Here is a 60,948-nt window from a genome sequence, read left to right as displayed (position 1 = left end):
TACACTGGCTTCGTGTTAAGGCAAGGGCTGATTTCAAGGTTTTACTGCTAACCTACAAAGCATTACATGGGCTTGCTCCTACCTATCGCTCTGATTTGGTCCTGGCATACATATCTACACATACGCTACAGTCACAAGACGCAGGCCTACTAATTGTCCCTAGAATTTCTAAGCAAACAGCTGGAAGCAGGGCTTTCTCCTATAGAGCTCAATTTTTATGGAATGGTCTGCCTACCCATGTGAGAGACGCAAACTCGGTCTCAACCTTGAAGTCTTTACTGAAGCCTCATCTCTTCAGTGGGTCATATGATTGAGTGTAGTCTGGCCCAGGAGTGTGAAGGTGAACGGAAAGGCTCTGGAGCAACGAACTGCCCTTGCTGTCTCTGCCTGGCCGGTTCCCCTCTTTCCACGGGGATTCTCTGCCTCTAACCATATTACAGGGGCTGAGTCACTGGCTCATGCCGTCCCTAGGACCATGCCTCAGGACTTCCTGGCATGATGACTCCTTGCTGTCTCCAGTCCACCTGGCCGTGCTGCTGCTCCAGTTTCAACTGGTCTGCCTGCGGCTATGGAATCCTGACCTGTTCACCGGACGTGCTACCTGTCCCAGACCTATTATTTGACCATGCTGGTCATTTACGAACATTTGAACATCTTGGCCATGTTCTGTTATAATCTCCACCCGGCACAGCCAGAAGAGGACTGGCCACCCCTCATAGCCTGGTTCCTCTCTAGGTTTCTTCCTAGGTTTTGGCCTTTCTAGGGAGTTTTTCCTAGCCAAGGTGCTTCAACACCTGCATTGCTTGCTGTTTGGGGTTTTAGGCTGGGTTTATGTACAGCACTTTGAGTTATCAGCTGATGTACGAAGGGCTATATAAATACATTTGATTTGATTAGATGTTTTTGATTTGATAATGAAACGAGGCCCCGTAACAGTTCATAGCAGTCTGGAGAGAAAAGGAGGTCAGAACTCGCTCTCCTCCAGTATCTCCTCCATGGTCTCTCCCAGCGTCATCTCTCCGTCACTACCTGACAAACTCTTCCTGGTGTGGAACTCCAATCCTCCCATTTCTCTCCCCCTTCCTCTCCACCCTGCCACCGCCCCTCCTTCTCCCCCTCCTCTGTCCCCCTGCCAGGCCACCTGCAGCAGGTGTGAGTGTGTGGCAGGCCCACCCTCCTCCTCCTCATATGATTTGTTTTGATGGGAGCGTCGGCCTCTGGAGCACTTCCACAGGTGTTTGAGGGGCGCATCCCGGTAGTCAATACAGGGCGTGACCTGGAAGTGGTTCGTAAACCGGAAGAGCTGCCAGTGCTTCTTCAGCTCCGCCTGGAACTGGAGAAAATAGATTTATGTTGGTGTTTAATTGATTTATTATTTCCCATTATGATTTGTTAGCCTAACACTTAAGACTACAGTACATTTAACTGATAGTTTGTGGATAGCTACCTCTCCATTGGCGAAGCAGTACAGCACAGAAACCAAGAATCCCTGAGAGAGAGGTATGACAGTGATTGGCATTACTCTACTGGCTCATTTTCCAATGCATTTTTTTATCAGGACTAATTTCTCCCACTAAATGTTGTTCTCAATGGGATCTGGGTGCTTTCTTTTCTATCCTCAACAGGAACATAAATCAATGGAAACATAAGAAAACATTGTTATGTTCTTGTTGTGACATGCGGCCATTGTTCTCAGTTCTCACCTGGAAGGAGCTGAGGGTGAGGTTGATGACGTTCCTGGCATAGCGGGTGTTTCCCTCCACACACTCGTCAATCAGGAGAGTGAAAACCACCTCGTGGATTCCCAGTAAAGGGATCAGGACTAGTGTAGCCCTGGCCAAGCTTAGAGGAAAGGAAAGGCGTTATGGCATTCAGACAGTACTGGGGTTTTACTCCTGTAACAGATCAGTCACCCTTTTGAGAAACAGTACCTGTATCTGTAGTCTGTGAATCTCACTTGGTCTGCTTTTAACTTTGAGAGCAGCAGCATTAGTATTTTGATGAATATGTAGAAAATGACCTGCAACACAAATCAATTAAAAAATGTTTCTGTAAAACAGTAAGATTGTCCAGGTTTTTAGTCTGGTGTGTCAAAACGGTGTCTTTAAAGAACAGAAACCCCATGTTATTGTCATCAGTGCACCCTAACTATTCTGCCCTATAGATATGCTGATGACCACATATGACAACCACTACTCTGGCTGAAGTCTATGTCACTTGGTCTCTACTGACTACTGATCTACACTTTGTCTCTACTAACTACTGATCTTACAGACATCCCAAAATCAGTGTGAAATCAGTGAGAAATCACTGGAACGCTGAGGAGAACTGATGCCCCCAGTGTGTCAGTCTATATGGTTTGATGAATGATTTATCATTGTGTTACGTTGTTAGGTATCAGTCCCCCTCCCCTGCCCATAGACGAGCACTGCACTCGTCCTGGAGAAGCTACCGGCGCCAAACGGTAGTGTTGAAGCGGATCCCGTTTGAGTTGCGTTGGTCATCTCACGGTCAGGAACATGGAAGGCTTCAATTTGTTAGTAGGCCTAAGACGCAGATGTCAGCAGCAGGATAAACTCCAATCACAGGTGAAGACTAGTTAGTTAGCTATCCTGTTGAAACAATCCGATTCACATAATCTACATACGTTATCAGCTGATAGCCCGCCCCTATTTGCTCTCTCTTTGAGCAGAAGGCTATAAGCTTGCTTGCAATGGGGTTTTGCAGAAAATAAAGGCCTATGCTAAAATATATATATATTACTAATAATAATGAAAAATAATCAATACACTGAGTATACCAAACATTAGGAACACCTTCCTGATATGGAGTTGCTCATAGAACAGCGTCAATTTGTTGGGACATGGACTATACAAGGTGTTGAATGCGTTCCACGTGGATGCTGGCTCATGTCGACTCCAATGCTTCCCACAGTTGTGTCAAGATGGCTGGATTTCCTTTGGGTTGTGGACCATTCTTGAAAAACCCAGCAGTGTTGCAGTTCTTGACACCTGCACACCTGGCACCTACTACTATACCCCATTCAAAGGCACTTCAGTATTTTGTCTTGCCCATTGACAATCTGAATGACACACATACAAAATCCATATGTCAATTGGCTCAAGGCTTAAAAGTCCTTCTTTAACCTGTCTCCTCCCCTTCATCTACACTGATTGAAGTGGATTTAACAAGTGACATTAATAAGGGATCATTGCTTTCACCTGGATTCACCTGGTCAATCTGTCTATTAAAACCTCTTAGAGCTCTAGGGGCGCTATTTCATTTTTGGATAAAAAACGTTCCCGTTTTAAGCGCGATATTTTGTCACGAAAAGATGCTCGACTATGCATATTCTTGACAGTTTTGGAAAGAAAACACTCTGAAGTTTCAGAATCTGCAAAGATTTTGTCTGTAAGTGCCCCAGAACTCATTCTACAGGCGAAACCAAGATGATGCATCACCCAGGAATTAGCAGAATTTCTGAAGCTCTGTTTTCCATTCTCTCCTTATATGGCTGTGATTGCGCAAGGAATGAGCCTACACTTTCTGTCGTTCGCCCAAGGTCTTAGCAGCATTGTGACGTATTTGTAGGCATATCATTGGAAGATTGGCCATAAGAGACTACATTTTCCAGAGGTCCGCCCGGTGTCCTTTGTCTAAATTTGTGCGTAATCTTCAGGTGCAGGCATTTTCTCCTGGGATTCAGGAGAGAAAGCATGTTTCCAAGAACGATGTATCAATGAAGAGATATGTGAAAAACACCTTGAGGATTGATTCTAAACAACGTTTGCCATGTTTTCAGTCGATATTATGGAGTTAATTTGGAAAAAAGTTTGCGTTTTGAGGACTGAATTTATGGATTTTTTTTGGTAGCCAAATGTGATGTATAAAACGGAGCTATTTCTAATACACAAGGAATCTTTTTGGAAAAACTGAGCATCTGCTATCTAACTGAGAGTATCCTCATTGAAAACATCAGAAGTTCTTCAAAGGTAAATGATTTTATTTGAAGGCTTTTATGTTTTTGTTAATGTTGCGTGCTGGATGCTAACGCTAATGCTAACGCTAAATGCTAACGCGAAATGCTAACTCTAGCTAGCTACTTTTACACAAATGATTGTTTTCCTATGGTTGAGAAGCATATTTTGAAAATCTGAGATGACAGTGTTGTTTACAAAAGGCTAAGCTTGAGAGATGGCATATTTATTTCATTTCATTTGCAATTTTCATAAATAGTTAACGTTGTGTTATGCTAATGAGCTTGCTGATAGATTTACACAATCCTGGATACAGGGGTTTTTTCATAGCTAAACGTGACGCAGAAAACGGAGCGATTTGTCCTAAACAAATAATCTTTCAGGAAAAACTGAACATTTGCTATCTGAGAGTCTCCTCAATGAAAACATCTGAAGTTCTTCAAAGGTAAATGATTTTTTTGAATGCTTTTCTGTTTTTTTGTGTAAATGTTGCCAGCTGAATGCTAATGCTAAATGCTACGTTAGCCATCAATACTGTTACACAAATGATTGTTTTGCAATGGTTGAGAAGCATATTTTGAAAATCTGAGATGACAGTGTTGTTAACAAAAGGCTAAGCTTGAGAGCTAGCATATTTATTTCATTTCATTTGCGATTTTCATGAATAGTTAACGTTGCGTTATGGTAATGAGCTTGAGTCTGTATTCACGAACCCGGATCCGGGATGGGGAGATCAGAAAGGTTAAAACCTTCCCTAACCAGAAACCGTGGATTGATGACAGCATTCGCGCAAAACTGAAAGCACATACCACCGCATTTAATCATGGCAAGGTGACTGGAAACATGTACCATAGCATTTAATCATGGTAGCACTGCATTTAATCATGGCAAGGCGACTGGAAACATGGCCGAATACAAATAGTGTAGTTATTCCCTCCGTAAGGCAATCAAACAAACAAAGCGTCAGTATAGAGACAAAGTGGAGTCGCAATTCAACGGCTCAAACAAGAGACGCATGTGGCAGGGTCTACAGACAATCACGGATTACAAAAAGAAAACCAGCCCCGTTGCGGAGATCGACATCTTGCTCCCAGACAATTTAAGCAACTTCTTTGCGCGCTTTGAGGACAATACAGCGCCACTGACACGGCCTCTACCAAAGACTGTGGGCTCTCCTTCTCCGTGGCCAATATGAGTAAAACATTTAAACTTGTTAACCCTCGCAATGTTCCCGGCCCAGATGGCATCCCAGTCCTCAGAACACACGCAGACCAGCTGGTGTATTTATGGACATATCCAATCAATCCCTATCCCAGTCTGCTGTCCCGAAATGCATTAAGTTGGCCACCATTGTTCCTGTTCCCAAGAAAGCTAAGGTAACTGAACTAAATGATTATCGCCATGTAGCACTCACTTCTATCATCATGAAGTGCTTTGATAGACTAGTCAAGGATCACATCACCTCCACCCTACCTGTCACCCTAGACCCACTCCAATTTGCTTACCGCCCCAATAGGTCCACAGACGATGCAATGGCCATCACACTGCCCTATCCCATCTGGACAAGAGGAATACTATGTAAGAATGCTGTTCATTGACGACAGCTCAGCATTCAACACCATAGTACCCTCCAAACTTATCATTAAGTTTTAGACCCTGGGTCTCGACCCCGTACTGTGCATCTGGGTCCTGGACTTCCTGATGGGCCGCCCCCAGGTGGTGAACGTAGGAAACAATATCTCCACTCCGCTGATCCTCAACACTGGGGCCCCACAAGGGTGTGTTCTCAGCCCTCTCCTGTACTCCCTGTTCACCCAAGACTGCGTGGCCATGCACGCCTCCACCTCGATTGTCAAGTTTGCAGACAACACTACAGTGGTAGGCTTGATTGCCAACAACGAAGAGACAGCCTACAAGGAGGGGGTGAGGGCCCGCAGAGTGTGGTGTCAGGAAAATAACCTCTCATTCAATGTCAGCAAAACAAAAGAGATGATCGTGGACTTCAGGAAAAAGCAAAGGGAGCACCCCCCCTATCCACATTGACGAGACAGTAGTGTAGAAGGTGGAAAGTTTGAAGTTCCTCTGTGTACATATCACTGACAAACTGAACTGGTACACCCACACAGACAGTGTGGTGAAGAAGGTGCAACAGCCCCTCTTCAACCTCAGTAGGCTGAAAAAATGTGGCTTGTCACCGAAAACCCTCACTAACTTGTACAGGTGCACAATTGAGAGCATCCTGTCGGGCTGTATCACCGTCTGGTACGGCAATTGCACCGCCCACAAGCGCAGGGCTCTCCAGAGGATGGTGCAGTCTGCACAACGCATCACCGGGGGCAAATGACCTGTCCTCCAGGACACCTACAACACCCAATGTCACAGGAAAGCAAAAAAGATCATCAAGGACAATAACCACCCGAGCCACTACATGTTCACCACGCTTCCATCCAGAAGGCAAGGTCAGTACAGGTGCATCAAAGCTGGGACAGACAGATTGAAAGGCAAACATTTGGACACACCTACTCATTTTTCTTTATTTGTACTGTTTTCTACATTGTAGAATAATAGTGGACATCAAAACTATGAAATAACACATATGAATCCTGTAGAAAGCTAAAAAGCCTTAAACAAATCAAAATATATTTTATATTTCAGATTTTTCAAAGTAGCCACCCTTTGCATTGGATGACAGCTTCTCTCAACCAGCTTCATGAGGTAGTGACCCGGAATGCATTTCAATTAACAGTTGTGCCTTGTTAAAAGTTAGTTTGTGGAATTTCTTTCCTTCTTAATGAGTTTGAAGGATAGCCCTATTTGGTAAAAGACCATATTATGGCAAGAACAGCTCAAATGATCACGATTCAGGATATGTCCCAGATGCAGACAGAGGAAGGGGATGGTACGGTTCTCAGAATATATATAGGATTATAAATTATAAAGGGCAGGCTGAGGGCAGGCAGAGGTTCGTAGGCAGAGTCAATCATGGACAGAACAGCAGGCAGGCTCAGGGTCAGGACAGGCAGAAAGGTCAAAATCAGGAAGACAAAAAAACAATACTGCAGAACAGGAGAAATTGGAAAACCGCTGATAAGACCTGAGAAAACAAGACGAAATGGCAACAGTGCCCATACCCCCCCCCCCCCCGCCACCTAGGGTCCCATCTGAGCACATACAGTTAAAGTCGGAAGTTTATATACACCTGAGCCAAATACATTTCAACTCAGTTTTTCACAATTCATGAAATGTAATCCTAGTGAAAAATCACTGTTTTAGGTCAGTTAGGATCACAATTTTTTTAAAGAATATAAAATGTCAGAATAATAGTAGAGAGAATGATTTATTTCAGCTTTTATTTCTTTCATCACATTCCCAGTGGGTCAGAAGTTTACATACACTCAATTAGTATTTGGTAGTATTACCTTTAAATTGTAATAAATTGTTTAACTTGGGTCAAGCATTTTGGGAAGCCTTCCACAAGCTTCCCACAATAAGTTGGTTGAATTTTGGCCCATTCCTCCTGACAGAGCTGGTGTAACTGAGTCAGTTTTGTAGGCCTTCTTGCTCGCACACGCTATTTCTGTTCTGCCCACAACTTTTCTATAGGAATGAGGTCAAGGCTTGTGATGGCCACTCCAATACCTTGACTTTGTTGTCCTTGCAAGCCTCCCCCTTTTTCCTACAAACATAATGATGGTCATTATGACCAAACAGTTCTATTTTTGTTTCATCAGACCAGAGGACATTTCACCAAAAAGTACGATCTTTGTCCCCATGTGCAGTTGCAAACCGTAGTTTGGCTTTTTTATGCCAGTCTTGGAGCAGCGCCTTCTTCCTTGCTGAGTGGCCTTTCAGGTTATAGGACACGTTTTACTGTACTTTTGTATTTGTTTCCTCCAGCAACTTCACAAGGTCCTTTGCTGTTTGCACTTGATTTGATTTGCTTTGCACGTTTCACACCAAAATACAGTCATTTCTAGGAGACAGAACGCTTCTCCTTCCTGAGCGGTAATGACGGCTGCGTAGTCCCGTGGTGTTTATACTTGCGTACTATTGTTTGTACAGATGAGTGTAGTACCTTTAGGCGTTTGGAAATTGCCCCCAAGGACGAACCAGACTAGTGGAGGTTGACAATACTTTTTTTGAGGTCTTGGCTGTTTTCTTTTGAATTTCCCATGATGTCAAGCAAAGAGGCACTGAGTTTGAAGCTAGGCCTTGAAATACATCCAGAGGTACACCCCCAAATGCCTAAAATTATGTAAATTAGCCTATCAGAAGCTTCTAAAGCCATGACATAACTTTCTGGAATTTTCCAAGCTGTTTAAAGGCACAGGCAACTTAGTGTACGTAAACTTCTGACCCACTGGAATTGTGATACAGTGAATTATAAATGAAATAATCTGTCTGTAAACAATTGTTCGAAAAATGACTTGTGGCATGCACAAAGTAGATGTCCTAACCGACTTGCTAAAAGTATAGTTTGTTAACAAGAAATTTGTGGAGTGGTTGAACGAGTTTTAATGACTCCAATGTAAGTGTATGTAAACTTCCGACTTCAACACTACCTGGTTGACCGGGGTGTTGGCGGTCGGGCCATAACCCTCCCAGTCAACCAGGTACTGGAATCCCCTGCCCTGAGGTCAAACACTCAGGAGGTGCCTCACTGTGTATGCCAGATAGCCGCCGATAAGACGGGAGACAGGAGTGGGCCTGGAAACAGGAGAATAAAGGCTGTGAGACAGAGGTTTAATTCTAGATACATGGAAAGTGGAATGTATATGGAGGGTGCAGGGCAACAGAAGATGAACAGCAGTGTGGCTAAGGACTTTAGAGATGGGGAAAGGGCCAATTAAGCGGGATGAAAGCGAGAGACCAGTGGCCAAGCAGGGAAGGGGATTCAGGGCATACTCCACCCACACAAGTTTCTGGCTCCAGGTGGTGGGGTTGGCCAAGAAGAGGCACCAAGAGTTGTCTGCAGGCCCTGAATGGCATGCTCCAACTGGCCGTTAGATTGAGGACAAAACCCAGTGGACAGGCTGGCCGACGACCCAATGATGTTGCAGAAAGCGTTCCAGAATCGGCACGAGACATGAGGACCACAATCGGAGACCATGTTAACTGGAAGTCCATGGATTCAGAAGACTTACCATGAGTTGAGCCGTCTCCTTGGCTGAGGGTGACTTGGGAAGGGGGATGAAGTGGGCAGCTTTGGAAAACCTATCCACCATTGTAAGGATGGTGGTGTTGCCATCAGATGGGGGGAGACCAGTGACAAAGTTCAGGGATATATGGGACCAGGGTCGATGAGGAACAGGGAGTGTTTGAAGGAGGCCAGGCCGGAGCTTGCCGCAGAGTGTTATTCTGAGCACACACCATGCATGCGGCGATAGTGGGCCACCAAAAACTTTGTCGGAAGAAGGCCAGGTTATGGGCGGGAGCCGGGGTGGCAGGACACAAGAGGTATGAGAGGTATGTGGCAGGGTCTACAGTCAATCACGGATTACAAAAAGAAAACCAGCATAGTCACGGACCAGGATGTCTTGCTCCCAGGCAGACTAAATAACTTTTTTGCCCGCTTTGAGGACAATACAGTGCCAATGACACGGCCCGCAACTAAAACATGCGGACTCTCCTTCACTGCAGCCAACGTGAGGAAAACATTTAAACGTGTCAACCCTCGCAAGGCTGCAGGCCCAGACGGCATCCCCAGCCGCGCCCTCAGAGCATGCGCAGACCAGCTGGCTGGTGTGTTTACGGACATATTCAATCAATCCCTATCCCAGTCTGTTGTTCCCACATGCTTCAAGAGGGCCACCATTGTTCCTGTTCCCAAGAAAGCTAAGGTAACTGAGCTAAACGACTACCGCCCCGTAGCACTCTCTTCCGTCATCATGAAGTGCTTTGAGAGACTAGTCAAGGACCATATCACCTCCACCCTACCTGACACCCTAGACCCACTCCAATTTGCTTACCGCCCAAATAGGTCCACAGACGATGCAATCTCAACCCCACTGCACACTGCCCTAACCCATCTAGACAAGAGGAATACCTATGTGAGAATGCTGTTCATCGACTACAGCTCGGCATTTAACACCATAGTGCCCTCCAAGCTCGTCATCAAGCTCGAGACCCTGGGTCTCGACCACGCCCTGTGCAACTGGGTACTGGACTTCCTGACGGGCCGCCCCCAGGTGGTGAGGGTAGGCAACAACATTTCCACCCCGCTGATCCTCAACACTGGGGCCCCAAAAGGGTGCGTTCTGAGCCCTCTCCTGTACTCCCTGTTCACCCACGACTGCGTGGCCACGCACGCCTCCAACTCAATCATCAAGTTTCCGGACGACAGTGGTAGGCTTGATTACCAACAACGACGAGACGGCCTACAGGGAGGAGGTGAGGGCCCTCGGAGTGTGGTGTCAGGAAAATAACCTCACACTCAACGTCAACAAAACTAAGGAGATGATTGTGGACTTCACGAAACAGAGGGAACACCCCCCTAATCACATTGATGGAACAGTAGTGGAGAGGGTAGTAAGTTTTAAGTTCCTCGGCGTACACATCACAGACAAACTGAATTGGTCCACCCACACAGACCCTCAGGAGGCTGAAGAAATTCGGCTTGTCACCAAAAGCACTCACAAACTTCTACAGATGCACAATCGAGAGCATCCTGTCGGGCTGTATCACCGCCTGGTATGGCAACTGCTCCGCCCACAACCGGCTCTCCAGAGGGTAGTGAGGTCTGCACAACGCATCACCGGGGGCAAACTACCTGCCCTCCATGACACCTACACCACCCGATGTCACAGGAAGGCCATAAAGATCATCAAGGACAACAACCACCCGAGCCACTGCCTGTTCACCCCGTTATCATCCAGAAGGCGAGGTCAGTACAGGTGCATCAAAGCTGGGACCGAGAGACTGAAAAACAGCTTCTATCTCAAGGCCATCAGACTGTTAAACAGCCACCACTAACATTGAGTGGCTGCTGCCAACACACTGACTCAACTCCAGCCACTTTAATAATGGGAATTGATGGGAAATGATGTAAAATATATCACTAGCCACTTTAAACAATGCTACCTAATATAATGTTTACATACCCTACATTATTCATCTCATAATGTATATGTATATACTGTACTCTATCATCTACTGCATCTTTATGTAATACATGTATCACTAGCCACTTTAACTATGCCACTTTGTTTACATACTCATCTCATACTGCACTCAATACCACCTACTGTATCTTGCCTATGCCGCTCTGTACCATCACTCACTCATATATCTTATGTACATATTATTTATCCCCTTACACTTGTGTGTATAAGGTAGTAGTTTTGGAATTGTTAGCTAGATTACTTGTTGGTTATTACTGCATTGTCGGAACTAGAAGCACAAGCATTTCGCTACACTCGCATTAACATCTGCTAACCATGTGTATGTGACAAATAAAATTTGATTTGATTTGATTTGAGGTTAGATTAGAGTAATGAGCCCATTCCAGGACCAGGGACCAGACAGAATCTGGGACGAACAACCGTTTAGCCGTGCCCCTCGAGCCTAAACAGGAGGTAGGGAGGATGGTCTCTGGGTCAGACGGAGTAGCAGCGGAGCTATGCAAGCGAGAGAGGGCATCAGGCTTCACATTCTTGGACCCAGGGCGGTAGGAGATGGTGAAATTGAAACGAGTGAACAGAGCCCAACGAGCCTGCCTTGAATTGAGGCACTTGGCAGTGCAGAGATATTCCAGATTGTTATGGTCTGTCCACACTAGGAATGGATGTTCCGCCTTTTTTAGCAAGTGACTCCATTCCTCCAACGTCATAGTTCCTCTCCGCGGGATAGTTAAGGAAAACGCATAGATACAGCTTTTGGTCCTGGGCAGAATGCTGGGACAGGACTGGCCGCACTCCAACGTCCGAGGCGTTGACCTCCACCATGAACAGATGGGATGGGTCCGGATGGATTAAGATGGGGGCTGTAGTGAACCGATGCTTGAGATCTGAAAATGCCCGGTCACAGCTGGGGATCATGTGAACGGAACATTGGGTGAGGTGAGTGCAGAGAGGGGGGAAGCCAGGGTGCTGTAGACCCGTATGAAGCAGCGGTAGAAATTAGCATATCCTAGGAAACATTGCAGCTGCACTCTGGATGTGGTTTGGGGCCACTACACCACCGCTCTCACCTTGTCTGGATCCATCTGAATGTTTCCGGCAGCAATGACGTATGCCAGAAAGGAGATAGCAGAACGATTAAATTCTTACTTCTCCGCCTTGACAAACAACTGGTTCTCAAGGAGGCACTGCAGGACTTGTGTGATGTGGAGAACATGCTCCTGAACTGAACGGGAAAAGACAAGGATGTTGTCAAGGTAGACAAACACAAACCAGTTCAACATGTCACAGAGCACTCATTAATCAGAGCCTGGAACACTGCAGGAGTGTTGGTCAGTCCGAATGGCATAACCAAATACTTGTAGTGCCCGCTAGCTGTGTTAAAGGCTGTCTTCCATTCCTCTCCTTCCAACTTCGAGAATTCAGTCGCCCCTGGAGGCTCGAAAGCTGAGGAGAGGAGTGGTAGCGGGTTGCGGTTCTTTACCGGCCCCAGTAGTCGATTCACGGGGCACCAGCAGGGGAGGAAGAAGGACGAATGAACCCTGCCCCCAGAGAGTCCTCAATGTACCCTTCCATAGTCTTGATCTCCGGACCCGACAGGGATTAAAGCCGCCCCCGAGGCGGTGTAGTGCCAGGGAGGAGGTCAATGGCACAGTCATAGGGTTGATGCGGAGGAAGAGATGTGGTGCGGGTCTTGTTGAAAACCTTTTGGAGGTCTTGATACTCCGCAGGAATGGCAGAGAGAGCCGAGGCTTTATCCAAGTCCACAGGAAGACAGCCAGGGGCGGACCACGCCACCTTGAGGCAATGCACATGGCAGAACGGGCTCCAACCCATGTTGGAACCCATAGCCCAGTCAATCAGGAGGTTGTGCCTCTCCCTACTGCATTCCCATAGTTGACCATAGATCCTTATGGTCAAGGGAGTCGAGGTCCAAGGGCAGTTCCCGGGCTGCGAGCTCGTCCTTTATTCCTTCCGATAATCCATGATGGAACATGTCGAACAGGGATCCCGGGTTCCAGGCACTCTCTGCGGCTAAAGTGCGAAAGTCTACTTTGTAGTCTGCCACACTATGGGAGTCTTGACGCAATTGAAGTAGCTTCCGCCTCTCTCCCAGACAACGGAGAGTCGAACACCTTCCTTACTTCTGCCACAAAATCCTCCAGCCTACGGCGATTGCTCACACATCAGCATTATAAGATATGCTATCTTAGAATCGTCCAACGGAAACGAAGAGGGCTGCAGCTCAAAAATGAAGGAGCACTGGGAGAGAAACACCCAGCAGATTCCAGAATCCCCAGTGTAGCGCTTCAGAAGGGGAAGCCGGATTCTCGGGAAGCCGGGGTAAGATGGGAAGAAGCACCGCTAGTAGCGGGGTTACTGAGAGTCTGGGAGGCTTCCATTGTTGCTTCCTGCCTAATAGATAGTCTGCGGAATTGTTCCAACACTGCACTAATGGCATGGTCATGGTGTTCCGCCAAGGTGTGGAATCCTTCCACAAGGTTATGTAGTAACTCTTCATGTCTTCCAATGGTGGCTCCTTGTGAAGAGATAGTGTTGCAGAGATGGTCCAAATCTGCTGGATCAGTCATGACTACTTTGTACTATCACGACTCAGGATATGACCCAGGGAAGACTACTAAACAAAACTTGAGAACAGGAGAAATGGGCAAGATGCTGGTAAGACTTGACATAACAAGACAAACTGGCAACAGACAAACTGATAACGCAGGTATAAATACCCAGGGGATACTGGATAAAAATAGGAGTCACCTGGTGGGTGGTGGAGACAAGCACAAGACAGGTGAAACAGATCAGGGTGTGACACAAAAAAGCAAAGATAATCGACAGTCCATCATTGCTTTAAGACATGAAGGTCAGTCAATGCGGAAAATTTCAAGAACTTTGAAAGTTTCTTCAAGTGCAGTCTCAAAAACCATCAAGCGCTATGATGAAACTGTCTCTCATCAGGACCGCCACAGGAAAGGAAGACCCAGAGTTAACTTTGCTGCAGAGGATAAGTTCATTAGAGTTACCAGCCTCAGAAATCATCAATTAACTGCATTTCAGATTGGAGCAGACAAATCTCAACATCAACTGTTCAGAGGAGACTGCATGAATTGTCATGGTCAAATTGCTGCAAAGAAACCACTACTAAAGGACACCAAAAATAATAAGAAATTTGCTTGGGGCAAGAAACATGTGCAATGGACATTAGACCGGTGGAAATCTGTCCTTTGGTCTGATGAGTCGAAATTTGAGATTTTTGGTTCCAACCACGGTGGCTTTGTGAGATACAGAGGGTAAATGGATGATCTCCGCATGTGTGGTTCCCACCGTGAAGCATGGAGGAGGAGGTGTGATGGTGTGGGGGTGCTTTGTTGGTGACACAGTCAGTGATTTATTTAGAATTCAAGGCACACTTAACCAGCATAGCTACAACAGCATTCTCCAGCGATATGCCATCCCATCTGGTTTGCGGTTAGTGGGACTATCATTTGTTTTTCAACAGGACCATGACCCAACACACCCCCAGGCTGTCAGATGAGCTGGTCCCCACAATTACCAGACCTCAACCCAATTGAGATGGTTTGGGATGAGTTGGACTGCAGAGTGATGGAAAAGCAGCCAACAAGTGCTCAGCATATGTGGGAACTCCTTCAAGACTGTTGGAAAAGCATTCCAGGTGAAGCTGGATAAGACAATGCCAAGAGTGTGCAAAGCTGTCATCAAGGCAAAGGGTGGCTACTTTGAAGAATCAAAAATATAAGATATATTTTGATTTGTTTAATACTGTTTTTGTTACTACATGATTCCATGTGTTATTTCATAGTTTTAATATCTTCACTATTATTCTACAATATAGAAATGAATAAAAGTAAAGAAAAACCCTTGCATGAGTAGCTGTGTCCAAACTTTTAACTGGTACTGTATATATACACACTCATTTGGCTTAATTAGCTTTGAATGTAAGAAAATTAAGTCAACAGGTTTTTTTTGGGGGGGGGGGGGGGGTGCTTTTTTCACTTTGAGCACCTTTCTCTCCAAGGTCCGTGCACGGCCCTGGTTGGCTGCTACTCACCAACACAGATACAGTGATCGGACCTCTTATTATCCACCAGATCCATCTATCCTGATTGGCCCAGCACCTTAGGACAGAAGATTTAGATTTAGATTTAGGCCTAGAGTATCAGCTTATAGCATAGACGTATTGGGTAAGTACACAGATCACTACTGATTGATTACTTTATGCGAAAAGCCAGAAATATGATCAGAAGTGTTGAAATGAGAGGAAATGCTCCCAAAATACTTACCCTTCATTTTCAAATAAAACTTTGGTAACTGTCCATGGTACCACAAACACGAATGGAGTACCTTTAGGAAGAACAAAGAGTATTTTGTTGCCGTAGTTGTTAATATATCTTCATTAGATCCTTAACCTAGCCAATGAACATGTCTTTGAAACATTAGAACCTGACCCCAGCCAATGAGCATGTATCTCTTGAGCAGCCGTCTCTTGGTGAGGACGGCGGTGAAGAGGAGAGTGTGGAGGAAGATGGCTTCCACCAGGAGCCAGAAGTAGTTACAGGCTACAAAATACTCCATGGACATCCGGGAGGCCTTACATACCACCGCTATCTACAGGAAGAGGAGAGACTATTCAATATTAGAAATTACACTGCCTTGTTAAATATATTACATTACATTGCCTTGTTAAATATATACATTACACTGCCTTGTTAAATATATACATTACACTGCCTTGTTAAATATATACATTACACTGCCTTGTTAAATATATACATTACACTGCCTTGTTAAATATATACATTACACTGCCTTGTTAAATATATACATTACACTGCCTTAACTATATACATTGCAATGCCTTAACTATATACATTGCACTGCCTTGTTAAATATATACATTACACTGCCTTGTTAAATATATACATTACACTGCCTTGTAAAATGTAAATTACACTGCAGAAATACAGTGTAGACATTGTTAATGTTGTAAATGACTATTGTAGCTGGAAAAGGCAGATGTTTTTATGGAATATCTACATAGGTGTACAGAGGCCCATTATCAGCAACCATCACTCCTGTGTTCCAATGGCACGTTGTGTTAGCTAATCCAAGTTTATCATTTTAAAAGGCTAATTGATCATTAGAAAACCCTTTTGCAATTATGTTAGCAAAGCTGAAAACTGTTGTCCTGTTTAAATAAGCAATAAAACTGGCCTTCTTTAGACTAGTTGAGTATCTGGAGCATCAGCATTTGTGGGTTTGATTACAGGCTCAAAATTGCCAGAAACAAAGACTTTCTTCTGAAACTCGTCAGTCTATTCTTGTTCTGAGTAATGAAGGCTATTCCATGTGAGATATTGCCAAGAAACTAAAGAACTCGTACAATGCTGTGTACTACACCCTTCACTATTTAATGAAACAGCCAGTTGAGGACTTGTGAGGAGTCTGTTTCTCAGACTAGACACTCTAATGTACTTGCCCTCTTGCTCAGTTGTGCACCGGGGCCTCTCACTCCTCTTTCTATTCTGGTTAGAGATAGTTTGCACTGTTCTGTGAAGGGAGTAGTACACATCGTTGTACGAGATCTTTAGTTTCTTGGCAATTTCTCGCATGGAATAGCCTTCATTTCTCAGAACAAGAATAGACTGACGAGTTTCAGAAGAAAGTTATTTTTTTTCTGGCCATTTTGAGCTTATATCATAAGAAATAAATATTCTGAAGGTAATTTCTAATTAAATTCTCTGCAGGAGATGAATACCACTGAGTTGGAGTATGAGTTCCACCCTGGGTCGTCAATGGGTAGCTTGGTGTACATGACATGTAAAACGATCTCCTTTATGAAAACGGCTATGGCTCTCATCATGAACGACACAAACAGATTCATGTGGATGTAGTTCCTCGTACAGTGGAGCTTCCTGGAAGAGACAGAGGTTGGCATTGACTCAAAACCACCACTGACTATTTAGTGTGGAAGTTGATTTTGTTATTATGTGATTAAGATAAGTGCCCAGTACATAGGCAATCCAACGTAGTTGTTCTAATGTAATTTATAGTGATCGACAACATCTGTGATCTTGTTATTCTACCTCCCCTGATATCCGTTACATATTATACACTGACATTGAACACTGACTAGTGGGTTTCAATCGATGCCGTGACTAAGGAGAATGTCATTCATTTGCAATCATGTCATCGCCCAACCATAGTAGAATTCATCATATAACCATCATCAACATGTGTCTAAGCTGTTGATGCTGACCGCTTGACGCTGACCCCTTGACACTGACCTGAGAATGCCCATGAGGAGAGTGGCCAGAGAGAGGGAGAAGAGGGACAGACCGTAGCCGACGATGGAGATAACCCTCAGTGCTCCTTGGCGAAACACCTCATTCTCCTGGAAAACAACAGACAAACAAAAGTAAAAGAGGTGACCTTTGACCTCGATGGAACGTTCTGCTTTTTATCTGGATTTATGTTTGAAAATTCGGTTACAAGGCCTTTTCCAAAGGTTTCCTCACAGCCTTTCCCTCACCTCGGCTTCAAAGAAACGTTTCTCATCGCATTCTCTCTGGTCCCGCCAGGCTTCCGAAGAATTCTCCTGGAGTCGCCAGCTCCCATTGGACAGACACTGCCTGTACACACTCCTGGAGTCATCTGGGTCAGGAAAAGGAACCAATAGGAGAGATGTGCTCACGAGCTAACCATGTTGGAAGATACGTTTAACTTTCTACTTTGGTAGAAATGGTATTATGTCATGTTGTGCCATCACGTGACATAATGGATATGGAACGTGTGTGAGACGAAGCCTGGAGACTCACCCTCTGTGACCCAGGGGAGGTAAGAAGGACAGGGCACTGACACGTTACCAGGAGCTGAGTGGGGCCAACACACAAATAGGTCAACCGTCCCGTTACAGTAGGTTCCTGAAAGGACAAACAAGGACAGAGTAAAGAGGCAAACTGAAAAGTACATGATAAAAAAAGTGCTACTGCTTATCTCAAAATTAATTAAAACTTCAAATTCATTTCCATACAGATTAATTGCAGCACTGACAGTCTGGCTGCAGTACAATTACAATACACAGAAACATGCTACAATGAGACGTGCAAGTGGCCAGGGCCAAAAACAAAACTGCTCACCAGTTCCTGAGAAGTAGCTTTCTGCTAAAATCCTGGTGCAGTTCTCCCTATATTCATTCCTTTTAGAGATCAACTCCTTAAGCGTCAGCTTCATGGCATCAGCTAATGGGGGATCCTAATGAAAATACAACACAATCAATCACAGAACCACCACCTTTCATGTCAAATAAGAAAATCCCCAAAGAATAGTCCATGAAAAACGATTAATGTTTACCACCCCCGGGCCCCAACAATGTGTCAGGAAGATAGAGGGGTATGTGGTTGGAGTGAGAGTCCACAAGATGGCAGTGTTTGAGTAGAATTCACGCTGAGGTATCTAACTGCTCAACCTCAATCGTCTTAGGAGTCTGTTTAGGCAATTTCACAAGCCTAGGGCTCAATTCAATCCGTGTCGCCGAATTTCAGCACTATCTCACAATTGAAATGTACAGGTAATTTCCGATTGAGCTGCAACAACAACATATCCAGGGTGAAAAGGTCCATTGCAGACATTTTTATCTCAATATCAAATTATTTCTGGGTAAAAATTAAGTACCTTACTGTGATTGTAAAAACAAAAAAAGCTTCTTGGCAAAGACAAATCATTTTGCCAGGACTGTCTGTCTGGGAGTGGTCTGAATGGGGAGGGATAGCTATTATTGACAGAGAGGTTTGAAACTTTCCTTATTGGTCTATCACCTAATTTATCACCTGGTGACCTAAACTCCACCCCTCGAAAACAGGATACAATGAATTCAGGCGGTCTTTTCAAACAGCTCTTACAATAAAAAGTAATGATTATAATTTTCACAATTTCACAGTATAATTCCAACCTCAGTGTGGAAATGTATATAAAACACAGGAAATCATGTTTTTCACTGAACTGGGTCTTTAACTGTGAATGCAGTCTTCGCGAACACGCTGAACTTCGGTGATATACGGAGTGAATCGTGACCATAATATCATGTGGTCTATACTACTAGAAGTAAATATACCGGTATCATTTACTCTGAGGGGAGAAATAAAGTTGGGAGATTTAACCAGCAATGCCTCAGTTAGGCTGCATTTACACAGGCAGCCCAATTCAGATCTTTCATCAATTATGTGCATATCTGTTTCCCATCTGATTTTTTCAGCAACAACAACATAAAAACACATAAAATATGATCTTATAACTTCCAATTTATACCGCTTCCATATGGCTGCCCAATTCAGATATTTAAATATTTTGCCAATAATTGGGGTAATAAGTAGTTTCATTGCACATGAGCTGTCGTTGCCATGACAACCACCCCAAAATGTAAAGCAACAGAGATGGGAAATTAGCGTTGCGTTTGTGTGCTCCTTCAGATGCTACATCCATCTGATTCAGGTCACATGTAAAACTATGTGTGGACAGTCAGAAAAAAAAGATTAGAAATAAAAAGGAAATCAGATTTGGGTTCTTACCTGCATTTTCATCATCTTGGTCCAAAACTTAAGATATCTTTACACATGCTTGGGCAGTGTCCTTTTTACCCCCTTTTTCTCCCAGATTTCGTTATTATGATTTTGTCTCATCGCTGCAACTCCCCAACTGGCTTGGGAGAGGCGAACGGGGAGTCATGCGTCCTCCGAAACATGACCCGCCAAGCCCCGTTTCTTAACATCCGCTAGCTTAACCCAGAAGCCAGCTGCACCAATGTGTCGAAAGAAAAACACAGTTCAACTGATGACCGAAGTCAGCCTGCTGGCACCAGGCACACCACAAGGAGTCGCTAGAGTGCGATGAGCCAAGTAAAGCACACCCCGACCAGACCCTCCACTAACTGCGACAAAGCTGGGCCAATTATGCATCGAACTCCAGGCTGTAGTGACGCCGCAACACTGCGATGCAGTGCCTTGGACTACTGCGCCACTCGAGAGGCCCGACCTTCTCTTCTAATTCTAGTGAAAGACCAACCATTCTGATTATAGCAACAGACCAACCATTCTGATTCTAGCGTCAGACCAACCCTTCTCTTCTGATTCTAGTGACAGACCAACCCATCTGATTCTAGTGACATACCAATGCTTTTGATTCTAGGGACAGACCAACCCTTCTCATCTGATTCTAGTGACAGACCAACCCTTCTCTTCTGATTCTAGTGACAGACCAACCCTTCTCTTCTGATTCTAGTGACAGACAGACAATTATCTTCTGATTCTAGTGACAGACCAGCCCTTCTCTTTCGATTCTAGTGACAGACCAAACCTTCCCTTCTGTTTCTAGTGACAGACAAAACCTTCTCTTCTGTTTCTAGTGACAGACCAACCCTTCTCTTCTGATTCTAGTGACAGGCCAACCCTTCCGATTCTAGTGATAGGCCAACCATTCTGATTCTAGTGACAGACCAACCCTTTTGATTCTAGAGACAAACCAATCCTTATCTTCTGATTCTAGTGACAGACCAACCCTTCTCTTCCCTTTTAAAGGTAAACAGAGAATCAAAGTTTCCCATTTAGAATCTGTCGTTCCACGGGTGGGGTGTAGTACCATCCAATGGATTCTATTTCTATGTGTGGTACTCTATCTCTGACTAACATTCCCTGCCTTGCCTTCACTCTCCAGTAGGGATACATATCTCAATCTTGAGCTGTGTATCCTCCCTGTGCCTGCCCACCTGTTCCTATATCCTATAAGAGCTCCCTGAATGTCTAACACTTCAATGACCCACTCTATTCCCCTACACACCACCACCTGTTCCTCTGTCTGATAAGAGCTCCCTGACGGTTTAACACTTCAATTACCCATTCTATCTCTTACCATCATGTTGTCTGTCTCCTCCCACCAGGTTGTCTGTTTCCTACCACCAGGATGTCTGTCTCCTACCACCAGGATGTCTGTCTCCTACCATCAGGTTGTCTGTTTCCTACCACCAGGTTGTCTGTCTCCTACCACCAGGTTGTCTGTCTCCTACCACCAGTACCACCCAGGGTGTCTTTCTCCTACCACCAGGTTGTCTGTTTCCTACCACCAGGATGTCTGTCTCCTACCACCAGGTTGTCTGTCTCCTACCATCAGGTTGTCTGTTTCCTACCACCAGGTTGTCTGTCTCCTACCACCAGGTTGTCTGTCTCCTACCACCAGGATGTCTGTCTCCTACCACCAGGTTGTCTGTCTCCTACCACCAGGTTGTCTGTCTCCTACCATCAGGTTGTCTGTTTCCTACCACCAGGTTGTCTGTCTCCTACCACCAGGTTGTCTGTCTCCTACCACCAGGATGTCTGTCTCCTACCATCAGGTTGTCTGTTTCCTACCACCAGGTTGTCTGTCTCCTACCACCAGGTTGTCTGTCTCCTACCACCAGTACCACCCAGGGTGTCTTTCTCCTACCACCAGGTTGTCTGTCTCCTACCATCAGGTTGTCTGTTTCCTACCATCAGGTTGTCTGTTTCCTGCCACCAGGTTGTCAGTCTCCTATCATCAGTTTGTCTGTCTCCTACCACCACCAGGTTGTCTGTTTCCTACCACCAGGTTGTCTGTCTCTTACCATCATGTTGTCTGTCTCCTAACATGATGGTGTCTGTCTCCTACCATCAGGTTGTCTGTCTCCTACCATGATGTTGTCTGTCTCCTACCACCAGGTTGTCTGTCTCCTATCATCAGGTTGTCTGTTTCCTACCACCAGGTTGTCTGTCTCCTATCACCAGGAAGTCTGTCTCCTACCACCAGGTTGTCTGTCTCCTACCATCAGGTTGTCTGTCTCCTACCATCAGGTTGTCTGTTTCCTACCACCAGGTTGTCTTTTTCCTACCACCAGGTTGTCTGTCTCCTACCACCAGGTTGTCTGTCTCCTACCATCAGGTTGTCTGTCTCCTACCACCAGGATGTCTGTCTCCTACCACCAGGTTGTCTGTCTCCTACCATCAGGTTGTCTGTCTCCTACCACCAGGTTGTCTGTCTCCTACCTTCAGGTTGTCTGTTTCCTACCACCAGGTTGTCTGTCTCCTACCACCAGGTTGTCTGTCTCCTACCATCAGGTTGTCTGTCTCCTACCACCAGTACCACCCAGGGTGTCTTTCTCCTACCACCAGGTTGTCTGTTTCCTACCATCAGGTTGTCTGTTTCCTACCATCAGGTTGTCTGTCTCCTACCACCAGGTTGTCTGTCTCCTACCACCAGGTTGTCTGTCTCCTACCACCAGGTTGTCTGTCTCCTACCATCAGGTTGTCTGTCTCCTACCATCAGGTTGTCTGTTTCCTACCACCAGGTTGTCTTTTTCCTACCACCAGGTTGTCTGTCTCCTACCACCAGGTTGTCTGTCTCCTACCATCAGGTTGTCTGTCTCCTACCACCAGGATGTCTGTCTCCTACCATCAGGTTGTCTGTCTCCTACCACCAGGTTGTCTGTCTCCTACCTTCAGGTTGTCTGTTTCCTACCACCAGGTTGTCTGTTTCCTACCACCAGGTTGTCTGTCTCCTACCATCAGGTTGTCTGTCTCCTACCACCAGTACCACCCAGGGTGTCTTTCTCCTACCACCAGGTTGTCTGTTTCCTACCATCAGGTTGTCTGTTTCCTACCATCAGGTTGTCTGTCTCCTACCACCAGGTTGTCTGTCTCCTACCACCAGGTTGTCTGTCTCCTACCACCAGGTTGTCTGTCTCCTACCACCAGGTTGTCTGTCTCCTACCACCAGGTTGTCTGTCTCCTACCATCAGGTTGTCTGTTTCCTACCACCAGGTTGTCAGTCTCCTACCACCAGTACCACCCAGGGTGTCTTTCTCCTACCACCAGGTTGTCTGTTTCCTACCATCAGGTTGTCTGTTTCCTACCATCAGGTTGTCTGTTTCCTACCACCAGGTTGTCAGTCTCCTATCATCAGTTTGTCTGTCTCCTACCACCACCAGGTTGTCTGTTTCCTACCACCAGGTTGTCTGTCTCTTACCATCATGTTGTCTGTCTCCTAACATGATGGTGTCTGTCTCCTACCATCAGGTTGTCTGTCTCCTACCATGATGTTGTCTGTCTCCTACCATCAGGTTGCCTGTCCCCTACCATGATGTTGTCCGTCTCCTATCATCAGGTTGTCTGTCTCCTACCACCAGGTTGTCTGTCTCCTACCATGATGTTGTCTGTCTCCTATCATCAGGTTGTCTGTCTCCTATCATGATGTTGTCTGTCTCCTACCACCAGGTTGTCTGTCTCCTACCATCAGGTTGTCTGTCTCCTATCATCAGGTTGTCTGTCTCCTATCATCAGGTTGTCTGTCTCCTATCATCAGGTTGTCTGTTTCCTACTACCAGGTTGTCTGTCTCCTATCATCAGGTTGTCTGTCTCCTACCATCAGGTTGTCTGTCTCCTACCACCAGGTTGTCTGTCTCCTACCATTATGTTGTCTGTCTCCTAACATCAGGTTGTCTGTCTCCTACCATGATGTTGTCTGTCTCCTACCATCAGGTTGTCTGTCTCCTATCATCAGGTTGTCTGTCTCCTACCACCAGGTTGTCTGTTTCCTACCACCAGGTTGTCTGTCTCCTACCACCAGGTTGTCTGTCTCCTACCACCAGGTTGTCTGTCTCCTATCATCAGGTTGTCTGTCTCCTACCACCAGGTTGTCTGTCTCCTATCATCAGGTTGTTTGTCTCTTAACATCAGGTTGTCTGGACAGCAGATATCACAGACGAGAGAGAGAGTTTGTGTCGGTCTCTACTTTTATCTGGGGTGAAAAGAAAATGCATGGGCTCTCCTCTACCTTTTAGAAATAGGATTTAAAATCCACAAGACACTTAAGGATTCTGAGCTTAACTCAGTTATAGTGCTGATGTAATTTAGGAACCTGGGAGTCAAATGTGAGATATCTCTATTTTTGTAAACAAATGTTTCATTTTGGAGTTAGAAGGTTGGTCGCAACATGGCAAATCTTTGTGGAAATCTGTTACAGCTAAAGTCGACAATCCACAATGCAATGCTCTCTCTATGGGCTGGCTTGTTAGTTAGCTAGCCAGCTAGCAAACGTAGCTACACACAATAATACCAAAGACAATATCAGCATGTAGTAGCTAGTTAGCTGTAAATTGGCCTAAACAAACTGCACTATCAATTTAGGAGTCTACAGTCTCACCATGTTCAACCTGCAGATTGATGTGCCTCACAGAGTGGAGCCTAACATTTGCAACTGCAGATATACATTTTGAGGCGATGGGAAACATTGCCCATTCTACGTCAATGGGCCGCCCGGTGCATTTTAGGCAATTCTGGGACAAGGAGCGCTCCCCTTCAAGGAGGGAATGGGAGTCTATTGGGCGTCAGCTCAAAAACCCAACATTAGCACGAATTTCATCAACAAGAAATACAACATTACAAATATTTTCCGCAATATGAGATTATTAACTTGCTATCTGTAGTATCGTATAGCTTTGGAATCGTAACATTACGTACTTTTGAGGAAAATAGGCACGTTTCTCGACACATAACCTGACTTTGAGAAGGGATTGCGTGATGATTAGCTTAGCAACCGTGTGACGCAGCATGACAACGTGAACGTGATTGGCCGACAGCCTGCTGGATGGGGCGTTATACCTTCCTCCATTCATTGGATTCTTATCTCCTTTCTGTAATATCTCTGACAATGGCACCATGCAATGCAGCCTGGACTAAAGAGAGACAAATGGGAAAAATGTACTAGTCCCTCTGTTAAAGAAAACGTTTCTTGAGGTAGGAATATCACAAAAATATGATCAATGGCTCATTCAAGAGAAGACAACCTATTGCGTTATGACATCGACCGGCATTGTATTCTGACATGTATGATAGATGCTTTAACTATCTAAAACTCGTATTCCTATACACTTCCAATGTAATGAGAGAGACTTTATCACAGTGCTACTTCATACCGGCCGGATCTCTGCCTGCTTGAACGCCAATAACTCAGATACACATGAAAACATGAAATGACCCAGGGAATCGATATAACATCACTCAGATACACATGAAAACATGAAATTACCCAGGGAATCGATATAACATCACTCAGATACACATGAAAACATGAAATGACCCAGGGAATCGATATAACATCATTTAGAGATGCACAGAAACAACATAACATTCAAAATGGGTTAACATTTCTTTTAAGGGATGTATTTACAGTAAGCAGAGTTTTAGGAGTTACTCTGATAGAATCATGCTTTGCCTGCTGCATTCTACAGCAGGTGCTGTATACTGTAAGTCCGTTTCTGGCTGCTCCGGTATATTTTGTGTGCGACAGCAGATTTTGTGATAATATTCATGTCTGGAGTGATATCTATGGCCATATGTTTGCCATGCCATACAATCCAGTACATTATCATATAGCCACGTTGCTAAGCAACTCCCGTGTTCTTGCCTATCCCAGTTGCATATCTGTACAAAATGTATTAAATACCACAAATTCAGGGATTATCATCTCACCGAGTCAGTAAGATAGTGTATGGGTTTTACAGTCCAACAGTAGCAACTCATCCTCTCACCTAAATCCGATAGTGGATAAACTGAAATCTGTTTCTCTGTTGTCAGATTGGATTATTTGTGAGATTACTTCAACACACTTCTTTTTTTTTTTTTTACAGAATATTATTTTTGCCATATTTTACAGAATATTATTTTTGCCATATTTTACAGAATATTATTTTTGCCATATTTTACAGAACATTATTTTTGCCATATTTTACAGAATATTATTTTTGCCATATTTTGCAGAACATTATTTTTGCCATATTTTACAGAACATTATTTTTGCCATATTTTACAGAACATTATTTTTGCCATATTTTACAGAACATTATTTTTGCCATATTTTACAGAATATTATTTTTGCCATATTTTACAGAATATTATTTTTGCCATATTTTACAGAACATTAGTTTTGCCATATTTTACAGAACATTATTTTTGCCATATTTTACAGAATATTATTTTTGCCATATTTTGCAGAACATTATTTTTGCCATATTTTACAGAACATTATTTTTGCCATATTTTACAGAACATTATTTTTGCCATATTTTACAGAACATTATTTTTGCCATATTTTACAGAACATTATTTTTGCCATATTTTACAGAACATCTATATGGATATTTTTTTACTGGCCCTTCTTTGAGAGCTGACAGAGGAAACAAGTAGGACGAGTTGTTAGGAAGAGGTCACATAGGTTCCAAAACTGGTGACCATTTTACCTGCAGACTGGAGAGGAGCAGTATGAGTAAGGGAGAGACTGTGGTACTCCCTTGTGTCCACCACCCTCCTCTGTGCCAGGCTGGTCGTAACATGGGCATGGCACTTTGTTTACATACACGCTGGGTGGCACTTCCTGGATCCGCCTGCCATCGATGCCTTCTTCACAGTCGTCCTTTTCTTAGGTCTACGCATACACTCCATATGGACACACGTCTTTTCCAAAAGCAGTGTCCTCTCTTCTATGTAGGCTCCTCTTGCAACGGTGGGTTTTTCAGCTAAAGATTATTTGTGATTTGTTCAGGTTAATCTCTTTAAAACTGCCTGGTAGAAATGGAGCTTCTCTCCTGTTTAGGATCTGAGTTTCACTTCTTTTAGTTGTGGTTGATATTCTGAAGGTAAATCTTTCCTTAAAACTTCAATGTTTTGGGCGTTAAAGGTGGTATTCTCTTGATTGACAGGTGTTTTGTTACGATATCCAGTCACATCTTCGTTTCTTTGAGGCTTTCAACGGCAATCCTTTTCCAGATGTGATCAGTCTAGTGAAGCTCTCTACATCTCTCCTAGTTTTAGTATTTCATAAAGTTGTCCAAAATCAAGTGAGTTAGTAAAGTTGTCCTCTGATCTAGATCACGTGAGTCAGTAAAGTTGTCCTCTGTCCCTCAGGTGTATAGTTAAGTTATCATCGGCTTCTTTGTATTTGATAAAGACCGTCTCCTGCGGGAGTTCCGTTGTCTGTACTCCCTGGTGACCTGAAAGCGACAGAGCGTCTGTGACTCCTCACCCATCAGCCTGCCCCCCCCCTTCTCCGCCCGGCATTCTCCCAGCCAATCAAGATAAGACAAGGGAGAGCTATTTTAACTTTGTAGTCCAGGAGGGGAACGCACACACTGACGTGAATGAATGCATGCAAACTCAAACACCTACGCCCACACAAACATCCATACACACACGAACACATTCGTGGTAACGCGTGCAATGCTGATCCATGTATGGGGCTACAGGTTCAGTGACAGTTTTATGTGGGTGGTTAACTCACAGGAAGAGGGCCTCATCAACAGTATTTGACACTAATGGGATCCCTGTGTGGTCCAATGGATCTATAAACGCACTGCAGGAGCTGCAGTGGCCATGTCCAAACACACAGGATAGATTAGCAGCCAAGGTAACATGTGGTGCTACTGTTGGTACAGACGGTGCAGACAAAATGATACAACATATTGAATCAAATCAACTTTGTCCAAATTGTATTACTTTGTATGTTTAACCTGTCTACGATACTGGTTCCCAATTGGGAATCAACCCTCCCACGTGCAGCTGGAACGGTGGCGCATGGAACGCAAAAATATTCTTAAAAATATTTAACCTCCACACATTAACAAGTCCAATAGCTCAAATGAAAGATAAACATCTTGTTCATTTAGCCAGCAAGTCAGATTTCTAAAATGTTTTACGGCGAAAACATAGCACATATATATGTAAAACCACCACCAGACACAGCTCATTTCAATAGCCAAAACATGCAATCAACAAACGCAGGATTAAAAAATAAATCGCTCACTAACCTTTTGAAAATCTTCATCAGATGACAGTAATATGACATATTACACAGTACATATTTTTTTTTTTCAATAATATGCCATTTATATCCATAAATGTCCATTTACAGTGAGTTCACCTTCAGAAATTACTCAAAAACGCCCGCAGGAAATCTATGTAGCGCGGCAAGATAACGTAAAATAGACATCATAAACTTTGACTAAATATACATGTTCTACATATAGTTAGAAAGATACACTGCTTCTTTATGCAACCGCTGTGTTAGATTTATTTTTAACGTTACAGAAATCGCACACTATTCCATATGCTGAGACAGCGCTCAGTTCCAAGCTACATTTCCACGTGATGTTGGAGTCAACAGAAACACAGATTTAAGCATAAATATTCCCTTACCTTCGATGGTCTTCGTTCAGAATGTTCTGGAAGGCTTCATACTTACCCAATACATCGTTTGGTTTCAAGTCTTGCGTCTTTGTATTAGCTACTGCTAATAACATCAGCTGAAATGCACCCAAAACGTCCTCTGGTCCGGATAAGTTGCGCATCAAAACTTCAAAATTACACATTATATGTCGACTAAACAGGTCAAACTAAGTGCAGAAGCAAGCTTTATGATGTTTTAGACGTGCAAAACAAACTTCAATTCAATCGCCCATCGTCTGCCCTTCTCTTCAGTGCTGGAAACAAAGGAATGACTGTGACCAATTCGCGCCCATACGCACAGCCTATTCTCTCGTGGCACGCACTAATTTCACTCCCATAGGGTCAATTCTCGCGCGATTTGAACGGTTTGAAGCTCTAATGAAAGAGGACATCTAGCGGAAGAGATAGAAAGTGTCCCCAGAATCATAGCTGGTTGGGAGGGGTGGGGGCATGACGTCAAAGTTGCTCCAACTTTCATGGCCACAGAAACTAGTTTGGAAGAATGCCTGCCCTGTGAGTTCTGCTATACTTACAGACATAATTCCAACGGTTTTAGAATCTTTAGAGTGTTTTCTATCCAATAATAATTTTTATTTGCATATATTAACAATTTTTGAAAGATTTTTTTTCCAGTTTACTAGGGGTACCCAATCTCTCCAAAGGGGGCGTATATCTGCCATATCCTCAACAGGTTTTAACAAAAAATATATAGGACTTTATATAGAAATGTGTTACGAAATCTATTAACTAGCCTGGTAATATTGTTGCAATTGCTAAGTCTAGGGGTCTTAGGCCTAGTTAACTGGTCTGTCACCTGATTGGATGTGTGCATCAATATGAGAAGTAAGCTTATGCAACCTGGTGTTGACTGCATGTAGCCTTTCCAGGAGACAGCCACCTTACCTTGTTTCAGGGCCAGCTCTGTCTCTCTTGACCTCGTGGTCGGCCAGCACAAACTGATTATTGCTGTTCAATTGTACTGCTGGCATGAGTTACTTCATGTGGCATAGAGTTCCATGTAGTCATGGCTCTATGTACTGCAGTACTGTGCACCTCCCATAGACTTTTCTGTACTTGGGGACTGTGAAGAGACCTCTGGTGACATGTCTTGTGGGGTATGTATGGGTATCTGAGCTGTGTGCCAGTAGTTCAAACAGACAGCTTGGTGCATTCAACATGTAATACCTCTCACACATACAAGTAGTGATGAAGTCAATCTCTCCTCCACTTCGAGCCAGGAGAGATTGACATGCATATTATTAATGTTAGCTCTCTGTGTATATCCAAGGGCCAGCCGTGCTGCCCTGTTCTGAGCCAATTGCAATTTTCCTAAATCCCTCTTTGCGGCACCTGACCACACGACTGAACAGCAGTCCAGGTGAGACAAAACTAGGGCCTGTAGGACATGCCTTGTTGAAAGCGCTGTTAAGAATGCAGAGCAGGTCTTTATTTTAGACAGACTTCTCCCCATCTTAGCTACTGTTGTATCAATATGTTTTTACCATGGCAGTTTATATTCCAGGGTTACTCCAAGCAGTTTAGCCTCCTCAACTTGCTCAATTTCCACATTATTCATTACAAGATTTAGGTTAGGTTTGGGGTTCAGTTAATTATTTTTCCCAAATCAAATGCTTTTAGTTTTTTTGCTTTTAATATTTAGGACTAACTTATTCCTTGCCCCCCATTCTGAGAATAACTGCAGCTCTTTGCACCTCGCCAACAGCCAATAAAATTGCAGGGCGACAAATTCAAAACAACAGAAATCTCATAATTAAAATTCCTCAAACATACAAGTATTATATACCATTTTAAAGATAAACTTCTCATTAATCCAGCCACAGTGTCTGATTTCAAAAAGTATTTACGGCGAAAGCACACCTTGCGATTATGTTAGGTCAGCACCTAACCACAGAAAACCATACGGCCATTTTCCATAGAAGGAGAGGTGTCACAAAAGACAGAAATAGCGTTAAAATGAATCACTGACCTTTGATGATCTTCACCGGATGGCACTCCCAGGAGTCCATGTTAGACAATAAAAATGTGTTTTGCTCGATAAAGTTAATCTTTATGTCCATAAACCTCATTTGAAATTGGTGTGTTATGTTCAGAAATGCATTGTCTCAAACAAACATCCGGTGAAAGTGCAGAGAGCCACATCAAATTACAGAAATACTCATAATAAACATTGATAAAAGATACAAGTGTTATACATAGGATTATAGATACATTTCTCCTTAATGCAACCGCTGTGTCAGATTTCAAAAAGGCTTTACGGCGAAAGCACACCTTGCGATTATGTTAGGTCACCACCTAGCCACAGAAAACATACAGCCATTTTCCAAAGAAGGAGAGGTGTCACAAAAGTCAGAAATAGCGTTATGAACATTCACTTACCTTTGATGATCTTCATCGGAATGCACTCCCAGTAATCCCAGTTCCACAATAAATGTTTGTTTTGTTCGATAAAGTCCATCATTTATGGCCAAATACCTCCTTTTTGTTTGTGCATTTAGCACAGTAATCCAAATGCACAATGTGCGATCACTTAGTTCAGACGAAAAGTCAAAAAAGTTATATTACAGTTCGTAGAAACATGTCAAACGATGTTTAGAATCAATCTTTAGGATGTTTTTATCATATATCTTCTAACATGTTTCAACCGGACAAATCCTTTGTCGTTAGAAATTAAAAGGAATGCAGCTCGCTCTCAAGGCCGCGTGCCTGATTTAGCTCATGGCATTATGCCAGACCTCTTACTCAAACAGCTCTTATTCGCTCCCCCTTCATAATAGAAGCCCGAAACAAGGTTCTAAAGACTGTTGACATCTAGTGGAATCCTTAGGAAGTGCAATATGACCCTATAGACACTGTATATTGGATAGGCAAAGACTTGAAAACCTACAAACCTCAGATTTCCCACTTCCTGGTTGGATTTTTTCTCAGGTTTTTGCCTGCCATATGAGTTCTGTTATACTCACAGACATCATTCAAAAATCATTCATTCAAATCAGAGTGTTTTCTATCCACATCTCGTAATTATATGCATATTCTAGTTTTTGGGCCTGAGTAGCAGGCAGTTTACTCTGGGCACCGTATTCATCCAAGCTACTCAATACTGCCCCCCAGTCCCAAAGAAGTTAAGTGTTGCTGTCATTTCAGTCGCTGTGGTAGCTGACGTGTATAGTGTTGAGTCATCCACATACATAGACACTGGATTTACTGAAAGCCTGTGGCATGTCGTTAGTAAAGTTGCTCTTACCTTGCTAATTACCATAGACTTAAGTTATTGACGTAACCTACCAGCTAGATCAAGTAACATAGTTTTTTCCTCGATTGTAATATTAAACGGTGGTCACAAACTCACACTTAGCTAATGTTGTTTATAGCTTTAAAATTAGTATCCTATACCTCAAGTATTTGGTGATGGTAGTTTTCTAGCGAAGTAACTGTCTTTCACTTTTCCTTTTCGTCTTATTTCAGAGAAAGCATATACACCATCTTAAGAAGTATAGAGAACTGGCGGCAAACACACTGAAGAGAAAACTCCCCTAAAACTCCCTCCACCATCAAGCAGAGCACATTACTGAAGACAGTGTCTTAAAAATCCATCGACAAAGCTGTGGTGAAGTATGTGATCCAAGGGCTCCAACCATTCACTGTTGTAGAACAAGAACCATTCAGAGTTTGTCCAGGATCTGCAGCCTAACTCAAAGATCTTATCAAGGCCCACAAAGCGCTCAAGGATTGATGAAGCCTCCAAGGAATGAAGAAGAAGGTGACTGAGGCCATGAGAGGAGTTGACCACATCAGGGAATCTTACAAAAAAAGTGTCCCGTTCAACATTCAGCAAGTGCGAACCATTTTGGAACTAATGTGGAAGATCCACAATTGCAGCCGATACGGTTGAAGATTCTGCGCCTGAATGCTACAAGGTTGAACTCCTGGTTCATGGCTGTAGAAGGATTGTCAAAGACAAAGAGAGTTCTGTGCACAAACTTTGAGGTTCCAATGTGACTAAGGATTATGGAGTATTTTGTCATAATTTAAGGTCTTGAATGTTGTCTAAATCTGTTGCAGTGTTTCCTGACTCTTTGCTTGGGGACTAGTAACTGTTTCACATGTTGCTGATCACAAAACTTGACTGAATAAAGTTGTCCCTGAATTACTGTAAGCCTCTGGGGGATGCGTTACAACTGGGACTGAAGAATCGCTTCAGCCACGTGTTTCACGACCCTGAGCTGATCGCAGCTTCTCTCCAAATTCAAAACCATGTGGACAAAGGATGAATCCACCATCAGAATGGGCAAGACAACGTGTTTAATTAACAGTATTTTATTATTCGTATTATTGTGTATAGTGCACATTTTGACACTTCATAGATTTGAGAACCACCCATTTAAACTACATTCCTGACTTTGTGGTTCAGGTCCAATGGGTAACCTACTTAGCCCTGTTGCTTGGATGGGGGATGGATTAATGTAGGCTCACAACTGCATGATGTCTATTATCATCTTACTTGTATTTCAGGAATGGACTACATCAAGGACCACCTGGAAGAACCCTTGCTGCAGCTAGGTGATGGCACCAGTTCATCAGATCAGGAGGACTTCTTCTCTGCCATGAAAACATCTCAAGCACAAGAAAGCTCCAAACAGCTGGACGGATACCTGGCCTGTTCAGCGGATCATATGGAGTTACTCAAGTCCTTCCCGGCAGTCTGTAAGCTGTGCTCTGAGGTTAAACACAGTCTTACCTGCATCAGCTGTCTGTGAAAGGCTGTTCAGCTTTGCAGGACTTGTTTCCAGACCCTGTAGAACAAGGCTGGCTTCCACAAACTTTGTAAACCAGCTTTTACTGAAGATTAACCATAAATTCTTCAACTTCAAGGATAAGGATTTCATACATGCATGGTATCCAGATACTGACTGTTAGCACTTGATGGTCTACAGCAGCTTCCCACCAGAATGGGCTTTAAGTGAGGCAGGTGAACCTGTAGCCATATTACTTCAACAGTATTTAACATGAGATCATCTCTGATCTTTACAGGAATGTGGTTCGGAATATAAACCGCAACACCCTCCCTCGTTGGCATTTCTGTCTTTTCTGTAGATGTTATAACCTTGTATTGCTACCACTGTATCATCAAAGGTATTATCTAAGTGAGTTTCAGAGAATATGAATGTCATCTGTTACTAGCAAATTATTGATTACATGAACATTGTTTCTTAAAACCTCTTTGGGCTAGGTGGGGCGCTCATGACCCACCTCGACAACATCCGGTGAAATTGCAGAGTGCGAAATTCAAAATACAAAAATCTTAATATTAAACAATCATGAACATACAAGTGTCCTACATCATTTAAAAGCTTACCTTCTTGTTAATCAAACCGCGTTGTCAGATTTCAAAAATGATTTTTCGTCGAAAGCGTACCATGCGATTATCTGAAGACAGCACCCCGCATACACCAGCATTGAAAACATTTTCCAAACCAGTAGAGGCGTCACAAAAATCAGAAATAGCGATAAAATAAATCACTTACCTTTGAAGATCTTCCTCTGTTTGCAATCCCAAGGGTCCCAGCTACACAACAAATGGTTGTTTTGTTCGATAAAGTCCTTTTTTATATCCCAAAAAAGTCAGTTTATTTGGCGCATTTGATTAAGTAATCCACCCGTTCCACTCGTTCAACATGCAGACAAAGGATTCTGAAAAGTTACCAATACATTCTGTCCAAACAAGTCAAACAACGTTTCTAATCAATCCTCAGGTACCCTAATATGTAATTAAACAATACAATTTAAGACGGAATTTAGGTTGTTCAATACCAGAGATAAATAACGAGGTGCGCGCCCTCATCCACACGTGCGCCCTCATCCACGTGCGCCACAAGACTAGAGTCAAAATGAGAGCCACCTTGAAAAACTACAAATACTAATTATTTTTTCAAAAAATAAGCCTGAAACCCTTTCTAAAGACTGTTGACATCTAGTGGAAGCTATAGGAACTGCAATCTGGGAGGAATTCCTTTGAATATCCCATTGACAAGCATTTGAATGGACTGTGACCTAAAAACAAATTCCGGATGGATTCTCCTCTGGCTTTTGCCTGCCATATCAGTTCTATTTTTTACATTGTGTCTTACAACGCCCCTACGATAATGTACATTTGCTAAAGCATTATGACAACTCAGTGACACAATGGTAGGGATTAAATTAGTTGGATTTGGGTCATTGATAAATAATTGTCTTAACGCAGTCTTATTATGCTGTGGAAGGATCAGGGGACACAAATGATTTTGGTGGATCCCATCCTCCTTATAATAGGAGCTTTGTTTCCAGAAGGTATCCATCAACTGGAGTAATTGTGTTTTAATTACAGGGTGATCTAGTGCTGCGATAAACTGGGCAGATTTGACAGTGAATCCATCCCAGTGACTCTATGGTATAGGGGTTATGATGACAAATTAATTATGGCTCCACTGTGACCAGTCACACAATACATTTGTGACTTTGAAATATACTAAACATACAACACATTTTTGGCTCCTACACTTGGCTCCTTAAACATGTCTGTATAAAGTCCAGATGTAGTCATATGTCAGCATTATCTTAACTAACAATGAACAGTGTAAGGGAGTTTACAAGACAATGAAAATATATAGAGAAATTATCTAAACGTGATAAAAGCAATTTCACGGAGACATGGCCTTAGGGTAGCCCTGGTATTGCTACCTCATGCCAAGGATGATCTCTGTGTGTATATGTATGTACAGTACCAGTCAAAAGTTTGGACACACCTACTCATTCAAGGGTTTTTATTTGTACTATTTTCTACATTGTAGAATAATAGTGAAGACATCAAAACTATGAAATAACACGTGGAATCATGTAGTAACCAAAAAAAGTGTTAAATCAAAATCTATTTAATATTTTTGATTCTTCAAAGTAGCCACCCTTCGCCTTGATGACAGCTTTGCACAGTCTTGGCATTCTCTCAACCAGCTTCACCTGGAATGCTTTTCCAGTAGTCTTGAAGGAGTTCCCACATATGCTGGGCACTTGTTGGCTGCTTTTCCTTCACTCTGCTGTCCAACTCATCCCAAACCATCTCAATTTGGTTGAGGTCGGGTAATTGTGTAGGCCAGGTCATCTGATGCAGCACTCCATCACCCTCCTTCTTGGTCAAATAGCCCTTACACAGCCTGGAGGTGTGTTGGGTCATTGTCTTGTTGAAACACAAATGATAGTCCCACTAAGCTCAAACCAGATGGGATGTCGTATCGCTGCAGAATGCTGTGGTAGCCATGATGGTTAAGCGTGTCTTGAATTCTAAATAAATCACTGACAGTGTCACCAGTAAAGCACCATCACACCTCCTCCTCCATGCTTGGGGAGGCAGGTAGCCTACTGGTGAGAGTGTTGGACTAGTAACTGAAAGGTTGCAAGATTAAATCCCTGAGCTGACAAAGGTATACATCTGTTGTTCTGTCCCTGAACAAGGCACAGATACCTAATAAAAAAGTAGGGGCATGGATCAGAAAACAAGCCAGAATCTGCTGTGACCACCATTTTCCTCATGCAGCGCGACATATCTCCTTCGCATAGAGTTGATCAGGCTGTTGATTGTGGCCTGTTGTCCCACTCCTCTTCAATGGCTGTGCGATGTTGCTGGATATTGGTGGGAACTGGAACACGCTGTCATACACATCTATCCAGAGCATTCCAAACTCAATGGGTGACATGTCTGGTGAGTATGCAGGTCATGGAAGAACTGGACATTTTCAGCCTCCAGGAATTGTGTACAGATCCTTGCAACATGGGGCTGTGCATTATCATGTTGAAACATGAGGTGATGGCGGCGGATGAATGGCATGACAATGGGCCTCAGGATCTTGTCAAGGTATCTCTGTGCATTCAAATTGCCATCAATACAATGCAATTGTGTTCGTTTACTTTAGCTTATGTCTGCCCGTACCATAACCCCACCGCCACCATGGAGCACTCTGTTCACAACGTTGACATCAGCAAAAAGCTCGCCCACACGACGCCATAGGTGCACAAGGTCTCTGTAATGATCATGCAGTTTAATCAGCTTCTTGATATGCCAAACCTGTCAGAGGGATGGATCATCTTGGCAAAGGAGAAATGCTTACAGCCTTGAGTCTTTTTGGGTATGGCGCTATAAACTTGGCACACCTATATTTGGTGAGTACCTTCCATTCTTCTCTGCAGATCCTTTCAAGCTCTGTCAGGTTGTATGAGGAGCATTGCTGCACAGCTATTTTCAGGTCTCTCCAGAGATATTCGATCAGGTTCACGTCCAGGCTGGGCCACAAAAGGACATGCAGAGAATTGTCCTGAAGCAACTCCTGAGTTGTCTTGGCTATGGGCTTAGAGTTGTCCTGTTGGAAGGGGAACCTTCGCCCCAATCTGAGGTCCTGTGCGCTCTGGAGCAGGTTTTCATCTAGGATCTCTCTGTACTTTGCTCAGTTCATGTTTGTTTCGATCCTGACTAGTCTCCCAGTCTGTGCCGCTGAAAAACATCCCCATCACCATGCTTCACCGTAGGGATGGTGCCAGGTTTCCTCCAGACGTGACGCTTGGCATTCAGACCAGAGAATCTTGTTTCTCATGGTCTGAGAGTCTTTAAGTGCCTTTTGAAAATTCCAAGCGGGCTGTCATGTGCCTTTTACTGAGGAGTGGCTTCTGTCTGGCTACTCTACCATAAAGGCCTGATTGGTGGAGTGCTGCAGAGATGGTTGTCCTTCTGGATGGTTCTTCCATCTCCACGAAGGACCTCATAAGCTCTGTCAGAGTGACCATCGTGTTCTTGGTCACTTCCCTGACCAAAGCCCTTCTCCCCGTTTGCTCAGTTTGGCCGGGGCGGCCAGCTCTAGGAAGAGTCTTGGTGGTTCCAAACTTCTTCCATGTAAGAATGATGGAGGCCACTGTTTTCTTGAGGACTTTCAATGCTGCAGAATGTTTTTGGCACCCTTCCCCAGATCTATGGCTCAACACAATCCTGTCTTGGAGCTCTATGGACAATTCATTTGACCTCATAGCTTGGTTTTTGCAATGACATGTGCTGTCAACCTTATATAGACAGGTGTGTTTCTTTCCAAATCATGTCCAATCAATTGGATTTACCACAGGTGGCCTCCAATCAAGTTGTAGAAAACTCAAGGATGATCAATGGAAACAAGATGCTGAATACTTATGTAAATAAGGTATTTCTATTTTTCATTTTTAATACATTTACAAAAATGTCTAAAAACCTATTTTTGCTTTGTCGTTATGGGGTATTGTGTGTAGATTGCTGAGTCATATTTTTTTACTTAACTCATTTTAGAATAAGGCTGTAACGTAACAACATGTGGAAAAAGTCAAGGGGTCTGAATACTTTCCAAAGGCACTGTAGAGATGAAGATAGTGAATCTGATTTAATCAAAGAGTTGACAATGGAGTCATCGTCTGCTGCTTTCTGTCTATAATAGCCCATGAGTAATACCACCTTCATTCTATAATCAAACCTGTATTGCTGATAGCTGAGAAAATGCCTCTTCAAAGGAAGCTTAAAGCCTGTGGACGTCAGCAGAAACTTACTGTACAGGATTCTTTAAAGGCCCAGTGCAGTCAAAATGACTTTTTTCAGTTTTTTTGATTCATATTGTAGAACAGCTGATGAAACTAACACTGTAAAAGTGTGAAAAAATGTATCAGCGTTACACAATATATACAAAAGTTTGTAGACACCCATTCAAATGAGAGGATTCGGCTATTTCAGCCACACCCGTTGCTGACAGGTGTAGAAAATTGAGCCGACAGCCATGAAATCTCCATAGACAAGCATATGCAGTAGAATGGCTCATACTGAAAATCTCGTTGACTTTCAATGTTGCACCATTGTAGCATGCCACTGTTACGGCTCTCGTTTGATGAATGACCAGACCAAGGTGCAGCGTGGTAGGCGTACATCGTTCTTTTTATTGATGACACCAAAAGCAAAATAACAACAACAAAAACTAAAGAGCACAGTTCTGTAAGGCAAAATAAACTATACAGAAAACAAGATCCCACAAAACCCAAAAGGAAAATCACAACTTATATATGATCCCCAATCAGAGACAACGATAGACAGCTGCCTCTGATTCGGAACCATACTCAGCCAAAAACACAAAGAAATAGAAAACATAGATTTTCCCACACGAGTGACTGAATAAAGTTGTCCCTGAATTACTGTAAGCCTCTGGGGGATGCGTTACAACTGGGACTGAAGAATCGCTTCAGCCACGTGTTTCACGACCCTGAGCTGATCGCAGCTTCTCTCCAAATTCAAAACCATGTGGACAAAGGATGAATCCACCATCAGAATGGGCAAGACAACGTGTTTAATTAACAGTATTTTATTATTCGTATTATTGTGTATAGTGCACATTTTGACACTTCATAGATTTGAGAACCACCCATTTAAACTACATTCCTGACTTTGTGGTTCAGGTCCAATGGGTAACCTACTTAGCCCTGTTGCTTGGATGGGGGATGGATTAATGTAGGCTCACAACTGCATGATGTCTATTATCATCTTACTTGTATTTCAGGAATGGACTACATCAAGGACCACCTGGAAGAACCCTTGCTGCAGCTAGGTGATGGCACCAGTTCATCAGATCAGGAGGACTTCTTCTCTGCCATGAAAACATCTCAAGCACAAGAAAGCTCCAAACAGCTGGACGGATACCTGGCCTGTTCAGCGGATCATATGGAGTTACTCAAGTCCTTCCCGGCAGTCTGTAAGCTGTGCTCTGAGGTTAAACACAGTCTTACCTGCATCAGCTGTCTGTGAAAGGCTGTTCAGCTTTGCAGGACTTGTTTCCAGACCCTGTAGAACAAGGCTGGCTTCCACAAACTTTGTAAACCAGCTTTTACTGAAGATTAACCATAAATTCTTCAACTTCAAGGATAAGGATTTCATACATGCATGGTATCCAGATACTGACTGTTAGCACTTGATGGTCTACAGCAGCTTCCCACCAGAATGGGCTTTAAGTGAGGCAGGTGAACCTGTAGCCATATTACTTCAACAGTATTTAACATGAGATCATCTCTGATCTTTACAGGAATGTGGTTCGGAATATAAACCGCAACACCCTCCCTCGTTGGCATTTCTGTCTTTTCTGTAGATGTTATAACCTTGTATTGCTACCACTGTATCATCAAAGGTATTATCTAAGTGAGTTTCAGAGAATATGAATGTCATCTGTTACTAGCAAATTATTGATTACATGAACATTGTTTCTTAAAACCTCTTTGGGCTAGGTGGGGCGCTCATGACCCACCTCGACAACATCCGGTGAAATTGCAGAGTGCGAAATTCAAAATACAAAAATCTTAATATTAAACAATCATGAACATACAAGTGTCCTACATCATTTAAAAGCTTACCTTCTTGTTAATCAAACCGCGTTGTCAGATTTCAAAAATGATTTTTCGTCGAAAGCGTACCATGCGATTATCTGAAGACAGCACCCCGCATACACCAGCATTGAAAACATTTTCCAAACCAGTAGAGGCGTCACAAAAATCAGAAATAGCGATAAAATAAATCACTTACCTTTGAAGATCTTCCTCTGTTTGCAATCCCAAGGGTCTCAGCTACACAACAAATGGTTGTTTTGTTCGATAAAGTCATTTTTTATATCCCAAAAAAGTCAGTTTATTTGGCGCATTTGATTCAGTAATCCACCCGTTCCACTCGTTCAACATGCAGACAAAGGATTCTGAAAAGTTACCAATACATTCTGTCCAAACAAGTCAAACAACGTTTCTAATCAATCCTCAGGTACCCTAATATGTAATTAAACAATACAATTTAAGACGGAATTTAGGTTGTTCAATACCAGAGATAAATAACGAGGTGCGCGCCCTCATCCACACGTGCGCCCTCATCCACGTGCGCCACAAGACTAGAGTCAAAATGAGAGCCACCTTGAAAAACTACAAATACTAATTATTTTTTCAAAAAATAAGCCTGAAACCCTTTCTAAAGACTGTTGACATCTAGTGGAAGCTATAGGAACTGCAATCTGGGAGGAATTCCTTTGAATATCCCATTGACAAGCATTTGAATGGACTGTGACCTAAAAACAAATTCCGGATGGATTCTCCTCTGGCTTTTGCCTGCCATATCAGTTCTGTTATACTCACAGACATTATTCTAACAGTTTTAGAAACGGAGTGTTTTCTATCCAATGCTACCAATTATATGCATATCCTTGCTTCTGGGCCTGAGTAACAGGCAGTTTACTTTGGGCACGTCAGTCATCTGAACTTCCAAATACTGCCCCCTAGCCTTAAGCTACATGCGTTAACACGGGCTATTTTTTACATTGTGTCTTACAACGCCCCTACGATAATGTACATTTGCTAAAGCATTATGACAACTCAGTGACACAATGGTAGGGATTAAATTAGTTGGATTTGGGTCATTGATAAATAATTGTCTTAACGCAGTCTTATTATGCTGTGAAAGGATCAGGGGACACAAATGATTTTGGTGGATCCCATCCTCCTTATAATAGGAGCTTTGTTTCCAGAAGGTATCCATCAACTGGAGTAATTGTGTTTTAATTACAGGGTGATCTAGTGCTGTGATAAACTGGGCAGATTTGACAGTGAATCCATCCCAGTGACTCTATGGTATAGGGGTTATGATGACAAAGGAATTATGGCTCCACTGTGACCAGTCACACAATACATTTGTGACTTTGAAATATACTAAACATACAACACATTTTTGGCTCCTACACTTGGCTCCTTAAACATGTCTGTATAAAGTCCAATGTAGTCATATGTCAGCATTATCTTAACTAACAATGAACAGTGTAAGGGAGTTTACAAGACAATGAAAATATATAGAGAAATTATCTAAACGTGATAAAAGCAATTTCACGGAGACATGGCCTTAGGGTAGCCCTGGTATTGCTACCTCATGCCAAGGATGATCTCTGTGTGTATATGTATGTACAGTACCAGTCAAAAGTTTGGACACACCTACTCATTCAAGGGTTTTTATTTGTACTATTTTCTACATTGTAGAATAATAGTGAAGACATCAAAACTATGAAATAACACGTGGAATCATGTAGTAACCAAAAAAAGTGTTAAATCAAAATCTATTTAATATTTTTGATTCTTCAAAGTAGCCACCCTTCGCCTTGATGACAGCTTTGCACAGTCTTGGCATTCTCTCAACCAGCTTCACCTGGAATGCTTTTCCAGTAGTCTTGAAGGAGTTCCCACATATGCTGGGCACTTGTTGGCTGCTTTTCCTTCACTCTGCTGTCCAACTCATCCCAAACCATCTCAATTTGGTTGAGGTCGGGTAATTGTGTAGGCCAGGTCATCTGATGCAGCACTCCATCACCCTCCTTCTTGGTCAAATAGCCCTTACACAGCCTGGAGGTGTGTTGGGTCATTGTCTTGTTGAAACACAAATGATAGTCCCACTAAGCTCAAACCAGATGGGATGTCGTATCGCTGCAGAATGCTGTGGTAGCCATGATGGTTAAGCGTGTCTTGAATTCTAAATAAATCACTGACAGTGTCACCAGTAAAGCACCATCACACCTCCTCCTCCATGCTTGGGGAGGCAGGTAGCCTACTGGTGAGAGTGTTGGACTAGTAACTGAAAGGTTGCAAGATTAAATCCCTGAGCTGACAAAGGTATACATCTGTTGTTCTGTCCCTGAACAAGGCACAGATACCTAATAAAAAAGTAGGGGCATGGATCAGAAAACAAGCCAGAATCTGCTGTGACCACCATTTTCCTCATGCAGCGCGACATATCTCCTTCGCATAGAGTTGATCAGGCTGTTGATTGTGGCCTGTTGTCCCACTCCTCTTCAAGGGCTGTGCGATGTTGCTGGATATTGGTGGGAACTGGAACACGCTGTCATACACATATATCCAGAGCATTCCAAACTCAATGGGTGACATGTCTGGTGAGTATGCAGGTCATGGAAGAACTGGACATTTTCAGCCTCCAGGAATTGTGTACAGATCCTTGCAACATGGGGCTGTGCATTATCATGTTGAAACATGAGGTGATGGCGGCGGATGAATGGCATGACAATGGGCCTCAGGATCTTGTCAAGGTATCTCTGTGCATTCAAATTGCCATCAGTACAATGCAATTGTGTTTGTTTACTTTAGCTTATGTCTGCCCATACCATAACCCCACCGCCACCATGGAGCACTCTGTTCACAACGTTGACATCAGCAAAAAGCTCGCCCACACGACGCCATAGGTGCACAAGGTCTCTGTAATGATCATGCTGTTTAATCAGCTTCTTGATATGCCAAACCTGTCAGAGGGATGGATCATCTTGGCAAAGGAGAAATGCTTACAGCCTTGAGTCTTTTTGGGTATGGCGCTATAAACTTGGCACTTTGCTCAGTTCATGTTTGTTTCGATCCTGACTAGTCTCCCAGTCTGTGCCGCTGAAAAACATCCCCATCACCATGCTTCACCGTAGGGATGGTGCCAGGTTTCCTCCAGACGTGACGCTTGGCATTCAGACCAGAGAATCTTGTTTCTCATGGTCTGAGAGTCTTTAAGTGCCTTTTGAAAATTCCAAGCGGGCTGTCATGTGCCTTTTACTGAGGAGTGGCTTCTGTCTGGCTACTCTACCATAAAGGCCTGATTGGTGGAGTGCTGCAGAGATGGTTGTCCTTCTGGATGGTTCTTCCATCTCAAGGACCTCTAAAGCTCTGTCAGAGTGACCATCGTGTTCTTGGTCACTTCCCTGACCAAAGCCCTTCTCCCTGTTTGCTCAGTTTGGCCGGGGCGGCCAGCTCTAGGAAGAGTCTTGGTGGTTCCAAACTTCTTCCATGTAAGAATGATGGAGGCCACCGTTTTCTTGAGGACTTTCAATGCTGCAGAATGTTTTTGGCACCCTTCCCCAGATCTGTGGCTCGACACAATCCTGTCTTGGAGCTCTATGGACAATTCATTTGACCTCATAGCTTGGTTTTTGCAATGACATGTGCTGTCAACCTTATATAGACAGGTGTATTTCTTTCCAAATCATGTCCAATCAATTGAATTTACCACAGGTGGTCTCCAATCAAGTTGTAGAAAACTCAAGGATGATCAATGGAAACAAGATGCTGAATACTTTTTACTTAACTCATTTTAGAATAAGGCTGTAACGTAACAACATGTGGAAAAAGTCAAGGGGTCTGAATACTTTCCGAAGGCACTGTAGAGATGAAGATAGTGAATCTGATTTAATCAAAGAGTTGACAATGGAGTCATCGTCTGCTGCTTTCTGTCTATCATAGCCCATGATTAATACCACCTTCATTCTATAATCAAACCTGTATTGCTGATAGCTGAGAAAATGCCTCTTCAAAGGAAGCTTAAAGCCTGTGGACGTCAGCAGAAACTTACTGTACAGGATTCTTTAAAGGCCCAGTGCAGTCAAAATGACTTTTTTCAGTTTTTTGTATCATATTGTAGAACAGCTGATGAAACTAACACTGTAAAAGTGTGAAAAAATGTATCAGTGTTACACAATATATACAAACGTTTGTAGACACCCATTCAAATGAGAGGATTCAGCTATTTCAGCCACACCCGTTGCTGACAGGTGTAGAAAATTGAGCCGACAGCCATGAAATCTCCATAGACAAGCATATGCAGTAGAATGGCTCATACTGAAAATCTCGTTGACTTTCAATGTTGCACCATTGTAGCATGCCACTGTTACGGCTCTCGTTTGATGAATGACCAGACCAAGGTGAAGCGTGGTAGGCGTACATCGTTCTTTTTATTGATGACACCAAAAGCAAAATAACAACAACAAACTTTAAAGAGCACAGTTCTGTAAGGCAAAATAAACTATACAGAAAACAAGATCCCACAAAACCCAAAAGGAAAATCACAACTTATATATGATCCCCAATCAGAGACAACGATAGACAGCTGCCTCTGATTCGGAACCATACTCAGCCAAAAACACAAAGAAATAGAAAACATAGATTTTCCCACCCAAGTCCCTCCCTGACCTAACCAAACATAGAGAATAATAAGGATCTCTAAGGTCAGTGCGTGACAGCCACCTTTCCAACAAGTCAATTCGTAAAATGTCTGCCCTGCTAGAGCTGCCCCGGTCAACTGTAAGTGCTGTTATTGTTAAGTGGAAACGTCTAGGAGCAACAACGGCTCAGCCGTGAAAAATCGTATGTCCTCAGTTGCAACACCCACTACACAGTTCCAAACTGCCTCTGGAAGCAACTGTTTGTTAGGAGCTTAAATTAAATGAGTTTCCTTTGCTCAGCAGCTGCACAAAAGCCTAAGATCACCATGCGCAATACCAAGCATCGGCTGGAGTGGTGTAAAGCTCGCCACCATTGGACTCTGGAGCAGTGGAAATGCGTTCTCTGGAGTGATGAATCACGCTTCACCATCTGCCAGTCTGACAGACTAATCTGGGTTTTGAGGATACCAGGAGAACGCGACCTGCCCCAATGCATGGTGCCAACTGTAAAGTTTGGTGGAGGAGGAATAATGGTCTGGGGCTGTTTTTCATGGTTCGAGCTAGGCCTCTTAGTTCCAGTGAAGTGAAATCTTCACGCTTCAGCGTACAATTACATTCTAGACCATTCTGTGCTTCCAACTTTGTGGCAACAGTTTGGGGAAGGCCCTTTCCTGTTTCAGCATGACAATGCCCCCATGCACAAAGCGAGGACCATACAGAAATGGTTTGTCGAGATCAGCCCTGACCTCAACCCCATCGAACACCTTTGGGATAAATTGGAACACCGACTGCGAGCCAGGCCTAATCACCCAACATCAGTGCCCAACCTCACTAATGCTCTTGTGGCTGAATGGAAGAAATTCCCCGCAGCAATTTTCCATCATTTTGTGAAAATCCTTCACAGAAGAGTGGAAGCTGTTATAGCAACTCCATATTAATGCTCATGTTTTTTGAATAAGAGCAGGTCATGTAGTGTATACGACTATATCCAGTGACGGTGTGCTGTGAAAGACTCACATTTTGCCTGGTGTCCATTGAAAATGGTTAACTAAATCAGTCAGTGGATTTTCTCAGGGACCTCCAGCTGTTCCAGAGGTAGCTCACTAGATTCAACTTGTCAATTAACACAATAATAGCACTTGTGGAATTTTAGCAATGTAATATTGCTGACCAGAATAAATAAAAAAAACTTTACAGTTCTTCAAAAGCATCTACAAAGAACGTTTTAGTTTGAGAAATCCTCCATAAGAGTTCTATAAAGAATCATGAAAAAGGGTTCTATATAGCCCCAAAAAAGGGTTGTAACCATAGTGGAGCACTTTAATTTGCTGCTACTGTATATAGAACCTGTTTTAATGGTTCTTTCTAGAATCTTAGGAAAGAGGTTCTCTATATTGCCATACTTTTTTTGGTATTTATTTTTATTTATTAAGGATCCCCTTTAGTTGCTGCCAAGCAACAGCTACTCTTCCTGGGGTCCACACACATGAAGACACTTACATTACATATAAAACAACATGTTAAATAGTACATCCTACTGTTACATTATTACACCACTACATATCTACAATGCAAAATATATAATACCACGATACAACAATATTACAATGTACGCGTTGTAGAGTGTGTGTGCTAGTGTGTGTGCAGATGCGTGTGTTTGTGTGTATCGCTTCATAATTCCTGCTGTTCCATAAGGTATATTATGATCTGTTTTTAAAAATCTGATTCTACTGCTTGCATCAGTTACCTGATGTGAAATAGTAGTACTGTGCTCCTCCCATAGTCTGTTCTGGATTTGGGGACTGTGAAGATACCTCTGGTGGCATGTCTTGTGTAGTATGTGTGGGTGTCTGAGCTGTGTGCTAGTAGTTTAAACAGACAGCTCGGTGCATTCAGCATGTCAACACTTCTTACAAAAACAAGTAGAGATGATGTCCATCTCTCCTCCACTTTGAGCCATGAGAGCTCAAAGTTAGCTCCCGTGCACATTTAAGGGGCAGCCACGCTGCCCTGTTCTGAGCCAATTGTAATTTTACGAGATCCTTCTTTGTGGCACCTGACCACACAACTGAACAGTTGTCCAGGTGCGACAAACCTAGAGCCTGTAGGACCTCCTGTAGGACCTGTTGACAGTGTTGTTTATGGTATGTATGGCATGCTTATTAGTAACTGGAATTAGACATTTCCAAATGTGTCAAGTGCAGCATCTGATTGCTCCTCATTACACACCACAGACCAGCAGTGTCTGGTTGCTCCTCATTACACACCACAGACCAGCAGTGTCTGGTTGCTCCTCATTACACACCACAGACCAGCAGCGTCTGGTTGCTCCTCATTACACACCACAGACCAGCAGTGTCTGGTTGCTCCTCATTACACACCACAGACCAGCAGTGTCTGGTTGCTCCTCATTACACACCACAGACCAGCAGCGTCTGGTTGCTCCTCATTACACACCACAGACCAGCAGTGTCTGGTTGCTCCTCATTACACACCACAGACCAGCAGTGTCTGGTTGCTCCTCATTACACACCACAGACCAGCAGTGTCTGGTTGCTCCTCATTACACACCACAGACCAGCAAACATTCTTTACATCGTCAACACAGGAATCACTACCCAACATATTGTATGATCTCTTATACAGAATATTAGGCCCTTGGAACTTTGGTTTTCCAAGATATGCTGGGATCACTACATCCAATGGATTTGGATACGGGTTTAAAGGACATTTCTACAACATTAGTAAAGATGTGACCAATACATGTTGATGATTTCATTCATGTGATGTTTATAACTAGCCTGGTAGGTTGATTGATAACCTGAACCAGGTTGCAGGCAATGATTACAGTTTGAAGCTTTTTCTTCAGTGGGCAGCTTGATGAAAGCCAGACAATATTTAAATCACCCATAAAATATAGCTCTCTGTTGATATCACATACATTCCAGGTTCTAATTTAGAACCTTATGAGTATGGTTCTTTAAAAAATCTTCAAAAAAAGGGTTCTACATAGCACCAATAAGGGTTCCACTAATGTTACAAGCTAAAGAACCGCTATATGGTACAATTTAGAACCATTGTTTTAGTGTGTTCTGATGAGCCTTTTATTAACCAGATCACAGTTCACACAGCAGCAGCTTATAATGGCAGACAGTCAGTGGGGAGTGTCTGCGTAGTTTCACTCATTTAATGAGAGCTATTACAGTTATGATCTATCTGGGTTTGTTTCCTGTTAGCTTGGCTTTGGTTCTACCAGCATTTCATCTTAGCCAACTAGTAGCAATTAACGGTGAACTTGGCCTGACCTGTGAAGATGGCAGTATTTAGTTTGTTGTTTTTTTTTATTACATTTGTGCATGATTGAATCACTGTACCATTCTCTCTCTCCCTGTCATGTGAAAAAACAAATACAAAAAAAACATTCCACTTTGTTGTTTCGTGTCGTACGGTGAGAGCTATTACTGGAGTAGATTTCAAATGCATTCCCATGACCTCTTGAGGTCAAGATATACTTTTGACGAAATCAGTAGACACAGAGCAGACGATACAAGGGTAAAATAGATGAAAGTACTCTTCCTAAGTTCTTCCCCAAGTCTCTTTCAAAGTATGTCCCTTTTTTTTGTCTCTCACTTTTCAGCTCAAAGTATTTTTCCGCTGATTTATAGTCAAAACTCCAAAGTGGCGTGGTAGAAATGTCTTACAGCAGGGCCCTTTCAACAGCAAAGACCCATCTATGCCAAACAACGGTCTGCTGCTAGCATTCAGCACAATTGAGTCACTAAAAGAATTGAGGGAGTGCGCTAAATGATAAATGCATTTTCAGAGAAAGCTGTGCTCTTGTTTGACATGGCAGCAACACTGTGAAAACTGATTTCCAAAACCCTTCTGCTTCAGGGAGGATCCAATATGGGTTAGCGGTATTGGATTTTTGCTTCTTCAAACAAGGGGAATGATGAAACGAGACAGGCAGGCATTTGCTTTGTGACATTTTCTTTGTGCATCACAAGCAGATCTATAGTTTAAAAATGTCCTGGTCGCAGATTGGTCATAGAGGCATTCTGTACTTTGGAAGAAACATATAACACAGGTAAAGACAATCACATAGATCCCATTTGTTTGTGATAAATGAAAGACAATGATTCACAACAGTGGAGGCTTCTGAGTGGATAACGGCTCATAATAATGGCTGTAACAGAGCGAATGCACTCCAGTCATTACCACGAGCCCGTCCTCCCCAATTAAGGTGCCACCAACCTCCTGTGACTGACAGAGATAGTGCAGATTTTAGTTGCTATCGCAACATTTTACAACAACGATACAATACAAAGGATGAAAACAAATGATAAAGAGTCATTCAAAAAAGTGTTTAAAAATATACTCATTATGCACAAATCTAAATGTTTCTACATGTATGAATTGTGTTATAATTTGTACTGTAGACCTACATTTGACATCAAACCTCAAAGTTAAAGCTCTCTGGGTGCCAACACAAACAGGCATAAAACCATTTTTTTACAAAAATAATTTTAAAAAATCTGAAATATAGTTATAAATGGGTAGGAAAGTGTTTAGCTCTCAGGACAGGTGCTATGTGGGATGTTAAACAGTTTGCTGGGTGGATACATAAACTGTTTGGTTCATTCTTTCATTCTGTCTTGTTTGGGCTTGATGCTTTGATCAATTTTTAGGTGAAAATGTATAAACACTTCCTGGTAAAAAGTCAGCAGGAAGTGTGGCGTGAGAAAGACAGTGTGTGTGTTGTTTACATTCTTCCCCAGGCAGAGAGTAATGGCAGGGCCCCCAGGGGATGGCTGATGAGCGCAGCGACTCATAGCAGGAAAAACAAACACACATACACACACACAGAGAGAGGGAGAGGGAGTGGGAGTTCACAGTCAGTCCACTGAAACATCACACTCTACTTGAACGGAGCTTTGCTCTGAGGCATCAAAGCCAGAGGAACTGAATAATATTAAGAAATCCTATAGATGGAAGGAAAGTAGTGTGGAAATCTACCAAAAAAACAAATTAGGCAACCACAAATTCCATCCCTAATAGATACTTTCCTGGACAAAATGTTTCACTGTAATAGTAAACTTGGCAATAGAAAACCTAAATAGTATATTTAACCTCTCAGCTTCCCTATCAAATCTAAAAATGTCAAGCAGACAATCTGAGGGAATGAACAACAATGGCAAATGGTTTGATGTAGAATGCAAAAACCTAAGAAAGAAATTGAGAATGCTATCCAACCAAAAACAAAGAGACCCAGAAAACCTGAACCTACACCTTCATTATGCTGAATCACTAAACAATACAGAAATATACTACGGAAAAGAAGAAAATGCACATCCAAAAACAGCTCAATGTAACTGAAAAATCCATAGAATCTAACCACTTCTGGGAAAATGTTAAAACTCTAAACAAACAACAACACTAAGAGTTATCTATCCAAAATGGAGATGTATGGATAAACCACTTCTCCAATCTAGTTGGCTCTATAACAAAGAAAAAACAACAGAAAAAGTGTACATGATCAAATACAAATCTTAGAATCAACTATCAGAACCCACTGGATTCTCCAACTACATTGAATGAACTACAGGACAACATACTAACCCTCCAACCCAAAAACACATGTAGGTTTGATGGTATCCTAAATTCAATTATAAAATATACAGACGACAAATTTCAATTGGCTATACTTAAACTCTTCAACATCATCCTCAGCTCTGGCATATTTCCCAATATTTGGAACCAAGGACTGACCACCCCAATCCACAAAGTGAAGACAAATTTGACCCCAATATCTTCAGTGGGATATGCGTCAACAGCCACCTTGGAGAAATCCTATACATTATCCTTAACAGCAGAGTCATCCATTTCCTCAGCGATAACAATGTACTGAGCAAATGTCAAATTGGCTTTTTACCAAATTACTGTACGACAGACCACGTATTCACCCTACAAACCCAAATTGGCAAAAAAACAAACCAAAACAAAGGCAAAGTATTCTCATGCTTTGTTGATTTCATGAAAGCTTTCGACTCCAAGCTTTCAACACAAGGGCAAATTGATGGAAAGTGGAGTTGGGGTTAAAACATACAACGTTATAAAATGCATGTACACAAACAACAAGTGTGCAGTTAGAATTGGCAAGAAACACACATTTCATTCCACAGGACTTGGGGTGAGACAGGGATACAGCTTAAGCCCTACCCTTTTCAACATATATATCAATGAATTGGTAAGGGCACTAGAACAGTCTGCAGCACCCGGCCTCACCCTAATAGAATCTGAAGTTAAATGTCTACTGTTTGCTGAGCACTAGAGCACACAAAAAACTATACATACCTCTGCCTAAACATCAGCACCACATGTAACTTCCACAAAGCTGTGAACGATCTGAGAGACAAGGCAAGAAGTGCCTTCTATGCCAACAAGAAGAACATCAAATTTGACATACGAATTAGGATCTGGCTAAAAATACTTGAATCAGTTATAGAACCCATTGCCCTTCATGGTTGTGGGGTCTGGGCTCCGCTCACCAATCAAGAATTCACTAAATGGGACAAACACAAAATTGAGATTCTGCATGAAGAATTCCCGCAAAACACCAGTCTCAACATTGAAGAGACGATTCAGGGGTGCTGCCTTCTAGGCAGAGTTCCTCTGTCCATTGTCTGTGTTTTTTTGCCCATCTTAATCTTTTATTTTTATTGGCCAGTCTGACACATGGATTTTTCTTTGCAACTCTGCCTAGAAGGCCAGCATCCCGGAGTCGCCTCTTCACTGTTGACGATAAAACTGGTGTTTTGCAGGTGCACCGGGGCCTCACACTCCTCTTTCTATTCTGGTTAGAGCCAGTTTGCGCTGTTCTGTGAAGGGAGTAGTACACAGCGTTGTACGAGATCTTCTGTTTCTTGGCAATTTCTCGCATGGAATAGCCTTCATTTCTCAGAACAAGAATAGACTGATGAGTTTCGGAAGAAAGTCCTTTGTTTCTGTCCATTTTGAGCCTGTAATCAAACCCACAAATGCTGATGCTGCAGATATTCAACTAGTCTAAAGAAGGCCAGTTTTATTGCTTCTTTCATCAGGACAACATTTGTCAGCTGTGCTAACATAATTGCAAAAGGGTTTTCTAATGATCAATTAACCTTCTAAAATGATAAACTTGGATTAGCTAACACAACGTGTCATTGGAACACAGGAGTGATGTTTGCTGATAATGGGCCTCTGTACGCCTATGTAGATATTCCATATAAAATCTGCCGTTCCCAGCTACAATAGTCATTTACAACATTAACAATGTCTACACTGCATGTCTGATCAATATGTTATTTTAAAAAATGTGCTTTTCTTTGAAAAAACAGGACATTTCTAATCGACCCCAAACTTTTGAAAGTTCAAATGCTTCACAAAAGTTCTGAACCTTTCTACTTTCATAGTTTCTACAGATTGTAAATTAAAGAAACATTTTTGCGAAAAGTATTATTATATTATTGATAGATCAACTATGACTTTTCAAATCACCCAGTAGTGCTATCTGCAGCGTTAGCTCTAGGTAAATGTTGCAATTCTTCAGCCATTCCTGGACCTGTGACCAAAAACATGCTACGTATGGACAATACCAAAATAAATGATCTAATGACTCTGCCTCCTCGCAGCAATATATGCAGAGATGGGAAGATTGTATCCCCTATATATATATAACACAATTTTGTTTAATAATTTAAATGGAAAAATTCAGCTTTTGAATCCGGCGTCATTTTGTGTGTCAATTCATAAACCATGTGCTATGGAATCGGTACATCGAATATCTCTTCCCAACTATTTTGCAATCTATATGGCTAAGCTGTAAATGTTTTGGTCCTTAAATGAAACTGGTGTATATTTCTATCTATTACAATTTTCTTTAACCGATTTTGGTCTTTAATGCAGGGCCGACAGACAAGTTCCTTACTTTTTCCCCCTTCCACTTGCCTCTTCCATTTTTGCCGCAATGCTGCAATTAGGTGGTTGTAATTTTGGGTAGAGCAGACATTTCCATATATTTGTATAATAATCAATTTTATTCAATACAGACCTTGGAGATGACAGACTACATAATCAGAGTCATCAGAGTTATTTCTAGACAGTCCTAGTTTTCCAGTGTCCATACTGAGACATTAGCTAGGGAATAGGGCCACACTGACATAACACAAACTCGAAAACCTCCAAACAAGATGCTTTTCTTTCATTCTGCGTGTGGTGCTTTCACTTCCCCCCCCCCTCTACTAACATCGTATGATGAAGGAGAAATCCAACCCAATGGGCCAATAGGGCTATTTATTAGTGTTTTTTTTGTCCCACCGGGTTATTGTGATGTCATAACGAGACAGTGACACTGGACTCACCTCTCTAACTCCCCTTAAACTGATACTGTCTCCCTGGCCTGGAGCTGAGCTGGATACTCCTTCCCCTCGTTCACCTCCTCCTCCACTTCCTCCTCCTCTTCCTCATATTCATTCTCTCCTTCTTCTTCTTCTGTTTCTGCTTCTTCTTCTGTTTCTTCTTCTTCTTCTGTTTCTTCTTCTTCTTCTGTTTCTTCTTCTTCTTCTGTTTCTTCTTCTTCTGTTTCTTCTTCTTCTGTTTCTTCTTCGTCTTCTGTTTCTGCTTCTTCTGTTTCTTCTTCTTCTGTTTCTTCTTCTTCTTCTGTTTCTGCTTCTTCTGTTTCTTCTTCTTCTTCTTCTTCTTCTTCTTCTTCTTCTTCTTCTTCTTCTTCTTCTTCTTCTACTTCTTCTTCTTCTTCTTCTACTTCAATGAGGAAATTCCAGTAACACTTTACTTGACACCCAGTGTCATAACACGTTAAGACACGGTCATAACCATGCCATAACAGCTGACATAACCTGTCATAATATGGTCATAACACTGTCATGACCCATAGATTTAGACCTGTTGTGACATATGTTGCGTTGTTTTATGGCTGGTTATGACACCTACATAAGAGTGTTAAAACCCACAACATTTTGACACTCGTATGTAGGTGTCATAACCAGACATTAAATAACGCAATATGTTGTATGTCACAACAGGTAGGAATATATGGGTCATGACAGTGTTATGACCATATTATGACAGGTTATGACAAGTTATGTCAGCTGTTATGACATATTATGACATGGTTATGACCGTGTCATAATGTATTATGACACTGGGTGTCAAGTAAAGTGTTACCGAAATTCCTTTTACAATCTGAAGATTGAGAGTATTCTATTAATGGGTTGCACTTCCGTCACTCTGTCATGTCGTTGCCATTGTTATGAGCGTTCCACAGACGCCACAGCTACGACATTGCTAAAGTAGGCAAATATTTACAAGGAAGCAACTTTGCCATAATTTTTATGTTGTCAAGTTTACTTTACACAGATAGCAATGCCATTAGTTGTCTGCTTTTCGTAATGTATTGTTGTCTCTACCTTCTTGGCCTTTGTGCCCAATAATGTTTGTACCCTGTTTTGTGCTGCTACCATGTTGTGCTTCTGTCATGTTGTGTTGCTACCATGCTGTGTTGACATATGTTGCTGCCATGCTATGTTGTTGGCCTAGGTCTCTCTTTATGTAGTGCTGTGTCGTCTCTCTTGTTGTGATGTTTGTTTTGTCCTATATTTTAATTGATTTTAATTTTTAATCCAGCCCCCGTCCCCGCAGGAGGCCTTTTGCCTTTTGGTAGGCCGTCATTGTAAATAAGAATTTGTTCTTAACTGACTTGCCTAGTTAAATAAACGTTAAATAAAAAAATACAAATAAAAGTTAGCAAAGTTAATCAAAAATAGCTAGCAATGCTAACGGTAGCAATGCTAACGGTAGCAATGCTAACGGTAGCAATGCTAACGGTAGCAATGCTAACGGTAGCAATGCTAACGGTATCTAGCTAAAATCCGGTGATCTCCCCTCAATAGGTACCTAGCTAACGTTATAATGTATCTAAAGTCAATCTGGTGACGTCACAGGCCTAAAACTAATCTTCAAAACTGTAATGTGACGAAACGTGCAACCCATGAATAATAACCTTCAGTAGGTATAGGACTTTTCTACTGCATTGATACAAGAAATTACTATGAAAAGTTAGGAACAAAACATTAATGCCAAAACATCTGTTATTTTTTTTCTCCATTTCATGTCCAGTTTGTCCAGTTTGTCATGTTTATTCCAACATAAGTCATAACATTTCCTTGGTTTCATGTTAGAGATGCAGAGAGAGATTAACCCTGGTTCACTTGTGCTAAAATGATACATTTGTATTTAAAGCATTCAGTGATTTATTAACAGATTTACACACTCCTGCACACACACAGAGCAGGTCCGCACACACACAGACACACACACACAGACACACACACACACACACACACACACACACACACACACACACACACACACACACACACACACACACACACACACACACACACACACACACAGAGAGAGAGAGAGAGAGAGACAGCAGGGCTACACACCTACACACAGTCTTATACAGCTAACCTTGTAGGGACACACTTCAGTCCCATTCAAAATCATATTTTTCCTAACCCTTAACCTAAACCTTACCCGTGCTCTAACACTTACTCTTACACTAACCTTAAACCTAACCCTAGATCCTAACCCTAAAACTAACCCTAGATCCCAACCTTAAACCTAACCCTAGATCCTAACCCTAAAACTAACCCTAGATCCTAACCCTAAAACGAACCCTAGTTCCTAACCCTAAAACTAACCCTAGATCCTAACCCTAAAACTAAACCTAGATCCTAACCCTAAAACTAACCCTAGCTCCTAACCTTAAACCTAACCCTAGATCCTAACCCTAAAACTAACCCTAGCTCCTAACCTTAAACCTAACCCTAGATCCTACCCTTAAAACGAACCTTAGATCCTAACCCTAAAACTAACCCTAGATCCTAACCTTAAACCTAACCCTAGATCCTAACCCTAAAACTAACCCTAGCTCCTAACCTTAAACCTAACCCTAGCTCCTAACCTTAAACCTAAGCCTAGATCCTAACCTTAAATCTTACCTTAGATCCTAACCCTAAAACTAACCCTAGATCCTAACCTTAAACCTAACCCTAGATCCTAACCTTAAACCTAGATCCTAACCCTAAAATTTAACCCTAGCTCCTAACCCTAAAACTAACCCTAGCTCCTAACCCTAAAACTTACCCAAGCTCCTAACCCGTGCTCTAACCCTTACTCTTACACTAACCTTAAACTTAACCCTAGATCCTAACCCTAAAACTAACCCTAGATCCCAACCTTAAACCTAACCCTAGATCCTAACCCTAAAACTAACCCTAGATCCTAACCCTAAAACGAACTCTAGTTCCTAACCCTAAAACTAACCCTAGATCCTAACCCTAAAACTAAACCTAGATCCTAACCCTAAAACTAACCCTAGCTCCTAACCTTAAACCTAACCCTAGATCCTAACCCTAAAACTAACCCTAGCTCCTAACCTTAAACCTAACCCTAGATCCTACCCTTAAACCTAACCTTAGATCCTAACCCTAAAACTAACCCTAGATCCTAACCTTAAACCTAACCCTAGATCCTAACCCTAAAACTAACCCTAGCTCCTAACCTTAAACCTAACCCTAGCTCCTAACCTTAAACCTAAGCCTAGATCCTAACCTTAAATCTTACCTTAGATCCTAACCCTAAAACTAACCCTAGATCCTAACCTTAAACCTAACCCTAGCTCCTAACCCTAAAATTCACTCTAGCTCCTAACCATAGTTCCTAACCCTAAAGCGAACCTTAGTTCCTAACCCTAAAACAAACCCTAGTTCCCATCCCTAAAACTAACTCTAGCTCCTAACCCTAAAACGAACCCTAGCACCTAACCCTAAAACTAACCCTAGTTCCTAACCCTAAAACTAACCCTAGCTCCTAACCCTACAACTAACCTTAGCTCCTAACCCTAAAACTAACCCTAGCTCCTAACCCTAAAACTAACCCTAGCTCCTAACCCTAGCTCCTAACCCTACAACTAACACTAGCTCCTAACCCTAAAACTAACCCTGGCTCCTAACCCTGAACCTTAACGTAATTCTAACACTAATTCTAACCTTAACCCTAAACCACCTAGAAATAGCATTTGACCTTGTTCGGACTAACAAAATGTCCCGAGTTGGTCAAATTTCGGTGTGTTTACTATTCTTGTAGGGACTTCTGGTTAAAAATGTCCACACACACACACACACACACACACACACACACACACACACACACCGAGCAAGGCAGTATAAACAGTATATATTAGCATAGATCTCAGACAGTGTGTCTCTTTATCCTGATGAAATGTGACTCTCAGAGAATTTATGATAATAATAAAAACACACTCTGCAGTAAAACATGTAATTAAACCACTAAACTGTTTACAAACAACAGGAGAACATTGCCGTGGAAATACAATGTTGTTTATGTTGGTTATGTTTGTTGTATTTTACTTTAAACAAAACATAAGGACCCATTGGTCACCTGACGATAGCAGTCCCTTGCGGGGGAACAGGGACCACTTCTATCAGAGCTACAGATGTAAGATCTTAATTTGAGCCAGTGTGCTACAGCAGGAAAATAATCCTGCAGTAACAGGAAATCATAATTATTATGTGGATTATAATTAATGGACATTTGAATTAAATATGACAGCATACCAACTGATATTTTTTAAAAGATATATTTCACTCGCATTTCTAGAGCACTAAACAATGGCTTCCAAACCGGCAGTAACTCATCAATTCAAATCAAAATCAAATCAAATCACATTTATACAGCCCTTCGTACATCAGCTGATATCTCAAAGTGCTGTACAGAAACCCAGCCTAAAACCCCAAACAACAAGCAATGCAGGTGTAGAAGCACGGTGGCTAGGGAAAACTCCCTAGAAAGGCCAAAACCTAGGAAGAAACCTAGAGAGGAACCAGGCTATGTGGGTTGGCCAGTCCTCTTCTGGCTGTGCCGGGTGGAGATTATAACAGAACATGGCCAAGATGTTCAAATGTTCATAAATGACCAGCATGGTCAAATAATAATAATCACAGGCAGAACAGTTGAAACTGGAGCAGCAGCACGGCCAGGTGGACTGGGGACAGCAAGGAGTCATCATGTCAGGTAGTCCTGAGGCATGGTCCTAGGGCTCAGGTCCTCCTCCGAGAGAGAGAAAGAGAGAATTAGAGAGAGCATAAATTCACACAGGACACCGGATAGGACAGGAGAATTACTCCAGATATAACAAAGGGCAAAACAGATGAATTGACATGGCTAGCCGCTCAACCGTTAAAGGTTTGAGACTTGCTGCTACTCTGAGCTGTCTGGTATTTCACTGAATTGTTAGGGAACCACTACCACATATAATTTAAATTGGTACAACTCTCTCTCTACCAGGTGTGTCACGCCCTGGCCATAGAGAGGCTTTTTATTTTGGTTAGGCCAGGGTGTGACTAGGGTGGGCGTTCTATGTTCTGTGTTTTTGTGTTTCTTTGTTTTGGCCGGGTATGGTTCTCAATCAAGGACAGCTGTCTGTCGTTGTCTCTAATTGAGAACCATACTTAGGTAGGTCATGGGTTTTGTGGGAAGTTTTGTGTTTCTGCAACTGACAGGACTGTTTTGTTTTCATTCATTCTCTGTGTTATTTTGTTTTGTGTTCAGTTTAAATAAAAATAACATGAACACTTACCACGCTGCACTTTGGTCCACACCTTCTTCATACGACGACCGTTACAAGGTGCAACAAATGTAGCCTCACCGTTACAAGGTGCAACAAATGTAGCCTCTTACAAGATATACACCCCCAAAGAATATTAATGAGTGAGAGACAACAATACCATGCACCCACTAGTGTGAATTACAGCAAACTACCATCAGCAACTGGCCAGTAAGACACTGAAGAGTTTAAGGACAAGGTTTGTACATTTTCTAAAATACCCTATGTTACTGTATTTTATGGGGGTACAGCATTCTCACTCACGGGTGCAACAAATATAGCCCCTTACGAGACACATCTGACAACATGCTAATGAGCCTGAAATTCCTTCCCTGCCCACAACTTTTTTACACAATGCACAATAATTAATGCTGTAAAACACATGTATGGTATTTTACTGTGTATTCTACAGTGTTTTACTGTTGAAATTACAGAAAGGTCTCAGTGTGCTGTAAAACAAATGTACAATAATTTACTGTGCATTATACAGAAAGCTACTGTCTTCAGTTTATACAGTATCATACTGTTGATTCATACAGTAAGTTACTGATAAAATAAAACAGTGTATGATATTTCATATAGTACTGAACTCACTCCATAGGTCATCATATTCATGTATATGCTATTTCATATAGACCCTTAGTACTGAACTCACTCCATAAGTCATCGTATTCATGTCTATGCTATTTCATATAGACCCTTAGTACTGAACTCTTTAACGTTTAAATGATTTAGCAGACACTTTTATCCAGAGCAAGTAGGGTTAAGTCCCTTGCTCAAGAACACATCAGCAGATTTTTCCCCTTTGTCCGCTTAGGGATTCAAACCAGCAACCTTTAGGTGACTGCCCCAACCCATTAACTGCTAGGCTACCTGCCACCCCAGGTCATCCTAGTCATACCTGCCTATACTATTTCACACACCCCCATTACCCTACCAAATTAGAAAAGATACACATTTACTAAAAATATCCCTTTTTAGTAAATCTTTGAATAATTAATATCCGTTGTAATCTATAATGTCTACCATCATCCAGGACGTGCTGTGTGGTCTCTGTACCATCTCTGTTCCATGTGTTCCTGTTTACGTTCTCTCTTTAAGATCTGTCTATTCTCAGACAGGAGCGTTCTATGCTTTTTTTGCTCCAGATTGTTTGTCTCTGGATGCTGATAATCATCAGATAATGAATTGATCTATCTCTATGACAGCTCTATATTAAACACCAGGGAACTGGACAGTTTGAGTTGAAATTCCAAAGATAAGTTCTTCCAACCGGCCACAGTGTCTCTGCTCTTGCATCACTGCATGTCACGTTGGCCTAAAATTTGGCATGTCACCTTGGCCTAAAACTTGGCATGTCACCTTGGCCTAAAATTTGGCATGTCACCTTGGCCTAAAACTTGGCATGTCACCTTGGCCTAAAATTTGATTCTTAGCCAAGGCATCCGGAGATCAAATCAACACTAGCACTTAAAGTGTCAAATGACAACTCATTAGGTTATGAAAAATATACAGGGATAAGTACTTGGGCCAAATCAAAAGTTATTTTGTAGTTCTGAATGATAACCAACATCTTAACATTCGTGATGGTACGTCGCACACATACACACAAAAAAGTAGCGTATGAGAAAACGTCCAACAACATAGTGGGAATTTAAAGAAAAATGTGGCTGCACATATTACGATGTTAAAAACCATTTGACGGTTCTTAATTTCAAGAGCAGTTTGCAAATGAAACCAGATGAGAGTGAGAGCCGCAATGTCAGATAATCTCAGATCTCTTTTGTAAAATCTCAATGGTATCAAATACAAAATAAAATAAATGGATGAATAAAACTAGCCTGCAGATTAAATGATTTATTTGTCATAGTCTACAGCATACAGACATTCACATACACTCAAAAAGAATGCGGAGTTAAAAACAACCCATTTTGGCTAAATATTGGATTCAAAAATAATTTTGACCCCTTGACTTTTACACATTTTGTTACGTTACAGCCTTATTCTGTATTTAATTCAAAAAAAAAATTCCCTCATCAATCTACACACAATACCCCCAAATGCCAAAGCCAAAACAGGTTTAGACATTTTTGCTAATTTATAAAAATATTACAAAACTGAAATATCACATTTACATAAGAATTCAGACCCTTTACCTAGTACTTTGTTGAAGCACCTTTGGCAGCGAGTACAGCCTCGAGTCTTTTTAGGTATGACACTACAAGCTTGGCACACCTGTATTTGGGGAGTTTCTCCCATTCTTCTCCACAGATCCTCTCAAGCTCTGTCAGGTTGGATGGGGAGTGTTGCTGCGCAGCTATTTTCAGGTCTCTCCAGAGATGTTTGATTGGGTTCAAGTCCGGAATCTGACTGGGCCACTCATGGACATTCAGAGGCTTGTCCCGAAGCCACTCCTGCGTTGTCTTGGCTATGTGCTTAGGGTCATTGTCCTGTTGGAAGGTGAACCTTCACCCCGGTCTGGGGTCCTGAGTGCTCTGTAGCAGGTTTTCATCTAGGATCTCTCTGTACTTTGCTTCATTCATCTTTCTCTCGATCCTGACTAGTCTCTCAGTCCCTGCCCCTGAAAAACATCCTGACAACATGACGCTGCCACCACCATGCTTCAGCGTATGGATGGTGGCAGATAACCTCCAGGCGTGACGCTTGGCATTCAGGCCAAAGAGTTCAATCTTGGTTTCATTAAACCAGAGAATATTGTTTCTCATGGTCTGAGAGTGTTTAGGTGCCTTT

At 42.5% G+C, this 60,948-nt stretch overlaps 1 protein-coding gene across 1 annotated transcript; it reads right to left on the bottom strand.

Annotated features, from left to right (window-relative positions):
• Positions 1-818: 818 nt before the first annotated feature.
• On the bottom strand, positions 819-27,171 carry LOC110491307 (glucagon-like peptide 2 receptor). Its single transcript, XM_021564662.2, has 13 exons — positions 26,424-27,171; positions 18,265-18,379; positions 17,944-18,048; positions 17,658-17,779; positions 17,413-17,519; positions 16,884-17,040; positions 15,574-15,733; positions 15,409-15,469; positions 15,177-15,243; positions 1,932-2,020; positions 1,704-1,842; positions 1,448-1,489; positions 819-1,333 (listed from the first exon to the last, which is right to left on the bottom strand). The coding sequence occupies exons 1-13, from the start codon at positions 26,520-26,522 to the stop codon at positions 965-967; spliced, it is 1,632 nt and encodes a 543-aa protein (XP_021420337.1). The 5' UTR covers positions 26,523-27,171; the 3' UTR covers positions 819-964.
• Between the last annotated feature and the right edge of the window lie 33,777 nt (positions 27,172-60,948).

This window comes from Oncorhynchus mykiss, chromosome 16 (assembly GCF_013265735.2).
Source record: "Oncorhynchus mykiss isolate Arlee chromosome 16, USDA_OmykA_1.1, whole genome shotgun sequence".
In the NCBI taxonomy this organism is placed as follows: Eukaryota; Metazoa; Chordata; class Actinopteri; order Salmoniformes; family Salmonidae; genus Oncorhynchus; species Oncorhynchus mykiss.
Note: the sequence above shows the minus strand (reverse complement) of the source record. Positions and strands in the feature narration are given on the sequence as shown.

What these genes read in the sequence shown, in the direction of transcription:
- LOC110491307 (XM_021564662.2), bottom strand. Translation starts at nt 26,522, where the DNA reads ATGCCCATGTTACGACCAGCCTGGCACAGAGGAGGGTGGTGGACACAA. An exon ending in TGCTCCTCTCCAGTCTGCAG is followed by an intron (nt 18,380 to 26,423) that starts GTAAAATGGTCA and finishes TATTTTCATTAG; the next exon opens with GATCCCCCATTAGCTGATGC. An exon ending in ATACATGCTCATTGGCTGGG is followed by an intron (nt 15,470 to 15,573) that starts GTCAGGTTCTAA and finishes TTCTTCCTAAAG; the next exon opens with GTACTCCATTCGTGTTTGTG.